Below are 72,089 nucleotides of genomic sequence, written 5' to 3'. Positions count from 1 at the left end.
TCTGCCGTAAATATATATGGCTCTCCTAAAACTTCAGTAATTGATCTTCAGCCCTCAGGGAAGACAGTCAGGGCATCCTGCAGTTAAATGATATGGATCTAAAAGAAGCCATTATTTACATCCTGTGTAGAAGCATCATCTGATCCTTCTTATTCACAGGAAAGTCAATGAAGCAGAAATTCACTGGCCTGCCACTTCCAGCAGGGCTGGGCATCAACACGGGCAGCAAGTTTAACTGCTTGAAAAAAAAATCTCCTCTCCTTTTCTTTTTCCTTTTCTCTTCTCAGACCACAGTATAGGCTGTGAATTAAAAATGTTGCAGGTCAGGAGATGGTCTTACATGTGGACCAATATCTTGTACTGAGAGCGATTAAAATTCAGAATGATTTTTGAAGATGAAAGGAGTAAATACTAATTTTTTGGTAGCCACAGCTGTCTTTTTTATTTTGTTTTCTTTCACGGGCTGTTACTGTCATGAAGTGATTTGCTAAGCAAGTTAGGCAAAGAACCTTGAAATGCTGCTAATGAATTTTGAAATACATAGAGAATGTGATCAAAATTGTGTTGTAAATATAAAGAAAACATTCCATGAAAAATTTGTTTTGTCTTTTACACTGCATTTTCGCTCCTGGGGAAACTCTAGGCAGAAGAAAAGCACAAAATCCTTGGAATCCTCAGAGAGGCTCACAGCATGTAGGAATAGATTGCCTAGCAGAGCAGAAACAGTATTTGTTCAGTTGTTGTCATGTGTCATCCCTCTGTTGGGAGCCTCAGAGTTCAGGCATGCTCCCGAGCTCCGTTGCAACATGCCAAAAGGTGACAGGGCGTTTGCTGAAGATGCTTATTCCTCTTTGAAGCCCTTTTATACATGTTGCCTAAATGGCCTTTGCAAATCTTCTGGAAGCATGTCTTGCTTTACCCAGTATGCGGTTTTTAAAAACATAAGTCTAGAAACCTGTTAGGCAGTCCTATAGTCAGGTTTTAAGGTTGCCCCTCTCTGTAAGAATTGAGTGCCTTGTTGTGTGCTAGAATAATTCATGTTTATCTCTATCACCTGACAAGATTTAAGATTGAAGGTGTAGATTTATTTAAAATGGGGGTTTGCAATAATGAAACAACATTAGAGAAGATAAATTGCATTAACAGGCTAGACTTAAAGACTCTCTGTGGCTGCTTTCGCATCTCGGTGTATTTGCACTCACTGCAACTCTTAACTGCAGGTTAAACTTAAATCTCTCACGTTTCTAGTGCTCAAAGTGGCTGCTGCTTCCTTCTTCCACAGAAAAGCAAAGACAGGTGTAAGGAGCAAAAGTAATGACCCTTCTTTTAAGCTGCCTGATCTGGAATGCACCATTCTCTCTTACTTCCCAACTACAAAAGCTTCCTCCCTCTTTCCTCCAGATCTCCATCTCAGGAAAGAGTCGTGCCCTTCCCCTGTCTTCTAGGAGGTCTTTGATTACCATGTCCAGTGCATGGTTTGCTTAACATATCCGGGTTCTAGGAAGGTGGGTTTGGGTTTGGGGTTTTTTTCCTTCTCTTTTACAAGTTTTCGGAAATACACTGGTAGAACTTCCAAGTAACAACATTGTACTGAATTCTTCTCAGTATCATACAAAGATTAAAGATGAGATCATAAATGTTGAAATTTTTATTTTGAGAGATATCCTTTCTCTCCTCTATGTGATTTTAAATATACTGGATACCTTGAAGAATCCTTACATGCCATGCCAGTGAGGCTGTCATAAACATGGAAATGCAAACATGCATGTTGCCATGGAAGTGGTCACAAAAAAAGAAATCTCATTTTGTTGTGGTTAAAAAACTTATTTTCTTTCAAGATATATTAAGGGTAGCTTGCTAATTATCTCATACTGTGGTTTTGGAAAAGAGAAACAAATTCATAATTTGGGGTGGTTTTGTTTTTTTTTTTTTCTATTTGCTTAGTGAAGCCTTAAACATTTTTATGAAAGAGAAATGCAAAACTTCTAAATCCTAAGAATATCCATTTCTAGCAACTTAGATTGTTTAAAGATGTGGAATTAAACTTTTAATTATAATTTTTAAAAAAAGTACTGCAATAAACTATCTGTGACTGAAGTAGCCAATCATTTGAAATGTAAAGGAAAACAAAAACAAATTACTCAGCTTGCATATGTATGTATTTTACCTGATAAGACCTTGGTTTTATTAAGCGTGCCTGAAAGTATAGGGGGTATTGAGAACATGTAAATGAATCGCAGGTACACATTATACACTTAGCTGCCTTGAAAAGATAACATAACATAGTTCAAATTCTTGTACGTAGGTACCATGTTACTTTAATCACCTATTAATTTCCAGAACAACTTATACTTACATCAAAATGCATCTGAAAGAAGCCCTATGTCATCTTAATGACATACATTTTGCCGTCAAAAGATCTAGGTAGCCACCTCCTTCCCCAGCTACTCAAAGGGAAGTTTTGAGGTGGTTTATAAAATGAGCTAGTTCTATTACTTTTAAAATATTTTATTAAAATTGGAATGAAAAATATTTTGAAATTCAACACATTTAAATTTACGTCATTCTAGTGGTAGCATCGCCTTGAATGTGTTTAAGACTCTAGTTGGCTTATAAACTGCATCAGTAAATAGATTGGTAAATAAGCTTTATAAAATAAGTATGGTCTAGCAGAAGATAACAGAGCAGGTGCATAACTGATTGATGCTATTACCTAGTCTGTTGCTCACTATCAAAATAGGAGATACAATAGTAGCATCTGGCTTGTGCCCACTTCTATTCGTTATTTTTCACGAGTGATGTGCACAATAGAATAAAACAATATGAAATGTAGTATCTCATACACATTTTCCCTCAGAAATCTGTTTTGCCAACATTGGAGAGGGCATACCAGCCTAGATACCCTGACATGGACTTAAATTGAACAGTTCAGGTGTTCCTAAATGCTAAATATGGTAAATACACCACATTTCAGCATAATTAATCAGCGAAAGACAGAGAGCTGGGGAACAAGTGGCCAAATAGTCTTCCCACCCCTGCAAAAAAAGTTATGTAGAGATTATTGTGTTTCACAAACTGGCCGTGGGTCCGTAATTTCTCTGCACAGGGGAAAGTCATATTTTATAACTGCACTTGTAACAGACCTGCAAGATTTACCATTTCTGAGCCAGATTAAAATGCCTTACCTGTCTTTCATTTTGGAGAAAGGTGTCTTACATTTGGAGAATATCCAGGGGAGAGTAGGAGTGATTAAATGCCTAGAAAATAGTATCTACATTATAAAATTGAAGTAATTTGGCAATTAAAAGGCAGAAGTCTGAAAAGGAGATGCAACAGGTTTCAGACACCTAAATAATAACTAACAAGGTGATGGTATGTTCATTGTGCACAGATAAGCTAAATTTTACCTTGAGTTTTAGCACTAAGCACTCAGACATTAGAGAAAACTTCCTAATAATATAACTGTGGGAATAGTTTTTCCTGGGGAGATTCATTTCAGTGTTGGAGACTTCTCAAAACATGTTAATAATGAGTCCAGGTAACCTGCTTTTTAGGCAAATGAAGTAATTGGCCACTGCCTATCGGCTCACCTTGACCTCCGAGACTAGTTGCTGGTTTTGTCCATAGTGGAAGTCTTTTCTCTGGACCGCTCCCCCCCCCCCTTAATTTCATATTTGGCACAGGCAGTATTGTGGTGCAGTTCAAAATATAGCACTCCTGTTTCACCAGAATTGTTTACATAAACATCTTTAAAAACTTTCAGTGCAACTAATTACTTAATAGCCTTTTACAATTTCCTGTGAATCGGTGTCCTCATCTATTATGGCCACTGCCTATCAGCTCACCTTGATCTTCGAGACTAGTTGCTGGTTTTGTCCATAGTGGATGTCTTTTCTCTGGAACAGACATATTTGTCCTTCCCAAATTCTGCAAAACTGGATATCATGAATTATTATGTCTTCTTCAAGTGCACTTTTTCTAGAAATTAGAAGTTTTTATGTCTTTAGAATAACTCTTGAAAAATTATAGAAGCAAATTGTGTTGCACAACATTCTTTTTTTACAACTGTCTTCTAAGCACATTTCTATACATAATTGCCTTTATATGTGTCTATGAAGTGACAATGCTGCAAAACCATGATTTATTTGTATGTATTTTCACTTGCAATATTATAATCTAACAAAACGTTTAGAACTGTTGAAATGAGAAGTAATCAAATGTTTAATTTTCCATATTAATTTAAACTTTTCCACTTAATCACCAGGAGTTCAAGATTCATGGTTGTCCTACTGGCAGAATCACCTTTCACCGAATCACAGAATGGTCAGGGTTGGAAGGGATCTCTGGAGATCATCTAGTCCACTCCCACCCCACCGCCAGAACAGGGTCACCTACAGCAAGTTGCACAAAAGAAAAGCTTCAGAAGTTATAACGAAGGAAACGAAGGGCATATTCTGCATAAGGTAAGTGGAATGAATGAATCTCTCTCAAACTTTGGTGATCAGAAACCATTTTATTATATCTAAGACATATATTATAATGCATGTCAGAACAGAACATAAATTCCTTTGACATAAAATTATACTGTTTAATGAAAACAAGCTACAGATGGATGGAAATTTCTACTGAATGCTCTGTCAATCCCTTGCCATTCTCAGAATAGTTGGCAACAATAAATATGGAGAAAAAGTGAAGATCTCTCTACTCAATTTTACACATCATTTAGTGTACCTGTGCTGGTTTCCTTTTGAAAATGGACATTTTCCAATGTCACATGCAGTATTTTGGAGGTATAGTTAGTCTGTAAGTTGTTGGAGCTGTTCAAAGTGGGTAGCTTGGTCAATACTGGGCCCACTAAATAAATAGGCCATCTTCTCCAGTACAGTTATATACTTTTTTTGATGAGAGTTGATATCATTTACTTTCAACCATACTATTTATTAGAGGACACATATCAAAACTTTCTGTTTCATAAAGCAACTCAATAAATAGACTTCATTTCATTTGTTACATAGAGAAAGATTTACGAGTCAGAGACAGCTTGTGCCCAATGTGGTTTACATTATGTTATAACGGTGAACCAGTAAGGCAAAATAAGTACGCTATGCTGAAATACCGGGTAGTTTTTGAGTACATAAAGTACATTTTGTGTGTGTTGGTTAAATCTTGCTTTAAGAGGCAAAAATCTTAACACACTCACTCTGTTATAGTTACGAGTACAGTAGCCACCTACTAGTTCTAAAAGTGCTTGAGGGTGTACTCCTAATTATAATTACCCATTTATAGTATAGCTGATTGAATACTATTATGTGGAAGGAAAGACAGAAGTCTGACTCTTGTATGTCTGTATTTTTTAAGAGCCATAAAATTGCACATACAATGAGTATATTCTATTTTTCACATAGACTGGGTAAGCTAAGGACTCAGACGACATTATACAAAGCAGTTAATACATTTCATTACTTCTAAAACCAGACGTTTGGAATATCTTAATATTGGAATCTTCTCCATTTTAAACTGGGTTTTATTTTTTAAGGCCAAAATGTCAGAAAAAAAAAAAAAAAAAAGAGTGTTTTGGGGAAGTATGTTTTAATCTGGATACATACTGATCACATTCATTATGTGCTTGAGCACATTAGTTTTCATAGAACTGCTTCAAGCTTTTATGAAATGTTGATGTTTGTACTTCAACTCACTTAATACAATTTTACTTTTTAAAATTTCCAGTAATACCAACTTTATATGCATGACAGTACATACTTTATGAAATTGTTGATCAGTCTTGTCATTCTGAACTTGAGATAAATCCTCTGCTGTGTCTGTCTTTGTGTAGAGGTATGTGGGTCGATAATTAATGAAAACAAAGTAAAACTACTGCGGACAGGTGGGCTTTGAAAAGCAATCTTTGCAATAAATATAAACTTCAGTAGATATCTCACCATTGATTCACAGTGTCTTTGTTAGTATCAAAAAACATTTGAAGCCCCAGAGAATTTCTTATACCTTGGCTTTGTCAGGTTGGAAAAAACATTTACATGTAACACTTGAAGCTTTAGAAAGCTGAGAAAGATAAAATGTTCTGTAGGATTTAGTTTGTTTTCTGTTTGTTGATTAGATCCTCATTTCTGTAGTACATATTTGGGGGGGAGAGATAAGGTTTTTTTAGTTATTCATTTCTTCACAATGTCCTCCTTTTTAAAATGATAGCACAACTACAATTTAGGCTTCTCAAAAATATTTTAGAAAAAATAAATAATTTTTCAATTTTTTTCAATTACCTTACCATTTAATGACCAGAGTATGTTAATATGTCACAATCTAGAATTTAAATCACGACAAAACACTCTGAACATTTTTGAGAGCAGAACTGACTTTAGGTCCTCTCTCTGTCCAGATCATCCCTCTAGTAACATGCTACAGACGCAGATCTACTATGGAGGTTTCTTAATCTTATCCACTGTAACATTCAGTTATTTTACCACCTAGCTTTTTCTTACATTTTCTCCATCCCTTGTTTTTTTTCTCTTCTTTCTTCTGTATGATTTTGCAAGGGAATAACTTTGAAAGCTGAAGAACTTATTATATTTCTTGCTTCAATAAGTTTAAGTTAAGGCTGCTGGGTTGTTTTTTAAAAATTAAAAAAAAAAATGAAAATTTGTTCACATGAATCTTTGTAAAATACTGAATGAATTACTGACAGATTTTAATCCATAAAATACATTTACACATTATATTTACAGCATAAGGCTCTTGGGTAGAAAATATTGCATGACACCCATCTGATTTTGTTCATCAATCTGTGTTCGTAATGCCTGTCAATATCAAGATTTTAGGTTTATTTACATTCCTAAGGAAGGAACAGTGTAACTGAATCATAGTTTTGCCTTTCATAGCAATTTCTATGCTGAAATTTAAAGAAGCTTGTTCAGTTTCATTAAAGTAGAATTCTTAAAACGCCATTCAACAGAGGACTGAAACAGAAATTTCAAAGCATGTTCGTTTCTGTGACTTTACAAAAATCTACCAAGAACTAGGATAGCATTAGCCGAGCACTCAAATTTTGACTGCATTGTAATTTATGCCAATAGAAGGTCTGCATTAGCATCAGTGAGCTACTGCTAAGTGCTAAGGTCAGTTGTGCATTTCATACTTCAGCTGCAGAGGAAAAATTTTATTGCTTTTCATAGTCATGGTGCAGTGAAAAAGGTGCTTTATGATGCCACAGACAATTAATTGAGGTACATTACCTAGAAACTAAAAAGGTCACACGTGGAACATAATTGACACCTCATAACCCCTATTAATGATTACAGAAATGCAAATTAGTACTTTGCAGTTTCCAACAAGTAGCATAACTCTTCTCCAGCTTTGAATTATGTTTCCATTTGCTTACAATCTTTACTCTTTAAAATGTTTAATTTATCTTTTTTTAAAAAAGTAACCTCAGTCTACATTAAAAATTATACATTATATAAATGATACTATTCATAAAAAGTCTGTTAAACTGTAATTATATTTCTGTGTAATAGGCATAGACTAGGAGAAAAAACTGATACAAATATACCATTAGCCCACTTAATGCTTCAGTAACCTCCCTTTAAGGCTATGCGTGCTAATACCTTTTCTGTTTCATGGGATTTCAGAAAAATATTTGCCCTTCCTTGTGAAGACAAACTTGAAAACCTAACAGAATTTCATGTACTGAAGAATAAATCAGAATTTATTTAAAAACTGTTTTGGTTTTATTATTGTTGCTGTGTACGAAAGGAGCAATCCTAACACAGACAGATGGATGGGGAGGCATTAATTAAGTCACCTACTAAAATTGCTCCAGTCTTTCTGTCCAGTTATGCATGGCCACTTATAAGGTTGGTACAACAGAGGTCAGATACTACCAATTTTACTATAACTGATGTTACAGCTTATTGGTACTTTCTGGTGCTTATGTTAAAACCTATAGCATCACATCATGATATGATATCACTGAACTGTGAGGGTTCCCTTCCTTGTAGGCTGTAACATTTTTAATGCTGACCAAGACCAAAGAAACATTTGGTTGAGTGTGAAAATTCTTTAAAATAGGATTCTTTTTTTTTTTTAATGTCTTGCTGTACCTCTGTCTGAAACTTAGACCCTCTGCTGCTCTTCAGAACTAAAGACTCTGAGAGAGTAAGATTAGAGCACTTTGCTTTTACTTCTGAGCCAGGAGCTATAGGTCCTTGCCAGCCCTGTATAATTTCCAGGTAAGTATGTTGGTCTTTAAAGTCCAGAACTTCTCCTGTGCTTTCCAAGTATGGACAGAGACAGCAAGTTTTGTATTAAAAAAAAAAAAAACAAAACAACTTTTCTGTCCAATGCAAGAGTCGGCGAGAATGATGAAGCACTGGAACAGTTTGCCCAGAGTGCCTGTGTCATCTCCATCCTTGCATATATTCAGAACCTGACTGGGCACAGGAACCTGCTCTAGCCGGCCCCTCTTTGAGCAGGACAGCAAACTCCAAAGGTCTCTTCTAACCTCAGCGGTTCTGTGACTCCCCCCGCTCTGTTCCTGGAGAGCCTGCATAAGACACAAATATCAGCTTTCTTAATGTTTGTTTCTTTGATTATACAAACCTGTATCTGCCACTAATTGCTGCTAGTTAATAAATTAAGGTGTCAGTATGCCTTGGGCCAGCTTCGACATGTCTTTGTGTTTTTCAAAGAGAGCACAGGTTTAGCTCCTTTTCTCCTGCCTTCCCACAGATGTCGTTAGATTGCAGCCTAAACGTAGTCCCAGGCACCTTCATTATGGGCCTGGTGGCACTGCAGACACAGTAAAACAATTGTAAAGACCAATGTGGCCTTTCTTGAACTTCCTCAATTTTTCCCAAGAAGCTTTAAGAACTGATCATCCGCATCCAGCTCTCCATCCTGATCTGCTCAATCAGTAGTTAAAGGCTACGGGTTGTAGACTCCCCAAATTATTCGCAGAATTTAAAAAGACAAGCAGTACTACTTATGTCTGTATACTGAAGCACAGTTAACTCTCTCAGAGCCATGGTTTGCTCGTCTCACGCATGGTATGTAGTCTTTGTTCTGCAAAGAGGCTCGTTGCACAGAGACTTCTGCAGTTGTGAACTGATATAGCTAAACTCAGCCTGAATAACCAGCAGTGCTGAGAAACTCCCTAATTGTGACTGTAAAGATAATCTTTAGCTGTATCTGACCTTTTCAAATTTTTACCTTGTAGAATTGGGTTATATTGAAACCATTGATTTATTTGCTTTTCCCAGATGATTGGTATGTTGATTTATACAGTCATTTGATGGAAGAAATTTTTCTAGGGATGTCTAAAACAGCGCTGTTTTGAGCTTTAAAAACTGCATGTATTTTTAAGAGTTTAAAGTAGGTAGCCATCTTATAATAGTGTTTTTAGCTTTCCTTAGTAGCTCTCTATCTTATGATGCAGTCCGAATGTTGAAGATGAATGGTGCAGGGTCCTCACTTTGATTGTTGGTAAACAGTGCAGAACGTCACCATGGCTCATTTCCCATTTGATTCATTGTGTTGGTTTTTTTCCCCTTATTTAGAAGTCATGAAAACATCTCCTTTTGTCCCTTTCTTGTGTTTAAGACCATAAAGACTGTATGCTTGTACTGTGCACTGTAAGACCATAGCGGTGGTGAAGACAACCAACTGAAGAATTTCCTCTAAAACAATTTGAGATTTTTGCAGTTCTGAAGTTCCTACTGTGTTGTGGCAGTAATCACTGTTCTTTTCTCTTTTCAAAACAAAAGGCTACTGAAGTCCAGTGGCCATTCCAGCTCTCTACAGGTATAAAAATAAATAAATAGATAGCATGCTTAGAATCCTAGCCCATTGTCACAGTAATACTTTTCCTATTAACAGGTAACTGAAAAGTCATTTAATTTAGTAAATATGAAAAATATTTCATGACCATTTGAATTTATTCAGTTATATATGCGTTATCGAGTTACAGGAAGTCAGTCCAACAAAATAAATATGCAGCAGAAAGAACCACTTTTTCTTAAAATTGTCATGTATTTCAGTATCCTAATTAGCATATCAAGTTTTAGTATGAGTTCTCTTTCCAACCAAATCCGTTTTCTCATTAGCATTTTGAGTCAATGGTGACCCATTCCCTCCCACAAAGAAATAGGAATCCACTGTAAAATTACCATACACAGACAGTAGTTCCCTTTTGTAAGAGCCATATACATCTATTTTTTTTCCCAGTAATATGATTTTCTGGTGTTAAATCTGTTACTACTGAGATACATAACCAGTTTTTAAACTTTTAAAGAAACCTAGAAGTAATGGATATGCAGTCAGGGATATGGTGTATCTCTGTTTCCTTCATTTAAATGCTGCTTCAGACTTATTGTGAAATTTCTATATAATCCAAACCTCAGTTTCTCTTGTGTTCAAATGCAGTTTTTTCCTCTCTTCCATTATGCTATCAGCCAAAGAGTCTGCTGTTTGTGTTATTTTTTTCAAGTCGAAATTAAATTACTGATATTATAATTCAATACCATATTTAAAAATTGATTTGCTTTGTAAAAATAGCTTGGAGTACCATTACAGACATACTGGCTAGACTGTGTGACTTTCTGAGATATCGCCTACGGGAGACTAAAAATAAAATTGTCTGTACTAAATTACAAGACCATTGTGCATGCCACTAGACCGAGATGAAACGCCAGGAGTTTCAAGTTGTAGGGATTTTGGAAAACACAATTTTTAATTCAATTAAAAAATTTCCTAAGAATGAAATGTAGGCAAGTCCCAAGGTTATTCATTCAGAAGTGTTACGGCATATACTGACTGCTTTCTTGCTTTTTTTGAATGGTTTCAGTCATCGAGTTCATCATCTCAGCTTGAATGATAGATTATTCTAGTACTGCTTAATAAAAGATCAGAAGTCCAAAAGGCACATAATATTTTTGTGTTTGTTGATCCTTCGTAAATAATTTGTTTGCTTGCTTGTTCTTGTTTGATCTTTGTTAGTTCTCCCCAGTGAGAGACGGAGTTTTACTTTTCTGTTCCTTTAGCAGTCAAAGTTTCAGAGACCTATAATCTTAATTTAGGAGTTTACACAGTTTTTTAAAACAGGTTTTATTCTCCCCACTGCTTTTGGGTTCTTGATATTGGTTAAAGAAGCTGATGACTGGCTGTGAGAAAGAATGTATTTCTTTTAACATCTAGTAATGTCCACTCGCTTCCTGTGAAAAGTGCAGAAATTCCTGAAATCAAAGAAAATATCTTAATCAGAAAATGAAGAAAGTAACTTAAAAAAAAAAAAAGGGGAACTGAACTATACCATCTAAGTATCAGTTTTTCAAGTTTAAAAATATATTTGTATTTCTCTTTCATATCCACATGAAAACTGAGATGCTAAATGTTTAGCTCAAAAGAGTGTTTAAAATTCAATAGAGGAGGAGGAAATTGTAGTAGAGAAATGTTGAGGGTATAAAATGCTGGAGTAGTAAACAGAACAAAGAAAAAAAATTCATGGTAGAGTGTAAAATGTGCCGTGTAGTCTCTGATACATATACTGTAATATGTATAGGTATCTATATACACACTATACAGGTATTTTATCACCTGCAGTGCATTTGTTTCAGTTTGTTAATTTTGTTTTATTGGTTCCTCCCTTTTTCTTCCATTCAGCCTCATCTCTCATAAACATCATGATTGTTAACAATATCATTACTGGTACGGGCTCTAATAGGTCTTTTAAGTGTTTTTGTTGACTTAGTTTCTCATAGGTTGGCTAGGGGCACATGTGTTAACATCTGCTTGATTTCTGTGAGGCAAACTCTAGGAAATGCCACCAAATACATGCGGTTTGGGTATGTACTTGACACATGACCATTTTAAAGAAAGATACTTTTCTTTAGTCTTTGGTTTCATTTTAGTTAGAAAATTGCATGTTTTTCTGTGTTTTTCAGTTTATTGTTCAAAAGCTCGAGTTTTCCTAAGTTAATGTGAAATTTCAGTAAGATACTAAATTTGCATATTTTCATTGTGTAATAACAGAAATTGCAGCTCTTAGACTAAAGAATTAGCTTGCGCCCCACAGAAGGGCAGCACAAAACCTCGATTGCCATCTACCTCTTCTCCCTGGCGACAAGTGATAGGACAAGAGGAAATGGGTTCAAGTTATGTCAGGGCAGGTTTAGATTAGATGTTAGGAAGCATCTTTTCACTGAAAGGGTTATTAAACATTGGAATAAGCTGCCCAGAGAGGTGGTGGATTCACCATCCCTGGAGGTGTTTAAGAAAAGGGTAGATGAGGTGCTTAGGGACATGGTTTAGGAGTGGTGGTGTTTTTATCAGGGTAGGTTAATGGTTGGACTTGATGATCTTAAAGGTCCCTTCCAACCTCACTGATTCTATGATTCTATGATTCTATGACCTGGGTTTACAACCACAGAAACCAAACAACTTTCTCCTATTCTTATCAGCTAATCTATACAGAAATTGGTAGATAACTTTTGTACAGAAATAAAGATGACACATTTGAATCCTGGTTATAATTAACACCTGCAGGCTACCCGTATCTCAAACCTGGAAACATGAGCCACCTCTCTACTTAGATATGGGAGCCGAGTTTTGGTCTGTAATCAATTCCAGTCATAGCAATAACTTGTTTATCCTCTCAGTGAGTTAGGGTTTGAAAAACTGAGAAGTAAAATAAATCAATAAATAAACAAATTCCTTATTTTACTACTGCAATGTCTAGTGATGGGACCGGCAGTAGGCTGTAAAAAATTTAAAATGTCACCACGTTAGAATACGTGTCTGCAAGGTAATTTTATTTTAAAATTAAGTCATTGTTTTATGAAGTGCATCTGTACTTTTCGTAGGTCATGAAACCTAGAAAATAAAATCTGTTTGCCAAAACGCTAAGGCTCAGTATGATGCCTATAATAGAGATTTATTTCTCTATGAACAATAGAGCTCGAATTTATTTTACTTAACAGCAGTTTATAATAGAAGAGCAAATAAACTTTTAACAGTGGAAGAGAGAAACTTTTAATACAGTGCACAGAAGGTATATTTTCATTTGTAAATCACTTTTAGATGGCTGCAGTGACCCTTTAAGTCCTGATTCTAGCAATATGTAAGGTATAAAAAAGTGCTTTTAACTGTTGCTTTTAAGAAGTTGCTTTCTTTTTCCCTTTGGAGGCATTACATCTATCACATTGTACTATTGCTCACTCACTGTGCTCAAGCGCAGTATTTGATGTAGCTGATGTGCCTCCAAAACGTGCACCTGGGAAATAACAGGGAAAGATTTTGAATGCAGTATTTTATCACAGCCTGGCTGGGGGAGGGGTGGGGGGGGGTGGGGGGTGTTAGATTCTTTTTGTTGGTGTTTTTTTTCTAATTCTGATGTACTCAACAGTTTCCTCTGGAAGCATATAACTCTAGCATCTAAAAAACAAGAAGTTAGTTGCACATTTAAATCAACAGCTTATTACTTGTAATTATCAATCAATATCCAAACACAATTCTACAAAATCTTGGTTTTATACCCTTGAAAATGTCTGTTCTCAAATGAGAATTTGAGAATAAAACATGTAACTCTGCAGGACATTTAGAAACAAATAAACAATAGTTTGATTCCTAGTTAACTTTTTATCTTTCTTTAAAACATTCCTCATTGGTCAAGGCTGGGTGTGAGCTATTGTGGGACTCAGAACAAATTCTTGTCTTATATGTCTGTTTACTTTAATGCCATTTTGCCAACCATTTTGAGACAATATGAACATGTACTACATGGAAAAACTGGGTTGCCTCAGTAGTTAACTATGAGGGAAAATAACTGATCAGAGTACATAAAGACATTTCAAGATTTTCCCCAGGAAGATTTTGTTTTAAATAATAAAAAAAAGTATTATAAATAAATTATGGGACTATAAACCTTTCAAGATAGTGACAATTATTGAATCAGTTTCCAAACAATGTTCCCGAAATAACTGCAGCAAAAGTTTGCTTTCATCTCTAGCTACACTATGTTTATGACAAGATGCCAACATATGTAGTGGAACTTGCATTATAACTGGCTCTTGAGGGCTGAACAAACTTGACAGTCCTGAGAGAATTACAAGGGCTTTATGATGACAACCTAGTGAAGAAAAAAAAAAAAACAAAAACAAACAAAAAACAAACAAAACAAAACAAAAAAAAGCTTAACTGTGAACAAAAGAGAACAAATACAAGGAGCTAACAGACAAATAAAGTATATGTAAAGTAAAATTCTCAGAGGCTGAGGCTGATGTTTAAAATTTAAGAAAATTCTATCACGTTTTGGATTTTGTTGGTTTTTCACCAGGAATCAGTTAAGGCCCTTAAATCCTCTATTGCTAAAGGAAATAAAAACCTCTTGGCATTTATTTAATCCCTATGAATTTTAACTCCATTGCCATGTCTGCATGCCAAATAATTGAAATATGAATATATACACAATTTTCATCTCTAAGATACTAAGTATGGAGCGAAACAGAGTCCAAACACCACAATGCTTTCTGGTCTGTCAAAATTGTGTAGTTGGCAGGAAGAAAACAGGAAAAGTCTGTAACGAATACTCTTGAATACTCTTACAGCTTCAAGCTTCTACTTTGCTTCATGGTCCTTTTGCTTCAGTGCAGTAAATCATTAAATGAGATTTTTATATTGTATTTTATTGTATTTGAAAGATGAAATGGAGTTTGAGAGGTTCCTCGGAGTTCTTCTAATCTATTCCCTCTAATTTTCTTTTTGGTTTTTTTCCTTCTCTTTAGAGTCTGTTTTGGCTCCTGACCTATTCTCTCCAATCTTTCTCATTTTTATAGAATATTGTTAATGAAGTGTGTACAATGCTGCTTGGGAAAAACATGCTACAGTGATTTTTCTTTATTTTTAAAATGTTCCATCTAGCAGCTGCAGGCCCCGTTTTTTCACAAAAGAATCTGATTACTGAGTGTGATTAAAATTATTTTTTCTTTAAATTTTGAACTGTTTATCCCAACTGTGAATCTGACAAGCACTTGTTTTTCTGAGTATCAGTGTAATACTTACAGTTGTAAAGACACAATCATCACAAGACCTTTTATTTACTATTGTTCAATACAAACAGCATAGAGTGAAAGGAACTAATGAGGTCTTTGATAATCAATTCTTATCAGAAATGTCTTGGGCAGAACATGGTTTTTCAATTACTATCAGTTGTTCAGTAGCTGTACACATAGGCTGTTTTTTTTTCATCTAGAAGTGCTGATTTTATCTTTATTTTCAGAAAGATCAGCTTACATTTGAATGCTCAAAATTAAAACTGTTCCTACTTGGACTGCTTTCTTGACAACTGACGTTATTTTACCTTGCATGATTTTACATGTAAGCACTGTCATGTAACTGTTGAGCTAAATCTTTAGAAGGGAAAACTCAAAGGTAGGAAAGCCAGGCAGCTGCCCTGTAGAGGTTTGGGGAATTTGAGGGCAGGATATTTGTTTTTAAGTAGTCTGTGAGAATAGAAGAGCCAGTAATGGGTAGAATAGTCTAGCCGTTCCCTAGGGAAAGGATGCTTCCAAATTTTGGAAGAAATTGGAAGAAAGCTCCTGGTTGGTGATGGATGGGGGGGAAGACAGCGACAGAGACTGTTAATGTAAACAGTTGCATACAAATATTAGCTCTAGCTTCTAAAAGGGACCAGTTGGAGACTGAACAGTTTGGGAAGCTGAGGCATTGAATCCATTTAGATTTTTTGATCTCTTTCCATCTCTACTGCTTGTACCCCAGAAATAAGACCTTTTGGGGTTTCTTTTGCCCCACAGTTGTAATTATTGAGGCATTGTCTTGGGGGGTGTGTGATGGTGGTGTCGGTGTCCTGAAAAAGCGAAGGCAAACTTTGCCATGTAATACCAGTGGTTCATGATGGAGTATTAACCCATTTATGGTGTTTTAACTTAGAGCATAGTCAAAAACCTCTGAGCTCGCACTTATCTGGGGTTGACAGGGCAAGTCAGTCTGTATTGATTAAAGTATGCCAGAGTAAAGGGTGGTTTTCAAGTGGTGTTATACTTCATTTCCCCCCCAACAGATTATTTTTTTATTATTTAAAACTGTCTTATAAACCGTATAAAGCTGATTGTAAATTAAATCTCTATTTTCTGAAAGAAATAATTCATAAGCTCTATCGTTTTGTACTTCATGTTGTACTTCAGAACCTCTTTCTGAATTCCAGAAGTAATACCTTTGAATTGTATATTACTTCTAGGTGACAGGGAGAAATAATTTGTATGTAGAAAAGCAAGTTGTGGCTCAGTAATTTTCCAGAGAGGTGAGATGAGACATGACTGTTGGAGAATCCCAGAAAAGTTGCATCCGATATTTGGGAGCAGTCTTTTTGCTCACTGCTAGAGAGGAGGGATGATGCCCTGCTTTATACCCTATTGAAAGAAATTTTAGGATTATGTGAAATATGGAAATATGTCTAATATGGAAAATGGGGAAGCAGAAGAAAAATATTTTATATTATAATTATGCTCTTAACATCTATGGACTAGGGGTTAGAAAACACGTCCCTTCTAGAAAAGGCACAGATCATACCCCATCTCAGGGACTGCATCTTAAATGTGTCTGGGTTAAGTTGAGGAAAGGTGGTGTGGGCTAGCTGGCTAGTTGATGTGGACTAATGGGCCATTTGGAAAACACAGGCTTCTCTTAGTCAGTCTGTCCCTACGTGATTGGCTTTTCATGATGGGCTTTTGCAACTAATAAATAGGTTTGCATGATTTGTGTTCAGCAAAAGGAAAAACAAGCAAGTTTTTCAATGCGCCAAAGCCACAGGACAGGCACAGGGCCAGTGATACCAACTGTTGCATTGGAAATATTTACAAAAGTGGCTTTGCTGTAACTTCGTAACTTTGATTCCAAAATTGCTCTTAAGAGGTCAGCAGCACGGTGTTTGTGCACGTGGTGAGAATGTAGAAATGTAAGACAGTTTCACTAAAAAATGTAGTAGGCTCTTGCGATTATGAAATAGTGAAGAGTTTATATTTGAAGGATAAATATTACTACAAGGTAGAGTCATATGCTCTTAGTAAGAGCCAGGATTCTCTAAAAATTGTCACATAGCACCATCTTCTGAGCAAATCCTCTATTGCAAACTGCTAAGCCTAAACTTAATTCATGAGCTGCGATGGTCTCGCTGTACAATCGAACAAGAAAACCTCAGTATTCAACACCTGACTTTTCAAGCTCTAACTTATGAGCAAAATTATATCCAATTTGCTGAGGAAGTGGAATTGTATCACTAAGAAGTTTGTCTGTGTTTAACAGGTTTATGTCTTTCCTGACTGAAAAAATCACTGACATCAAGTAACTCTAAGGAAATTCGCAATGAGAAAACCCTATGTAGAAAATTAAATATGTGTGACCGTGCTGATAAAAAGATCTCATGTTACTGCACAGATTGAAGAAATGTTGACAAAGTTCCTATAAGTTTTGAACGTAGGCTATTCAATCCTTGGTTTCTGCAATTGTAGGACACCTAACTGATAAATTGAGATTGCGGATTCACGAGATTTTTTTATGCAAGAAACAAGAAATTATACTCTATTTTTCCCTATGTTATTTTTCTTCATATTTTCTGCATTGCTCTTGATATTACAAAATGTTTTCTGGGCCATATATATGGCAATACATTATAGGGATATTGCAAGGTTTTTGTAGTAGCCTAGTTTACAATAGACTAGATAGATGCTTATGATGCTTTAAAGGTTGAAAATGATGTGGCCAAAGGGTAGCGGTTTTACAAGCGTGCACAAATTGAAGAGGTTACAGAAAACCAAGAGGGGAAAAAAAAAAACAAAACAAAAAAAAAAACAAACAGAAAACACATACAAGGAAATTACCTCAGGTGGCCTCATGTACATAAAAACTGAAAACAATATGCATATGAAATTGTAAAGTTCAGAAGAAAGGTATATTTCCAGAAGAAAAGAGAAAACCTAGTAAGAGACTAAAGCCTTACAAGTGTGCTCTTTTGATAATATATGTATATATCAGTCATATAATTGTTCTGAAGGATGCTTCATTCTCAAAGGAAGAGCAACAGACGAAATTTCAATGTCAGGTGACTGCAGTTAAAGTCAGTTGCCATTCTGTTGATTTTGTGACTTTTACTAGTTATTGTAGTTTACTGGAATTTACTCAGTTTCTGTTGTGAAATTTATTCAGGGAAACGGACAGTCTCCTTTTACTAAGTTTATCTATGGAACAGAAGATAAATCAGTAGTCTGCTAACAGACTGTCAATCTGCCATCTGATAATTCAAAGGTGCTCTGATTTATTATTTCATCTATGTACAAAGGTTATTTGTTTAGGGTTCTTTTTTCTCTTCTGCATATTTTTCTGCCTACATATAGTTAAGGAAAGAATATGAGAGGCTGCCTCTCCAATGGATCAGGGATTGCCACCTAAATTACAGATACGAGAAGGGATAACGAAGAGTAAATACAAGATGGAGAAAGCCTGCCTTGAAAGGCCAAAATTCTTTCAGTCACCTAGATGATATTTTGGTTTTGTATCCAATCTCACACAGTCTTGCCCAAAATTACCCTAGTCTTCATATCCACTCCCCATTCCTCAACACTTTTTGAAACTTCCAAAATGCAGAAATAATTTGGGCTAAACGTCAGAGTATTTTCTTAACAATTCCTGTAAATTGAGACTTTTTGGGACATTGAGTTTGATTAGATCAGATTCATTCTTTCACCAAAAAGGGCAAGTGGAACAGAAAGTATCCTGCATCAAACTTTCTGCTGGAGAGACAGGCAAACATGCTTTGAGATATAATTTTTCTATAATTAAGTACAAAATATTAATCTATACTTAAAATACAGTACTTGAAAGATCATTCCCGGTCAGTCTTTCCCAAATGAGTTGTCCAAGCAATAAGTGGTGGATATATTTCCTTCTTAGTCATTACAAGGTTGGCCTGTGAAAATCTTGATAATGTGAAGTTAGTGCCATCCTCTTCTGTACACTCCATAAACACAATCGTACACGTACAAAAGAAGAGAGTTTTAAATTCTTTTTGCGTATGTAGAATTGTGATGGAGAAAAAAGTCCTCAGGGACGTGGGCATGAAGAAGAAAAGGTGTATAACTTTTAATGACTCTATGTGAATGATGTATCGAAGGTTTATTGAAAAGTAGGAATGGTTGAACATAGCATTTTGTTGTCAGGATTCTTTGGCAAGAGATGAGGCTAGACGAGACCTTAAACATAAAAAGAATATAGTTTTACTGTGAAAAAAGCAGACCTTAATCTTTCTGAGGGGAAGTGGCAGTGAAAGTATTTCTGTTCTGATAAAATTCCCCCCTTTCCTTATAAGATGAGATAGGTAATAAGAGTTGAAGCTTGAATATCAGCTGTAGGTAACATACAACCTACTACATACTACAGCAGTGGTGACTGTTACAGAAATTCAGTTTAATCTCTCCAGGAATTAATTCTAATCCATAAAATTAAATTTCCCCATGGGAAGGACCCACACAAAAATGTACAAATAAATTCATTGCGGTTTATTCAGCATGCAATTTTTATGGTGCTCAAGGTCAGAGTAAATGAGCTGATTTCAGTGCAGGAGTTTGCTTTGGAGGCATCAGATACTGAAGCCCAGGTATTTAGCATGTATTTAGCATCATGGACCCCATCTCTGAATGAGTCTAGGGTTAGGTGGGAAGCAAAAAAATTACAACATGTGATAACCGTGTACAGAAATATACATATAGAAAGAGATAGGATTAGTTTCACGTGACACTTCATTGATTCCCTTTGAGGGAATTACCCTGGATGTTCCTTCAAGGCATGCACAACCAATTGTCTCTTTTTGTGTTAAAAGATTTATTTTCACTCTTCAACCGATTCAGCATGTGCTATAGAAAAGATGTTTTTGTAAGTTCCTCAACCAAGAAGGCAGAAAAAAGAGAAGGTAGCATGAGCTAGTGGACTAGGTAGCCCAAATAAGCTTTGAATTTCTACAAATCTCGTTGGCTTAGCGGAGGTACTGTCCAAAAGAGACTAGCCTATTAACTAATCTGGGTGTTGAAATTATTAGGCATAAATCCTTCCCTTAATGATGGTGTTTGGGTTTTTTTTCTACTATGGTGTCAGGGAAATAATTTATTTTTTCTGTGATAGTTGTAAATAGCTATAGTACTGCTTTCCTACCTTGTAGATGTGTTACGATGAATGCTCCAGTAATGTAGTTACATTGACGAAAGTAACATTGCTGAAGTAATGGAAGGGATTTTTCTGGGCTAGTTGGTTCTTTTGCTCTTTGCCTACATATCTCCTACTGGTAGATAGAGACATGATAGGGGATAAGCTGAACTTTCAGTCTTTCCCAGAACTGATTTCATGGGGTAAGTGGTATCCCTGCTTCCCATGCATTATGTTATATAGAATAGCTTTGCTGGTCCTGTTCATGTAGACATTATCACCCAGTCCAAAATGGAAAAATGTGCCAGGGCTTAAAAAGAAAGAAAATGCAATGATCTGGGCGAAAAAGAAATAGCACAAATAAAACCATTCTGCCAGCGAGAGTCATGATAAAAAGGACAGAGCAGTACAAGGTCAGAGATAAGAGGGGATGGCTCCCTCCCACACTTTGTAAGCGAGCCAGCTGTGCGTGCAGCTGCCAGAGTACCTAACAAGCAAAGAAGCTACGTAACTATTGCACCTACTCATGTTGGAGAAACAGAGGAAATGTGAAGGGATGACACCTCATCAGAGAACATCTCTAGCATTTCCTCTCACCTAATAATGTCTAAACATCTCCAAATGCCCTCCAGTTTGCTTTTCTTCTATCTTCCTGTTAGGTGTTGAATTTCCTTTTGCAAATTGCTAGTTTCCTTTCACATGATTTTTCACTGCTGTACAAATAATAAGAAAGAAAAAAAACCTCAAACTTCAATACTAAAAACACTGAAGAACTGCTTTGTCTAGAAAATTCAGTTGTGCAATTTTATTGTTTAAATTCAAGTATCTGCTCAAATTTTATTTTGATGTTTTCTAGCACTTAAGATTATAGTCTCGTGATATTTCTTGTCATTGTTTCATCCTAAAATAGATTATTTTGAAATTACTTCAGGATGCGAGTGTGTAATATTCCTCTTATTCTTTACAAGTTGAAATGAACTGCTCCAAACAGGGTCACCAGCCTGTGCACAACCTGATTCCCAGCTGTACAGCTGCACATGAAGGTAGTCAGTGTAAAGGAATAGATACGTCAGTACTTCTGCTTTCCGTGGCACCTTAATAGCAGATCTCTCAGTACCTCCTTTACAGACAGAGGTTGAAACTTAATTTTTCATTCAGGGAGAGGGACATGCAGAATTAGAACTCCAAATGTGTTTTTTAAATCCAATCTTCCCCAGACCGACCACTTTAATTTATAAGGTTGCATTTAGATTGATCTTTGACTTTTCTCTGCTTCATACCCTTCCCATATTTTCCCATTTCCCCTTACTTGTATTTGCTTTGTGTTGTTTCTGTAACAACAGAAACTTTAAATCTAGAAAGTGTACTAGTTACTACAGCCTTGCCATAGAAATTAGTAGACCATCTCATCACATAATGCACGCGTGCAGATATTCACATACCCTGCCTTAGTGGTTGTGGTCCGTGGTAGGAAGAGCTACTGAATTTATCAAACTGATAAATGCAGCTACATGTTGCAAGCTAAAATAATGCTACAACTTTTCTTTCTTATGCTGTTTTTTAAATAAGCAAGCCTCATGACACCATTTCTTTAGAGAACAGTAAAGAAATACAGAAAGTGTCATTTTCTTCTAATACTCTTTTGAGACCTTATTAAACTATGGAAGTGGTAGTATACTTAAAGATATGTTTAAGGGATTGTTTACATCTAAGTGTTTTTCCCAAGTATCTTACGCCTTGTGTAGTGATAAAGAATTAAAAAAATTTGCAGGCTGAAGGAGGGGACAAAGGCAGGGGAATTCTATGTCATCTCTGCAGTTGTAGCAGTTCCAAGCCGTGCAGCTCTCAAAGGCTGCTCCTGTGCATTTGCATTAAGGTACTCACCCACAGTTTCCGTTCGTCAAAACTGACCTCTTCTGTGCTCAAGTCTTCATTTTCTTTCCTTACTGGAGACTTGATTAGGTTTTTAGATATGGCTTTATACTTTGTAAACCACTCTACTAGCGAAGCACCCATGCCCACTTTCTCTCACTTGAGGCTGTGTGCCTTCTTTTACCCCAAGCAAACTTCAATTCCATGCAAAGGCTGTGTGAGAAAGATCCATTGGTATTGGGAGTCTATCAGTGTCTATTCTGATGTGCCTCTTGTGCATATCTTGACATTAGTTGCACATTCTTTGTGTAATTTGCATTTTAGAGTTTCAAAAATGGGCATTCAGTATCAATAGTTTCCAAGCAAGAGTAGAATAAATGATATTATATTGTTTACTGGAAACAGTGATGTGCTGTTATAGGAGCACAAGAGAAAAGCATGATTTAGAGCCTGAATGATAAGCATGAGAGACCCTCTCCCTGTGATCCACACAAGTCTTTATTTATATAAAAGAGTGCACATGGCTGTCACATGACCAAAGCAAGGATGGAAATGAATAGGGCAAAAATGTTAGTACTTTTATTATTAATGTTTTAAAGTTAGTATTTGCTGCAAAAGTATCTTCTAGCTAGGTGGTTAGACCAGGTTCCATATAGGACAGGAGAGAGAGGGAGATAAAATTAACATGTACCTCACATTCACAAATGTCTTACTATGCAGATTCACTGTCAAGCTTGGTGGTTAGCCCCCATGCATTTGCTTCAGATTATTGATTTGGTGGGAAATAAAAGTGCCTTCCTCCTTTGATGTGATTCTCTACCCTGCGACCCACTAGCTGGTTTAGGATTTGTTCCCCATTTGCTTGGCTATTTGTGGTGTTTTGGGTTGGTAGGGGCTTTTTGTGGGGTTATTTTTTCCCCCCACAAAAATAGGTGCAAAATGAAAATAGTCATGAAATCAAGTTTGATTGAAATAATCTCAATACCCTCAAGCCCTCTACAGGCATTCCACTCAGGTTGCCAAGGGCTGCGGTATGGGAGCCCCTTTTATAGAAAGGGCATCCTGACATGACAGTCTTGGTAACTATTTTTGACTCAAAGAAAGAAAAAATATTAACTTCATCTAAAAAGAAGTACTAGAAGGAAGGTAAATTTTAGTTTATGTGGACCAGATGCAGTAAGGACACTAAAACAGGATCTTTTGTTCTTTTAGAGTACAAAAATGAGATTGATGTTTCTGTGTTTTCTGTTCTTGAAAAGATGTGAAATAAAACCCATGAAGTTGTTAAAACATAGTCTAAATTTTCTTAGCAGAGAAAGTAAAGTTTATTTGAACGTAGCATGCTATATATAAACATAATTGATTTTTAAGTTTAAAATGTTTTCCTTTTATAAATATCCTTATGAGATTTCATCTTTAGAAGCATTCAATAGGATTAATACTATAAATTTTTTTAAAATAGCATATTGCTGAATTCTGAAACCACAGTATTCTATCAGGAAAGTTAGCTTATACGTTCAGAGAATTGTATGTCTTGAATTTTCTGGTACTGACAAAACAACAACTTAACAAACACTAAAGTAGATATTGTCCAAAAATTGTGCTTTACAGCATAGAATATCTTACATACATTCTTTTTCTAAAATACACTTTCAGCATTTGAAATTATATATATATATAAAAAGAGAAATTAATGCAAAAGAAACCAAAACCTTCATTAGAAATTGGCACACAAAAAATATCATGCATGTGCAATATTATGTGCTGTTTTCAGGTGATTTTTTTCCTGTTCATTCTTGATTTGTTAGCATTCCCTTAATTTCAAATAAAACAGGAACATGCTTTTATAAATTATATATAAATTATATAGAACGTTACACAGTGGATGTGATTTTTTTTTTCTTACCATATTTCTACTGTACATGAGAGAAAGCTGGTAATCTTCATCTGAGGTCAAAGATTGTCATATCAATATGATATAAAGATTTCATTTTGTAAGTAATATTCAAGGAACGTAATTATATGATTGTTTTAAAATTTAATGCATGGTGATTATCCCAAGAATATTCAAATTAGTTTAACACGTACTGACAGATGGTTAGTGGGCAAAGACAAATCCACGAATAACCTGACACACTGATCAGCATTAAAATATCACATATGTATGCACTGCAAAAATGATTGCAAATTATATTAGCATTGTGTTTTGACAGAAGAGATTTCTTTCTGTTGGCACATACTTAATAACACAAAGATATATTAGCCCCGCTATTTCTTAACTTGCACTATTCAGTTGAATATGCTGCTAAAAACGGGCATTCTGTCACAGTACTATCAATGCTGGAGGTTGAATAGCAACCAAATTCTATGCTTCTCTGATTTGACTTTAAAGTTAATATAGTAATTTAATTTATGAATATAGAAATGAAGTTACTTCTGCAGAGAATATTCTGTTGCCAGAGATGTTTATGGGCAAATATTTCCTTCTGAGCAGTTCTGTCGAAGGTGTTTCTCTTATTCATTTTCATTTACTTAAAATATAAAAACTCTTTATATAAACATTAGCATTACTGCCAACATATAGAAAAGAAAAAAAGGTTATGAAATCTTATACGCCCATTTATCACTTTACTATGGCATTTTATAAATAACATATACTTTTGTAACAAACCTGAACCATTTAAACATATTATTGAACTTTTATGTATTAGGCATGATAAAATAATTCACGTATGCAAAATTCTCTGATTTTTGTAATGCAGGAAGACACTTTTGTGCTCTAATAGCATAATGGCTACTAGAGATAAGGACTCTCTATAATGGAGGGCTGCTAAGATGTGTATGGTCTGTATTGTTTTCTGGAAAAGTTTATCTTCCAGGGTCAGTCTTCATGAAACTCCACTCAGTTTAGTTTCACAATATTTATTATTCAGGGCAACTTCACAACAACAACGCATGCTCCAGCCCTTCCAATATTTACAGGAACTTCCTAAAAAAAAGGAAAATAAAAGGAAAAGAAAAAGGAGGAAATGTTTAATAGACTCCTATGGATAGGACTAGAAGAAATTACTCGCAGATTAAAAGGAAACCGATTTGTTTATTCAAACTGATGTACTGCTAGAAGAAAAAAATAGATTTAACTAAGGCTCTAAAAACATGGGTTTGGCTTTTTGGGAAAATGCTTTAGCAGCTGCTGAGAATTACAGGGGCGTAGGCTGGTGTTGCTGCTCTTAACTTTTACAAAAGTCCTTCATATCCTGAGTTCCAAAATCGTGGACTGTGTAGCTGCAAAAGGATCTTGACAGTTTTAAGTATTTCACGTTGGTCTCAATTATGGTCTTAAATATGAAAACTTGAAAGTGCCTCCAGTAGAGGGCATTGGTGGCAAAGGCATGTCAGTGCTAACAATGGCAAATTTAAGCACTTCAAGCACAAAATGATTTGTGCAATGTGGTTCACTTGTACATGCCCTGCCTCAATCCTTTAGTCTGAAACGTTTCATCCAGTTATTTCATAAGATATGCAACCAATATTTTATAAAAACCCAACTACAGTATTACTGCATCCTAATATATCATTTTTTTTTCACAAAATCAGTGATAATTTTGCAACGTAATCACTTTTTTGTCCATTATTCAGATAGTATACTTACTATCTGCAGGAAGAACTCCTATTATTTATTAAGTAATTTTTCCCATTACCTCTGTCCACTCGTTATTTTGAGCATCGTAGGACTCCACGGTATCCAGGTACGTATGGCCATCATAGCCCCCAACAGCATATAATCTGTCCCCCAGAGGACAGATTCCAACAGCATCCCGAGGTACACTCAAGGGGGCCACTGTTGTCCAAGCATCTGTTTTAGGATCATACCTAGGATGTTTCATGATCAAAATTAGAAAAAGACATTGTAGAAACACATTTCAAATTTAAATTACTGATACTTGCTTATTTGCTCCTGTATCGTAGTTCATCTTACACCATGAACTAGTATAGAGAATTCTGAGTAACGTGATTAAATATTTAATTTAGCCACTAGAGGGGTCTTCAAGAACAGGAAAAATGCCCATATTTTTGCTTTTTGATTACAGACTCTCTATTTCTATCACGTTAAACAATCAATGCATTTTGAACATAAATGAGTTCCGAGGGAATGACAACTATGAGCTATGAGTTGGGTCAGCAAAATTAATTTCAACATATTCTTTTTTCTTTCTCCATCAAGATTTTTGTTTTCTCTTTCTTGTTAGAACTAATGTATTTGGAAAATCTCACTGTAAAAAAGCTAAATATTTCAGGTAGTCGATAAAAGTCTGTAACACAAAATGCATTGCAGTATCTTCCATCAGTATTGACTGTATTTCTGATATGTACTCAGTAAATTTCCAATATAAATTCAAGTGAGTTCTGGGCTAGTTCCAGCTTTACATCACCTAACTGAGAACAAAACTTAGCCATTGTTATTCGCAACAGGGAGTTGAATACTTGCTCATTTTTCCTTTCTTGTCCCCACATGACATAAGACTGTCAATGGATACCCATGGCCCATTAAACAGCCAGAGGAGTTGTCCCCACTCATTATGTTCTCTTCTCACCCAGGGTTCGAGTGTTCTCTTGTTCTCCTACATTGTGCCACATGCCACCACAGTGGCAAAGCAACATTCAACACACAATACTTCCATTTCTGAAAAGAAATGTCTGGTATTTGCAATTTCTTAAGAGCTGTGCTCACCAGTGGAGAATACAAAAACGGGATTAAATAAGGCTCAGATAAACAGTATTTTCATTTTGAAAAGTAATTACTTTGAGAAATGTATACAAAGCCAAGATTTCACTTCTTACAGTTGTGTGCTACAAAAAACCTTAGGCCAATGTATTAATGCGCTATTTAGTTCTAAAGTGTGAATTCAAGCTAAAGTAGTTTGCTTTGGTGCATGTTACTTTTTTCTTCTTCTTCTTAGATCAGACCCTTACCATATGTTTTAGCCTGATTTCCTGTAGCAACATAGTTTCTTACAGAAACAAGGCTCTTTCTATCAGTCTCCTCCATCAGAAAATACCTGTGTTGTGGCTACTGCCTGTTTAAGTATGTGGTATTTGTTATATTTTTAACCTTTTGGTGAATATCAGCCAAATTGTTGGGGGAAGATCCAACTGAAAGGTATTTAGTTCCTACAATATATGACACAAGTAGCCCAAACCTGGGCTTTGGCACTTGAGAAATAGAAAGGTCACATGTTGAATTTGTTGTACTTGTTAAATTATTTTTACCTGGCTCCTAGGCAGCTCAAAAAAAAAGGGGAGCTGGGAGGAATTTGCTTCTGAGGGTTAATTGTTATGTTATCACAAGAGCACTGGAAATCAGTTATTCTGCTCAAAATATTATTTTTTAAAGTACAATATGTTTTACAAACATAACATTCCAATTGTTGAAGAGATTTCCTTTGCTTCTATAAATTATTTTATATTTCCTTCCTGGAATGTAAAAAAAAATTTAAAAAATTTAAAAAATCCTTACCTTTCTACGCAGTCGGAAAGTCGAGAACAGTGGTTGGAAGCAGGTGCATCATGACCTCCCACAGCATATAAAAATCCGTTGTATGTTGCAACACCAACACCACCTCTTCTCTTTGACATAGAAGCACATATACTCCACTTGTTTGTGTGCGGGTCAAAACATTCCATTGATTTTAAGCAGGAGCTTCCATCTCGTCCACCAACAGCATACAGTCTAGGATAATTACCCACAAGAAGGCAAACAATTTCAGTCTTTCATCTGTCATTTTAATAGGAATTTTATTTGGTTAACTTCATTCAGACCACTTTTAAATTATCATTATGCCCGTTATTTGGTATCTGACAGCTACAGTCTGGAACTTTGTTTGCACAAAGGCTTTTGCATTCTATGTGAAGGAATTTATATTCTTCATTTGCAGTGTAAATTTTCAAGCAGTCACATATGAAAATTAAGCTTAAAAACGGACATCAGTTTTTTTAAATGCAAGCTATAGACAGAATTTAATTGCAAGATGCTAGATATGTTTGAAACATGGGTAGTATTCCCCGTTAACAGGTTTATGGAGTATTTGACATTTTAGTATCATATTAAGCATTTTTCCTATACTGATAATATGTTAAAAAACTTTAATGGCATCATTAAATATAGAAAACATGTCAAAAATACATGAAATATTTTTTCCTCAATGTTTGTATTTAAGAAAATCTGCTGGACAGAAGTTACTGTACAGGTATGTGACCTTGTCTGTTCAGCCTAAAGGCACTTAGCAAACAACCAGAGATTTAAACCAGTTGATGTTGCGACAACATGTAAGAATGAATGGTGGAAATCCACATTAAGAAGCATGGGGGGGGCGTGGGGGGGTGTGTTTTTCTGTCAGTGAATTTTACAAAGCCTGAACATATTTCATATTTCAAGCTAACTTGAATGCTGCTAGACTATGATAGTATGCATACTGGATGCAATAGTAGATGTGTTCAGATGTTGAGTGTGCCAGTTCAGGTCCCTTTCAAACCCTGGCCATTACTTACTGCCATGAAACTGAATTTACTTGGTGCAACTAATCAGAGACCTAGGGAACATGTTGAGCTGTCCAGAGAAAGTCACCTAAAACAGATGAGTTAAATTTTGCTTGAGAAGTACCTGTTTTTCTCCAGTGACTCGAAAAATTTGTAGATCCCTCCAATGTATCATTTAACTAGAAAATTCTTGACTACTGTTGGAAGAATACAAAAATCTTGCTCTCTCTCCCAATGTTTGTGAATGGAAGACAGACTTGAGTTTTTTTGTGCAGTTTGTTTCTTGACCCATAAAGACCTTGAGGATTCGATTTTTCTTTTTCCATCATGCCATTAGATACAGTCTACTTGTTTACACAACTTTCACAGAGAGAGGAAATCACTGTATATACAAACAGGTTGGTTGGGATTTTTTGTTTTGTGTAACGTGTCTAGAAACGTGGTAGTGTATCCCACTCTCGAAGGAAAAGAACAAATATACCATGATTGACTGATATTTTCAATAGACCATTTATTGGTCAAAAAGTGTTGCTCCACAGAAACTTAAAGGCTTTTCTGGGGGAGCTGAACAGAAAGAAATACGGTGTGACTTAAGGAAACAGGAAAAGGAGAAACATTCAGCTTGGTTAGACCACAGCAGTAGCGGTCCAGCGAATGATGGACATTTGATCTCAGTTTCCCCTGGTATGCCAGAAATTACATCACTAGACTAACAGACGTGATTTAAGCCAGGCTGGAGACAGCTTGTATCAGGAGTGATTGAGAACAGAGTCAGAATCGGGCTGGATTTCCTCTTTGACAAAGTGGTTTCCTGCATGTTTCTGTGGCAGGTACCAACAGGAGTTTCTGCTGAAGTTTATGCTGAGAACATTTCCTCTGAGGTACAACAGGGACTTGAACAGGCAGTTCTGCCTCTCTTGGACTTTTGAGTTAATGATTAAAATCGTGTCATGTTTGCAGGCAAGGCCCTGACCTTTATGTGAAAAAGTTTTGCATTTGCAAGTATCTGTTTGCTGACATCTTTGTTTCTGCTCTGCATCCTTCTCCTTCTCTGGAATTTAAGTGACCAGGAAAGCCTTTGACGAAGTTTCAGGATAAATGCTGTTGTCTGTCTGCAACTATAATATTCCCAGCCCCTCCAAACTGTCATTGCTGAGAGCTTTCCACAGATTTAAATAAGAAGGAAGGTGGCTCAAGCCATGCTCTCCAACATAATATGGGGCCTTTTACAAGCTTTTGTATTGCCAGCACCAGACTATGTCGCCGAAGAAGGAAAACAGAAAGTTCTGTGAGGTGTTAATTTATTAATTGTTCTTCCTCACGCCGAACTACTACTACTTTCAAATAGTAACATACAAAACGTGTATGTTACAAAACATGTAATACGCTGTTCAATACAGGTTACACAATAGATTCATGTGTCTCTTCCCATGTAAAAACGCTTGAGTGGCTTTATCGTGTCTTAAGAGGATGTTTAAATATGTTTTGAAAATCTCATTGGGAAAACCAATGTACAATGAAGACATAACCTCAGTGCCTCAGTGTATTTAAGCAACAGATGAAGGGCAGAATAAATCTGGGTAGGATAAGACTTACAAAAGGCTGTTTATGCCATACCTAATTATTACACTTGTCTTCCTTTCATTGAACACACCAGGTACCTTTAACCTTTTAAAAATTATTCTTTACTGTGAACTTGCGTGTTAAAGTTGTAGATACATGCAGGAGGTGTAAAATGACAGAGGAATGACTTTGCTTCTGTACAGGTTCTTTCAAATGGTGCTTCCATAGACACATGGATTTTAAAAAGTAAACATAAACTTGGAGTATTTCTTTAAAGTATCTGAACTTATATCCCCATACGTTATATTCTAGGTAAAATCCTGATACGCATGTAACAACATTTTCAAATTGCTATAACTTAAAAGGGCCAAAATACGTTTAAAACATGACTGCAAGTTTGAAAACAATTTATCCCACAACAGAGGACAAGCTTTTCTTTCTTATTTTTGTACGTTACATTTTCTCTTTGTTTTCTTGAGGTGATTAATTACTGTAAGATTGAAAAGAAAATTTAAGAAACTGTGTTTCCAAGGAAGGAAGCAAATGAAAAACCAAAGAGGGTTTTTCCTGTTGACATACTTGCTATTTAATGCTGCAACCCCTACGGTGCTCCTGGGGGTTGACATGCTAGCCACGTAATTCCATTGCCGTGCTTGTGGGTCCCATCTTTCTACAGTATTAAGGTAACTCCATCCATCATGGCCACCAACAGCATACATTGGTCCTTCAAGCATTGCTACTCCTTAAAAGATAGAATTAGGGACAAATTACAGTATCTACAAATTTCAGTGACCAATAGTGTATTAACTTCATATTTTAATTCCCTGTATGCAGATAAGCAATTTCAGCTGGTATTAAGCTATCTAAAAGCTGCCTTGTCATTTAGCAGAATAAACAAATATAAACAAAATACTTCATATACAGTGTTTTCTGAATAAGCATTATCTTTTGCCAAAAGATTAGAGGAAAGCTGCTTTAGTTCTGATGTTCTCTTATTGGACTTTTATCTCTTCCACCTCTGTTGACCTTGTTCTGAGTCGAATTTGAGCCCCTAAATGAGAAACAATGCTGTCCTTTTAAAGAAAGTCAGCGATTGAGGCAGGCAATGAAACCAGCCACCTATCCCTTATTCTGAGTGAGCTGAAGCTCTGTAGTCCCACCAGCATGAAGCCTGAGTGGGTGGGTAGCTGGCTGGCCTTACTAGCTAAAGTACCGTAACATTTTGATGCCTGTAAGGGGAACACGCTCTTGGATAAGAGCTGGCTTGATTCTGTTGCCCTTGAGGCACGGCAGAGTGAACCTGGCTGTCTCTGCAAAGCTCTGTGTGGATGTATCCTGCGTCATTGTCCTTCTCCAGAGAGAAGGGCTTTGGTGCCTTTCCTTTAGGGAGCTGCTGCTGCCGCTGCTGTTTGCCTCCTTTGTTAGGTAAGGCAAAATGTTTCAATCTGGCAGTTTAAAAGTTTTCTAAATCTGTCTTTTCAGGCCTAAATATACATGGCCTGATTTTTTCAAAAGTGCTAACTCTCCACAAAATCACGCTGAAGCTAATAGGAGCTGTAAGTGCAAGGCAGCTTTGCAAACCGCTGATGCACAGATAGAAGCCTAACTTTGGGCACTCAAGTTTACTGCTGTGACCTACATGTTGGGTAGAATTATGCCCCTGAAGTTGTTAATTATAAAGACTTCAATGAGAATTATTTGATCTGTTTTGTTGTCTTTCTCTTTGCTAACTACTAGTACTTCCTTTTATAAATTTGACTATACTTTTTCCACCAAGCAGTGGAGAAAGTCATATAGGCCACAAAGTTTTACTGAGTATTTCTGGATCAATCTTTTTTTATTATTCATTAAAATAAAAATATTCTTTGTCATCTGAATTTACCAAGGATTTCAAGCAATACCTGTTTCTGTAAGCTTAAGGGAAGCCAGCTTTTTCATAAGAACTGTGATAAATAATTCAGAAATCATCATATTCCCTTCCTTAGAGTCTCCTCAACTGTAAACTTATCTTTATTTTTTTATAGCTCCAGAAATAAATTCTAGATTTTGTATCCACATTATTCATATTCATATTCATTCACTGGAAATAATCTTAAGGATTATTATGCAGGAAAGACCCAGAGATACTGAGCCGTTTCCCTACCACAGTGTTTTCTTCAGTGTGGGTAATTCTTTGATCTGATTTGCAGAGGTGTTTGGTATCTATGGGCTTAAGTCATAATTTAAAAGCAAAAACAAACAAACAAACTGAAAATCGGGTTGTTATTGTGTTGCAAACATATTTCTTAGCCACCAAATTGGACAAAGAGTTGATTATTTTCACTGTTGCTTGTCTTTTGGAATTTTCTAAGAGCAAAATTAACTCTGGAAGACCAGTGCGAGTTAGGTCAATACTAATAAACAGCACTGGCATAAAATTATGGCAATAGGCAACTCTTTCTTTGAAAAATATCTTCTACAAATATTGCTGTGTGTTATTAAATGCTTTAAAAACGTATGTCAACAGTTTTTCATTTGTATGTGCTGCAAGGTATTTACAAAGAAAGATCACATCTTACCTAGTCCATGTCTGTGTGTTGACATGGGAGGCATTATAGTCCAGACTTTGGTGACAGGGTTGAAACATTCAACTATGTTAGAAGTTTTCAGACCATCTCTTCCTCCCACAATATAGAGCTTGTTGTCAATTACTGCAACTCCAAACTGTAATCGTCTACCGTTCATGGTACCAATTTGTATCCAACTGTTAGTCCTAAGGTCATACTTTTCAATTGTAGTGGTACCTGTTAAAAAAAAGTATTATGAGATAGCCATGGACTGATCAGTACCCAGAAGTCAATAGTCGGTACCACCCAAAACATTATGAAATAGTAAAACACTGAAATTCTGTATGTGGACCTTTACTGTGGCTCCCTGAAAACCTCAGTTACAAAATGTGAACCTAATGACAAAGCTGCATTAATTGCATGCATATACGATTGTCAAATTTATGAGAATAAACTGGGGGCAAGAGGATGCAGATTAAATGCCAGCAAATTTTTTAATTCTGAAAATTTTGGAGATAATTGAAATCTGTTACTCATTTAAATACCATGACGGTAGGTTTTTTTGTGGTTTGTTTTTCTAATTCCTTATGAATATGGTACTTCACAACTATGTACGCTTTAACCATGTTTGTGCTTAAACTATTAGTGATATCAAAAACTGAAAATGTATCCATGTGTCTGCCTGTCTCAGCAGGATTTGGGTGTCCATCTTCATGAATAGCTTGGATATTTTCCTTTTTATGATGGAGACAGGCAGAAGGCTGAGTTTTTTGGAAGTACACACTTGCTTCCCACAGGTAGCTTCCTTGAGGTTCACCTTTGCAGCTGTCTTCTGATAACTGCTTGTCTGATGTAGTATATAAGCTGTATTTTCAATTTTTTTCAGGTCATTGAACTTCTAGTAGTGTGTTTACTGCAACTATTCGTAAGGCCCTAGCTTTCTGCCATTCAAAACTGACACTTTTCCAGGTACTGGCTCCTGTCAGTCACTCAGCAGCTGTAATTGCTCCTTTGAGAGCTGATTTAGCATAGTGGGGAGATGGCTGAGTAACAACTGAAGTAAAAGAGGCAACTGCCAGTTGCACATAGAGGGCACCCTGGAGGTCAGCTTCAGCTCAACTGAAGGCAACCACATGAGAAAAATAGGGCTGACTTCCCACCTGTTCCTTGACTGGCATTTGAGACTAGAGAAGTAGAATTCTGAGAATTACAATAGGCATTTAGTGGCTAAGGAATGATTTACAACAGCAAAACCACCATGCAGTAAAGAAGAAAAGAAAGGTAGCATTTGGTTTAGAGATGTTTTCTCAAGTAGAATCTGCTAGGCATCATCCGCTACAGTCAATAAATTGAGTGAAATAAGAGCTTATCTCATGATATATTTTTTTCCTCCTCTACATGCTTTTCCAGATGCATAGACTAGGAAAGAAACTGCCAGATCCATCTGCAATAGAAGAAAGAAATTCTACTTTTCCCTCTTTCCTGTCATTTTCTATTTTGAGCAACTGGATTTCTTTGATTGTTCTTTCTGTTTTGTTAGTCTGTCTGCTCTTTGCTTCGATACCTTCTCATTTATTCTATGCTAATATGGGAGTGCCCCAAAGTTCTCAGCTTCAAAAGAAGTATCTCGAACACTAACTAAAAAACAGGAAAAATGCATTAAGGTACACAGTGTGTTCATACACACCCTGTAGGCTGTAATTTTTACCAAAGCTGGAAGGTAGGTTTTGAAAGTTAATGTGGTTTAGGCACACTCACATTTTTCAAAATACCAGCCCAAATGTGGCTCTTTGATCTTCTTTTGATCATTTAAAGTTGAGATTTGACTTCATATACCACCTGAGATAAGCACAAAGCCAAACCTGGCGTTCCCTGAGAGTTTTCTTCATCACAGAAAGCGCGTTATTGCCAGAGGTGGCAGTTACTCCCTTCTCAGAGCTGTTCTTCCAGTGCATCGTAGTCTCTTTGGTGCTGTTTCCTTTATCTTGCAATCCAGCACAGGCTCAAAGTATGAGTCAGAGCTGTACGGGACAGCAGGGGGGAGAGGAAGTGTTCTTCTTAACCATCAAAAGGCAAAAGTTCAAACAATTGGCTTTATTCCAAGGTAATAAGTAAAAGAGGCACCAACAGGAAGTGCAGATGTTGACTGAAATAGCCCTTTCTGTGCACAGCCTTTACTGAGAAAAAACTATTAGAAAATTTTATTCTTATTTTGGTAGAAGTCAGTTTAAAGACAACCTCGAATTCTTGGTTGTTTTATATAATTCATAAATAATCGGTATCACTAATGACACTATACTAATTGCTACAGTTTAACTTCCTTTTGCTATATTGTCCTAGGAATGTTTTCATGTTGTGAGGGCGATGAATGTGTATTTTCCACTTGATTTGATTGCATAGGGACAGTAAGGTAGCACTGCAAGATCTCTCACATAGGAAAAATCAGTCATCAGCAACTTTTTGCAAACCATGAAATGGATTAGCTTCTTTGTGATTCTATTAAAAGTGAACTCACACAGCTAAAAGTAATACTGTTCAGCAAGTCGCTAGACTTTAAACTAATTATAGGTCTTTGGCTCCAAGCTGTGGGTTTAAAGTTAAGGATCCTGTAGAAAATGATTTAACATATTGCCTATTAAATAGTGTAATGTGTAAAGCTGTAAGCTGATTGTAGATGTGAAAATCAAATAATAAAAACTGGAATACATTTATAACATTTAATTTTCAACTACAAACCTGAAAAAAAACTTGCACAGGAAGTCCTGAAATAAAGCTGCACATACTGTTGTACTCATGAAAAAGTGCAAATCTTTCCATCTGAAGTTTTATAATAAGGATTGGTAAGTGTTAGCTAAGAGTTCTCAATAGTTCAGTAATGCTTTTGGGGTTTATTTTCCTTATCTTTAAAAATTTTTCCAGCTTTCTAGCTTTTGTCAAAAACTGGAACACAGGGCTCTAAAACAACATTAAATGAATCTCGAAATATTTTGAATATTATTTTTTTCTTCTGATTTGTAAATTCAAACTGTACGCACAAATTCTTATGAAACTTAATTTTAAAATCACCATCTGAATCAAATTTCTTCAGCCCGCACTTCAAGGTGTACGTATCTAATTTACAAAAATATGATCCTTGCAAGAAGAAAGAACACTTAACACATAAGATTGTGTTCTGTGATATTTTTTTTTTCTTATTTTCATCCGTAAATTTCCATTTTCCTAACAGAAATGTTTAAATAATTGTCATATATTCTCTGGGTGTCTGTAAAATAATTAATTAATACAGTTAAATTAATTTCTGAGCTTACCTTTAGTGGCATCCATACCTCCTACAGCATAGAGTGCACCCACTGTAGATTTTCTAGGCTTAGTTCTAGGACTCTGCATCATGGACCGTCTTTCTGGTAGAAGATGGTACTTCATAGCCTCCATAAGAAGTTTCTGACACTCTAGGTCGTCTGCAAACATTGGACTATTTTCTAGATCAGCTAGTAACTAAGAAATGAGAAGTGAGGATCTCATGTATATCTAAATCATTAAAATTGTATGTACTTAATAATTAAAGTATTTGTAGCTACAAACACTCATTTTTAGTTCACCTCTCACTTGAACTTTACTGGAAACTCTGCTTTAATACAAGCAAAACAATAATAAGGTAGGAAAAAAGTCTTAAAGTATGATGTCTTTGCTTTATTTTTTCCAAAAACTTTCTTTCAACCTTTAGAAAAGGTTAAAATTGCAAATGTAATACTCCACCCTTTGAATGCAAAACTTCTTTTGATGTGAGTACAAGCAAATCTAACATATAGTATTGGACATGTCTGTGAATATTAGAATATATTAAATGTGGCATATATTTAAAATTAAATGTATATAGTACTTTTATAGTTAATTCAAAGTTGACTATTTACAGCTTCAGTCATGGAGATCCATAAAGTAGCTATAGCATCCTGACAGTCTTGCTGTTCCTGTGAGCTTTTCTGATGAGACATATAGATTCTTCTATGACACAGATATGACAGTGTCAGCTTACTATAAAACAGTATGTCCATCTCTGGAACTTATTTGATAAAGTGCCTCTTTCAGTCTTAAAGGACAAATAATGTCAGTGGTCAGAATAGCCAGCAATAATCTAGACCCTTTGGGGTTTTGTCTACTTTTTATGGCAATAAAGAATTAAGTATTGTGCCTTATCTGTCCTGCAGTTTGGTAAATCTAAATAAGTATCTTTGCGTGGTATCTTAGTTGCTATGTTATCTGAGGGAAACTGCTACGCTTGCTATCCTACAAAGAAGCACAGTACTTTTGCAATACCCTTAGACTGACTTTTTTATAGAAGTAATGCTGAGCCCAGTAATTATAATGGCATTGTGAGATTTTTTTTATCTGTCTTTACAAATAATAAACATACCTATTATAAAGTTTGGGGGAAAAAAAAAGGCAAAAAAAAACTCAAAACAACACAAAAAAAAAAAAAAACCAAACAGAAAACGCCAGCCAAAACCAGAACCTTTCCACATAATTCTTTTCTGTGTCTAAAGGATGCTTGAGGCAAGCATTTCAGTTGGTCATTTCATTCCCTGCTAGCCCTTCACTTTCATACCTGGGGTGGAAGTAGAGGCAGTCTAATATAAGAAAGAAGCATTCCTAGGTCTCGTTGCCGGTTTTGCAAATCATGCCTCACCCACATCATTAACGCCTGGAATATGGCTTCTTCATCTGGAACATTGATGTCATCGCTAGACAAGAGCTTTGCAATTTCATTAGCAGGGAGTAAAAGAAATTCCTGGTTTTTTATTACTTCTGTGAAGTGTTCCTGAAAAGCAAAAAAGATTTCAATGCACTGACAGTTTTCACGCCTTGAAATAACATTTCCTTAGATGATGTAGGCTTTGCATATATTTCACTCCTCTACTGTTCTACAGTACAGGTGTCCTGGTCTGAGGTAAAACAGAGCCAATTTTGTTCAGTAACTTCGCCTCTTAGCTGGGCCTCTTCTAACTACTGCAATTAACAGCATATTGTGCAGACAGTGTTCACTCTCTCAGAGTGATAAGACCAATGTTTACAGCTGATGCCCAGGCATGGGATGCAGAGAGGCTCCTGCTTATACTTATTGCCATAACCCCCAAGGCCAACCAACTTTGTTATTGGCCCCGTTGGAGGGTCGGAAGTGGAAAAGCATAGTGGGGTCCCACCCGCGTGTAGGAGCGGACAGGACAGGTGACCCAAAACTGCCCAACAGGGTATTCCATCCCATCTGCCTCAAGCTCAGTATAAAAGCTGAGGGATCAAAGGGTCAGCCTCTCTTCCTTCAATGGCCAATGTCTGAGGAGGACACTGTTCTTCTGCCTGTGATCTTTGAAGAAGGGTTGAGGGGAGCATCTTTCGGTCCCATCTGGGCCCCCCCAGGTCCCCAGTAGCCGATTTGGCCTAAACCATGACAATAGGGAAATGCAATAACTATTCTAAAGATCAGCGAATCTCCTTCTACTATTTAAGGGAGATTTTGGTGGTTCTTTACTGCCTTACTCTTGGAGGACTGAAGAATAATGGTCATCTCCACGCTACCATGTTTACAGATGTGTTTGTCCAGCTTCTTGTCAGTATGTCCTGTCTTAGGCACCAGCAGTTTTGTTCCTCAATGTGATCTTAACACTGCAGCTTAATAGAAAAACAATTTGAGCGTACAATGTGTATCTTAAGAATGCCAAATGGGCATTCAAATAAACTGTCTAACTTCTGTTATAATCAGACTCAAAAGTTTTAAGCAAATTAAGCCTTCCAATCCTTTTGCAATGAGTTGTGCCAGGTGCTGACTGTATGTCTCTGGTCTTAGCAGCAGAAAATACAGCAAGGGAAATTAAACTCGCTATTCTAACAGTACTTTGGGGGCAATAGAAAATTGGACAAGTCCCAACAAAACAGTCTCAGTATTTAAGATATTGCTATGATAAAACTCATCAGCTCTAGAAATGACCACAGACATTAAATCCCTAGAATCTTTCAAAGTATTTTTTTTTCATAAAAATTATATATTGTACAGTCGAGTTACAACAATATTAGAAGTGATATTAAAATATATTAGGTATGCTTGCTCGTGCTAATTCCAAAGAATAAAGAAATTTTAACAGAACTGTTTTTTTTTTTTTTATGTTACTTGCAAAGAAATACATGTAGGAATTAATGTCTGTATTTGAAATATTAATTTCCATTTATGTATTTGGAAGCAATAACCAGACTGAAACAGGGTAGATGTAGAAATTTTAGTAACTGACACTTGTATTTAGTTTTTTTCAGTAGTTTATTAGCTTTCTGAAACTCTTTTCAAGACTACCAAGGATGTAAATATAGAAGTATCAGTGATTAAAGGAGATGTTAACTTTGCTCTGTTATGCATATCCTGCTTTAATATTTTATGACATTCAGAGAATAAGAACAGGAAGGCCAGTCCGCATTTAGCTACAAACATAGCACAAGATGTTTATCGAAACAAGCTCTATCTGCATGAGAAGATACCAGACAGGAAACTGTTAATACTTTGCATCAATGGCTAAAGTAATTGAAGGGGAAGGTTTCCATTGTGTCTGGTTTTATTGAATGGATGTGGTGTTTATAGCTGATTATCTTCTGAAAATGTTTAAATACCCCTAGTTCGTTTGAGTGGTCTCTACATTTACAGTATGACTTTATAGTTCCCTTAAGGTACACATTTTCAAGTGGTTGAGGTTGGCATGAAACAAAACAGAATGTTTTACTTATCTTCAGAATGTTTTGCTTATCTTCCACACAGTTCTGTGTGTATGCGTTCTTATGCTTTCTTATTCTCCAAAGTATTTTTAAAATCAGTTCAAGGTTTTAAAAGAAAATTTTCTTTATGGTTATTTCAAAGAGGTGCAGATTTTCTCTTCTGCCTCTAAATTGTCAGTAGCTGCAAACTTGGTAGGTGTTTTTATGACATACAAGGTCCTTTTTAATGGCAGCATTCTCAAACTGTTACACACAAGATACAGGAGATCCAGTGATCTTTAGAACAGGTATTGTATTTCTCTATACCACAGAACAGAAGAAGAGTGAAAGATATGTAAATATAATATATGCATTCTAGAGTTGGAAATGCTCCTGCTTGTTTTCAGGAAGACATAGTGTAAAGCCTATATGAACAGGATTTCTGAGTCTCATAGATTCACCACGATCCTTCTCGTTAGATGGTGTTCTTAAAGATCCAACTGTCATTTCTTTGACAGATTTTTAAAAAATAGTAAAAGTCTAACTCCTAGGGAAGACTGGAGGATTCAAATGGTTAAAAAAATCTGACCAAAAAAGGCTCTCTTATTGTCTGACATCATAAAATAATATGTCTAATGCTATGGTATTATTTCAATTTTGCAGAAATCTAGACCATGAATTTTAAATGCTTAAAGTTGATGCCTATGTGCTGGTGGGAGGAAAGCGGCAACAGCAGAGGGAGGAAGTTTCTGATTTTGGCTGAGTATAAAACGGTGTGGAGGAGCAAGGACAACAATTTTATACAGAGGTTGAGTGAACCTCTATCTTAAATGCCCTTTTTTCAAACTTTAAAATATAAAAGGAATCCAGATTACTGCTAAACAAACCATTCATTAGTCTACTAGGAAGGAGCACAACCAGTGTCCTCAATCTGCACATGCCACTCATTTATTTCAGCACGTGGAAGTGTCCAATCTCTTGCTGGAATGCTCTCAGCATTATGAAGCCTCAAAACTGCTTTTGACATACTACGCTAATATTTCAAGCATAAAGCTGCTATGTGTCTCCTAACAAGTACTTCTATTTATATCTATTTAGCTCTAGTGGTTGCTACTCTTTTTGTGTTTAAAGTTGCTATAGCACATCTTTTTGCCCTGAATATTTATCCCTTGATTTGGTTTCACAGCAAGCTATCTTGCTTCTGTGTTTCCCACGCTCTGAATATTCATTTCTTGCTTTGAGCCAGAGGAGGATTATGGTCTAGTCAGGGATGTGTTGCTTTTTAGCATTCCAAATCTTTCCCATACATTCTTTATTTTGGCTCTTTTTACGTGTGTCTCACCTTAAAATCAGCTTTAGAATTTTCTTTGTGTTGAATGAAAAGCGCAAGAATGAGCCACTGATGTTTGCCTCTTGACGTTAGCCATGTTAAGGCCCTATTATATTTTTTGGAAGAAACGCATACAAATCATGCTGCAAATTTAAGTTCAACAAATACATCCTTCTACAAGGCAGAAGTCTGAAATAATAAAAACCAGAACGGAATTTTTTTTTTCTAAGCATGCGTTTCTGTCCTTCCAATACTTCTGTAACAGTCACAGTTCTTAAATTTCCCTTTAGAGACTGAGCTGGGCAGAGATGTCCTCGCGTCAGGGACTTTACAGAACCGACCCTGTCAGCATAGGAAGAGCAGAGCCACTGCATCAGTCTCAGAGAGAGCAGCACCCCTGAGCCCCGCTCGGCAGGCTCTGCTTTGCCAAAGCCCATATGTTTTCCAGGAGGATATTCACACTTGCTGTTAACAATATAATTGCAAAGCAGTTAGGTTGTTCCTCTTACCATAGTGTATGTGTGTGCCACCTTCAGGAGCTCTGTGCAGCCCTGAGCATCTCCAAAAGAGCGAATCCCAAGGCAGTTGGACGGATGGAGCTGCTTCATGAGGAAGTTGCAGCATACCTCGATAACCTGGGATAGCTGGAGAAGACAAGCTGCAGCTAGCAAACTTTCTATAGTGTCTTCCTTTAACTCTAGAATACCTGTGCAGTTTGCATATAGGGGGGGAAAAAAAGTTTTCTGTCATTTTCTTTGTATTTTTGTTACTTGAAAACTTCCCACTCCCCAATTTTTCTCCTCCTCTGAAAAATTTTGAAAAGAAGTGTCCTGTGATCCACAAATTCATTTTCCTTTCATGCTGAAGGGTTCTTTAAGCATACGTTCTAACAGACTTAAAGGATTCGATGGATTTTGAATACAATGATTGGAACATTTTTACTGGAGCTTTAACAGTATTAGATCTGATTTTGCCTGAAAAAAGTAAAATAAAAAGAAAGGTGTGATTAGAGAAAAACCTTTCCTAAAACTCAGATATTAATTCATAAAAGTATATATCAGAAGTTTATGTTACACACAAGAACTTCGGTATCAAAATGCTAGCAGTGCGTGCAGGAAACCTGATTTCTTTCATCATCTACTTGTGCATTTAAAGTTTTAATAAAATTATTACCTGACGTGAGAACTTTGGCAGATTCATAGATAGACTGGAAGGTGTCATTTTATAAGATCTTCCATTCTTGTTGCTTAGTGGATCGATCAATTCTATAGTTGATACATAGCACTAAAATCTTATTCCAAAAGAACTGGGGGTTTTTTATGTTTTCCATTTATCGTTACAACATCCAGTTGCCTCAGAAACATTAATTTCTCTTCCAGCTTCTTCAGTGAAAGGATGACACACACCATCTCCATTTAACACATGGAGAATGGCGGTATTGAGAGATTACAGTCAAAATTATCATCAGAGTAGAACTGTAAGAAGTTTCTTGTCTAAAGTTCACTTCTGATTTATTTCAGTAGAAAATGTAAATAATTCTGAAAGTTATAGCTCTCATCTCTGAAAGGCCCATTTATATTTCATTACCTAGGAAATAAGTAGCACTCAGTTTAGAGGCTTGGTTATTATCACATGAAGCCTATGATAGAGGCAGTAGGAAAATTCAGTTTTCCATAGCAGTCGTCAGCAGTCTTAATTTAGCACAATCCCATCTCTTCCCGATGTCCTTTGCTTTTTAGCTTAAACAATAGCTTCCAACTTCTGCAAGAAATGAGGAATGGCTGGCAGGGTGCAGAATAGGGTAGTTGTTTGGGTTTGGTTTTTACTATACGACTCAGAATAGTTACTGAATGTATATAGCAAAATTGGTCTTTTTGGCTCTTTGGTTCAACCATTTTGGATTCAGCAATACAGGGGTAAATGCTGAAAATGGGAGAAAATAAATCAGGGGAAAAAAATATATATACAGCACTCTGGTATTAAAATAAAATATTTAATTTCATTCAATAAAGTCTCTGTAATTTTTCAAGAGAACATAAGTAAACCTTTTTCAGAATGTGGTGGCACTTTCTCGTGGTAAAAGTTGCTCTTCTTGTGGGTGTGATAATATTCCTGTTTTCCTCTGATTATTCCTACACAACAGCTCAGAGTGAGCCAAATGACTGCCACCCAGGCAGACCATTTCTATAGCTACCCATGACAGGAGGGTTCATAGTACACTCTTCTGTGTCACTACATGAGGTGGGCAACAGGAAAAATATGTTCTTATTAAAATTCCTAAAATAATTTGTATCTAGTTAGAGACAGATGTCCAATATGAATTTGTTAACTGTTCTGAATGTCTTTTAGAATGCTATTATATAAACTAGTAATATTTATTCATCGTCTCTAGGGAAAGGTTTATATCGTGTATGCATGTATTTATGTACTAGTATGAAGTGGAATAAGTGACAATTATGTATGCATTGAATAGATTTTATCTTCCTTTACAACAACGATGTGGGTAATGGAGAAATGATTACCTGTGTAGGCATAGCGCACCAAAGCTTTCAGCGCGTCAGGGTCTACTCCCTCCATCTTGATCTCCTCTTGTTTTGCTTCACGCACATCATTAGTAAACATTGCAGCAAAATAATCAGACACTGCACTGAGAACCAACCTTGAAATAAAAGCATTTTAGGAGGACTGCAAATTACTTCATAATATCAATAGCAAGCATGAAATGCAGTACTCGTGTTATAAATTGTATGTGCAATAGAAACATTATCTTTAGCATAGGATTCAAAACTTATAGCAGTGAGCAATGAAGTTAAAAGGGTAATTAGTAACCTGATTTTCTCCCATAGTTCTTGTTTGGGCACATTTTCTTTACTGATCTTGGTATAATTTGACAGCAGCAAGAAGGGAAGATGGACAATATCTATGGTTCACATTAGAATTTCATTCTATTTGAAATAATGAGTATGTGACGCTGAGCACATCATTCTATTTCATTGTTAGTTGATGTCCTAACTATAGCAGCCATTCATTCATAACTGAACAGGGTAGGGATAAATTGACCTAGCATTTGGAAATTTCAGGCTTTGAAGCCATGTAAACAATACTGGGAAAAATACCTGTGAGCTGGAATCTTTTGGTCACCAACTAGGAGAAGAACATCACACAGCTGCTTCTGCTGCAGATAATTTTCCATTTTGCGGAAAGTTTGCTCTGCATGGTTTGTAGACTGGAAATACTCATCTGAGCCATTGGTGTTCATTCCAAGCAGTGAGCTGCTGGGCATTGATAGCCTGCAAGGGAAAGAGGCAGTGTGATGAGTGTAGCATTATAAATGCTGATTATGTTCAGAGGGCACTATAGAAATGTTTAAAATTATAAAGCTCTCATGCTCCTGGCCTTACTATGCCTTCTTCCTCTTTTTTTTTTTTTTTTTTTTTTTTTTTTCCCTGTTTGATATCTGCAGGTTCACTGCAGGTAACTGTAGCAGGTGGTGTTACTGAGTTTTCTACTTCCTATCAGTTTTGTCAAGGATGCACTGTTTGCACAGCATTGACACGTGATAAATGCAGCCTCCTGATCATTCACAAACAGAATACATTTAAAAAAAAAAAAAAAAACAAAAACAAACCCCAAACTATTTTCCTGTGATGCTAATATCTAAAGTATCTTTTGGTATGAATTTTTGGACTTTACGTGTCTTTAGGTCTTATTTCTGTTTCTCTTCATACTTTGTATATTAAATTACATTACTAAATGGGAATGAGTCAGAAGACAATTTGACAAGGACCATATAATTCTAGACAAATTACCAAAAAAAAACCTGATTAAATCATTACATTATATAGCCTTTAGACTCTGAATGTAAATAATAAAGACAAACTAATTTCTCCGCCTTTTCATGGAAATGTACATTATAAATATATTCCTCCCTCTCTAGAATTCTGTTAGCTGTTTCACTTATAAATACCCATAAAAACTATGTATACAATTTCTCTTATCCCATTGTTTTTTTAAGGCATCATTCCTTACTGCCTTTTAATTTGAATTATGTTGCATATTGAAACATCTTTTTGATATTTTGTTCAAAAAATATTAATTTTTATATTCATCTGTTTTAGTAAAACAGTAATGCATTTGTTGATATACATGTGTATATAACATATCTTTAAAATGCTGCAATCTTCAACACTATTTTAGTTAAAGATTTTCTTACAAAAATGTTTTTTCAGTTTAATAATGTATATTATTAAAATGTAAAGCACCTGTTTTTTAAATTCCCAAGCCCAACTAGGAAATAATGGCAGCTGGTTGACTAAATTTACTGGTTGTCTTTGATACTGTTAATGCATATTCATAAATAATTAAGAGAGACAAAAATCTCTTGATGAAATTAATGTTTTAAATTTAGCAGAATATTGGATTATATTCACCATTAAACATCTAGTTCAGAAAGTATAGAAATAAAAATGGCTAAATCAGGCTGAACCAGAAATACTATCAGAAAATAGAGATAAGTTAGATCATACATTTTCAAAGATCATACCTTGTTAAATAGCTAATCAGAATTCAAGGGGAATATTTAGAAATCAAATTATAATGTAATATTGTATTGAGACACAATAGTGTTTTCTGTCCCTCTGCAATACAAGAAAGTTGCTGTAAATCAGTGCTTTTCAGAATGGTACAGAACAAAATCGCATTTAGTATGGCTATTGTGTATCTTGGTTTTTCCAGACATATCTCTTTTTTCCATCTGAAAATCTATCAATACCAAGTTTTATGGATTTCTGTATTGCATTTATAGACATCCCACAGTGCATTTCGAATATGGCATCTTTTGGGCTCTGATATGTCAAAAACCTTCAGACCCCTGGTATATTTGATGGCTTTCGGATGCCTCAGAGCTCAACGTATTCATTCAGGCCTGGCCCTGCCAGACTCACTGGGTATGTAAGATCACTTACAGTCTGCAGAGACACATTATTTCTGGTATAACTGAGGTATGTCAGCCCAGAGATGTATGTATGCATCACCTGAGAAACAGCAGACCTGATGCATCTGAAATTCTCAGATGCACTGTGCGTGTGCACTGTATGTTCACATGTCTTTCTGCCTAGGCAACCTCAGAGTATGCCACTTATTGCAAACGTATTAAGATATACCAAATCAGTGCATTAAACTCTCTAGCTTTCTTTTGAAGCTCTTTATTACAATTTAAAATACATTTTCTTTTCTTTTTTTTTTAACAAAGGAAAAGGGGCAAATGAAGTTCACCTATAATGTGTATCCTTTGTAGTTTACAGCTTACAAAATTAATTTGTCTCAGTGAGTTTAATGACTATACTTTTTTATTTGTTTTCCTTCAATGCTTCATTGAAAATGAAGAAGCTGCAAAATTGGATTATATGCTCGTTAGTTTTGCATCAGCTACTTGACGCCAAATTCATACTCCGTAACATTCATGTTTTGCTATTTACCTCTTAAGCTTTCTTTAACATTTTTCAGAAAATTATTTCTTCAAAATTTCACATTCATTATATTCACTCTAAGGATTGTATTTAAGTATGTATTACGTTGCACTTATCCTTGCTGTTTGCAGAAATCAACTAAAATAATACTCAACCATCCCTACTGCAAATGTAAAGTACTAGTTTCTCGAAATGAATAATTAGCCCTAGTGTGTATATATTTGTGGGGAGAGGATTCATTTTTAAACTGCAAATACTTAAAGAGGGACTTCAAGTCTAACAGTCTCCTTCAGTCCTGGGTACTTTTCTCACGTGTTTTGCAGAGTGACCTTTAACTACAGCAGAAATACTGCTAACATAATTAATTATTTCAAAGACACGTCATCGGAGACTGAAAAATACTGAAAGCCATTCAGTATTAAGCCATTCCATTGAAGCCATTCCATTAACTTTGTTAATATTAATATTATAATTGCTGCTTTCTCTTCAGCAGCTGATTCAAAATGTTACCTATAATATATTATGGAAAGGGAAAAATTAAATTCAAAGACAAATATTTACTTTGTTTACTTAGTGTATGACTATCACTGCGGAGAGCTCAAATATTGATCTTCAGAAGATAGTACTGGGGATCAGTGAACTAAAGAAGACAGAGATTAAAGTACCTTGAAGAACAAGTCAGCAAAAATATCCTTGAGCCTGATGCCTTTATGTTGAATTCTACTATGGGGTGCTGTGGACTGTAGTACAACGACAGGCAAGCTAGCTGCAAAAGTATGAATATGTCTACCTGTCACATCTTGTTCTATGCGGGACAGGTTAATGTGTTGAGAACAACACATTTAGAGAATTCAAGGTTCATGCGAACCTACTCAGAAAGGAAGCATGTAGAAGATGGAGAAATACTTGTTTTCTTAAAAATGTGTACAAGTTTGGACAAACAAAATCTGAATATTGAGTAATTAAATTTCCAAAAGTGCATTAGTCCTGTGATGACCAAGAAATTCCTTTTTCACTCAGTCAGGAGGGGAAATTATCAAAGAATTGTTCTGACGAATCAGAAACCCAAGTTGCTTAATGTCATCTTTTCATTAGCGTTCACTAGGATGCTGAGTTGCGTTAACACCGTTAGCATTAGTAATAATGGCTTAAGAATGCAGATTAGCCTTGAGAGAGCAGAGATAAATCCATATTTAAATGATTCCAAAGTAGCTGAGCTCTATAAATTTTATCTTAGGTAGAGAGCCAAGTGAAATAATTTCAGAGTTTTCCTGTAAGGATTTGCGGAGGATAGTGAAAATATGGCATCATTTTTAAAAGGAAGCAAAAGGAAATTTTGAAACACGCAATATAAACTGAAAACTTGAAGAAATAATCAAAAAGCATTAAGCACCTAGATGATAACAAGGAGATAAATGCCAGCCAGCATGGCTGTTCAGAACAAATCATGGCATAACAACTTTCTTTTTTCTGACAAGATAACAAAACTTACTGGGCGAAAAGCATTAGTTGTCAGAAGTCATCTTGACTTCTGACACTATTTCATATTACATTTTCAAAATCGAGGTAGGATGGCATGTTTAAAGTGTAATAAATATAAGAGATATGAACAACTTGTATATCTGCTCTTGAAAATTTATCAGGAATCACTTTTAAAGGCAGACAATGCTCTGAACGCATTCCAGGCAAATTCTGCTTCTGATGCTGCTCCATATTTTTATTACAAACAAGCATAAGAGAGAAATCAGGTTTAAGTGTCACATCAATATATAATAGCAAGCCACAAACTTTTTCAGAACAGAATTTAAATTCAGAGAGCCATCTTTGCCTTTGTCCTTTTTGAAATTTAGGCAAATTTTTACTTGTCGAAGACGTGCTCACACTTGCGTGTGAGTAATTACCTAAATAAAACACGAGCTAAGAAATGACAGTTGAGGTAATAGCTAGATTATACTGAATTGTAAACAAGCTGTGATTCAAAACTGGTGGTGTGGAGGTAAAACTTCACCTTTTCTTTGGTCAGGAGAATTGATGAGATTAGTTTTGTGGTTCATTCCAGGCCTACAATTCTTTAAATTTCTGAATTATGCTAAAATTATTTTCTGTCTTCATAAAGTACTTTTCATTAACCAGCACAGCACCCTTCATTAATCAGTATATAAAGGATAAATTAATTTTCCTCATTATTTAATTAGAACATGATAAAACATAAATACCATTTATTTGCCGTGTCCTTTTTAAAATTCAGTATGTTCTTAAAGTGCTTCATTAAGTGTGCCTATGGCCAAAATGCAGAAAATAAACGTGATGATAAGGACTCTTAGAAGCGTAATAGTGCGTGAACACCAGGTAATGAAATGCAATATTTTAATTTTGTTGTTCTTGATAAGGTGATTATTTATGTTCTTATGGTGACCACTTCTCTTTTGGATATTTGTTGAATGTACCTAATTAACCTGCCATAATATTCGTGAAATTCAGTGTAATCAAGTAACAGTTCAGTTATAAGTATCACTTACAGATTTTGATTTTGGATCATCTTGCCTCTGCGCTGTAAATCATACCATCTATCAGCAGCAAACTGGATACCAGTTAGAGACATTAGACATCCTAAGGACTTTATCACAGCTGAAAACACCAATGTGACTTTAGCTTTGTGGTGCACTGTATGTGCTTTAGCGGTGACAAGGCAGGAGACAAAACTGCAACTTCATCAATCAGATTGTTTGTGCAGCAATATTTACAGTGCAACTCATCTTTTTTTCCCCTCTCGTTTGTTACTGCTTATTCAAGAAAACTGCGGTCAACCCCCATGTAGGCAACCTCTCCCTCTGCAGCTGTTTGAGCTCTGACCCTCTGTCTGTTCGGCAGTGACGTGGGGCTGGAGATTGAGAGTTGCTGTTTTCCTACGTCAAATCATAGGACCACAGCATCTGTTAGAGATAAACCGCATCAGTTGGCTGAGAAATAAGAAAAAGTTTTCAGTTAGGAAGCCATTTCTGAACACAGATAAAATAATGATGAAGTTGACGCACCTGTACTAATTGCTTGCTGATATGATCATGCTACATCAGTAACTGTCCCAACCTCTGCCTCAAAATTTCCACTGCAATTGTCTCCTTTATTATTTATTCTTCATAAATATAACAGCTGAAGATTGTGTGGAAGTTTTCAGGGTACGGGTAAAAAACTTTGATCCAAAAGAGTATGGAAAATTGTACTGTGTATTGATGACTGTTAAGGTAGTAAATTGAGGTAGTGATAATAACAGAAAATGATGTAGCAAACTAAGAAATAAACAATTGAAATGTATAATTATTTAAGTTAACGAGGGACTGCTGACTTCTACCCTACCTAAATTAAAAGTTCATACTGACAATTCCTTCAGAACTTGGAGCTTTTAAAACTGCCTGTTTTAAATATTTTTTTTATTGCTAGTATTAACATAAACCTGCCACTTTCCTCAGTTGGCATTAGTTAAAATAACTTTTCCCCTTTGGGATTACCAGTACAATTGTGCATATCATTAAACAGAGGAGCTTCAGCATACCACTGAAAGTACTGTAGCTGGTTTGAGTTTTGTTCTTCCCCCCAGACAGGATAACATACAGATGAATGCCACTATGATTCATAACAGGATGATTTTGGGTTAGGATATTTTGAATTCACCTATGAATAGAAAGCACGTATTTGGTGGGATAATTCCACTGGAAAACAGAGGTTCCAACCAAACTGCAGAGCCACTGCAGCCCTCTGTGCTGGTGTCAGCTGCGGCCACATCATGATTTCATCTTACAGAGAGGGGTAGATCCAAACATTTTTCCCCAGTAAGCTGTTTTCCTTTGGAAATTGTATATTTATTTTTTTAACAGTGGGGATTAATCATAAAATTATTTCCCAGGCTCACTGCAGAGCAGATTGTTCTTATTAGCACCTGTACTCCCTCCGTGGTTGATCTTTTGCTACTAGGGAGACAGTTTGTTGAAAACTTCATGCATTCCTTTATTGGCATCTTGTGTCTACAGTAGAGTTTTATGTGTGCAATTTGCTGTATACAGATAGTTAAGAAATGGGCTATTCCTATGTACAAAGTAAATAGTTTCTGTAGTTTATTCTGTGTAGAAGCACAGTAAGATCTGGTCTAGGTCTTCTTTAGTTGCACTATATGAATCATTTTTGTTCAACTGCTCAAGACAAACATTTTAAAATTTCACTATTATATAAATGCCTATTTAAGAGTGACAGCCTATGGGATTTTGCTCCTGAATTTTGGGGCTCAGTTTTGAAAATTGCTCAGCAGTTTATTGCAGACCCATTCACAAATTTCAAGAGACTTTAAAATAAGGAGTCAGCTGGCCTCCACTTCTCTGGAGTCAGAATGATAGGTTGGGAAAGGCCACCGAGTGAGTCCCGTTGACCTGTGTGGCTTTGCATGCAGTGCCCCACACTGCCTTCCCAAAAGGAGTCGGGGTCGTAGCACAGCTTCACTGGGAGTAAAATCCACAGTCCTTTGACAGGTGCCCAAGGTGAAAATTTTTAGTGCGCTGGTGTAAATTGTTGAATTCAGTAAAAGGACTGTAGGAACAAAACTCAGTAAATCTTTCTTTTGATATTTGATGGCCGTTAGATTACACAGCATAACTAGGGACTTTATCACAGCAACCTGTCAGTGTTAAAATTTGTAATATAGTAGGAGATTTCAATTTAAATAATGATTCTCTTCCTGATTCAGACTAATCTGAACATGAAACTTTACTATAAATATTATGATGGCATTACTTGAGAACACTTATTTCCATAGCATAAGATACTTAAGAGCACACTGCCTGTATGTCCCCGAGTGTTTTATTATAACAGATATATGTCTATATTCAATGATGAAGTGAGCATCTCGGACAAATCATTTAAATTAATGCCATCTTAAATCACCATTCAAGAACATTATCCTCCAGGAGAATTAACACTGTATTCATTTACATTATGCAATAGAGAATAATAACTAAGTGAAACGTTTCAGATAAAAACATAGGACTATGCATATTACTATCTTAAAATCAACCTTTGTTCTCATAATGCCAAATGTAGTGGGAGCTGCTTATCTCAAATACCAATGTGCCTTTTTTCTCAAATCATAAACAATGCTTGAATTCACTTTTTACTCTTTGTTTGCATGTATATAAAAAATACCATCTTACTATTCACACATAGGAAGTTTTGAAGCAGATATTTCGAGATTACAAGTAACTGCTGAAAATTAGTTTAGAATCAATCAGATGTAAAGTCTGCATGCCGTTCCTTTAGAACTACCTTGATAACTACACAAAGTTAAGCAGATGCCATACAAGGATAAGGAAATTACAAGAACTGAATTACAAAAGTTGAATCTTGCTCTTTAACTATGATTCATTGTAATAAAATCAATTTCCATACACTAATATCAATAGATGTTTTTGAACTAACTTAAAAGTTTGATTAGAAAATACTAGGCTAAATACTGATGCAGGAAGCAGCAACTTCATAGAAACTGAAGACATTAGCCATGATGTTGTTTATACGAGTGATGATTAGGGCCTGTAGTAATTATTTATTATAGCAACCAAAAGCCTATACTTTTCTCTGAAACAGCATGCTCAACCACTAATGCGCTGATTCAACCACTTCCTGCAGAAGAAGGAAATATTTCCCTGCATGGTAATATTGTATGTCTGGTATAGTGAATATTGTTGTATAACTCATTTTTAAACAAAACTATAGCTTAATTAATATTCATTTTTCCTAAGACAAGCAAGAAAATCAATGCTAAGTGATTGTACAGGAAAAAAAACGAAACAAAACAAAACAAAAAACCAACCAACCAAAAAAAACACAAGCCAATGGCAGAAAAGTTTGATTTAAATCCAAGCATGACTATTGTCAGATGAAACTAATTAAGTCCATGTTTCTTACTGCATTAAGCACCTTTCAGAAAGACCCCTGATGGGAGAGACTGTGGGGAAGACAACCTGCTTTTTGCTCTCCCCTTTCACTATTTTGGGGGAAAGTGGTAAAAAGGGGAGCTTGGGAGACATAAGTATAAGAAAATAATGAATGTGAAGTGGTTCTGTCTCCAGTGAACAAAACTTTGAAAAGCCAGACAGTAACAGAATCAATATCAACAATCGTTGCCCCTATCATTTTGAGCTCGCAGCTCAGATATGGACACTGCTGTGAGATTTTCTTTAAGACCTCTTGATTTATGAAAACTCAAACCACTACCATAATACCTTAATACATACTTCTTATGTCTTTTTTGTACTTCATCAAAGGCAAAGGGACTCTGTTCTTGTGCTTGCCATGACCATTTCATTTTTTGCATCGTTTTCTTTTCTACTTTTATCTGTTTAGATTCTAACAAAGCAATAACAAGACTTGCGTTTCACTTCAATGGGAAAACGTGATAACCCCCGCTTCAGCTGAAGGCACCACTTTAAATTTCACTTCACTTTACATAACATTTCCCCAGTAATGTAAAATTGTATGGGCTTGTTCCAAAATACCTTCTCACCTGATTCAGCTGGTCTGCTGGATACCTCATTCAAGGCTAAGCACTACTGCAATGGAAAAAAAAAAAAAAGTATGATTCTTAACCTATTTAGCCAGTGTGCCCTGTTAACAGGTGTGTTGTAAAAGTATTTAATAGATCAGTCTCAAAGCTACTGTCCTTTCTCTCCAAATTAAGGGGAAAGGGAACATTTGTTACTCTCTTTATAGCTCAGGATTAACAGAGGATACAACAAGGAAGTGATTAAAACCAAAATCACCTACTTATTTGTTGAGACTCTTCTTACTACTGACCTGAGGTTGTTTCATGTTAGGATCTTCAGACTTTTGGGGTTTGTGCTCTTCCTTTTAGCTTCTCATAATTGCAGATTGTTTTAAAGAGTGAGAGAGAGTGCGTATAAAGGTATGATCAACCTCACAGATAGAAAGCGAGAGGTAGACTGAAGTTCTCTAGTCTATAAGGTCTTGTTAGCTACATAATTTTATCTAGGGTCAATTCCTCCTCCTTAATTGTATAATTATACCCTGAGAGAGTTTCCCTCTGTTAGAGCGAAATATTTCTGTCTGTTCATAGGTACAGCTATCCTGATACCAATGTACTCTACAGCTAGTTGTTATCTTCTGGTTTTCTGTGTCAGAAAACATAACTCAAACTTAGGTCTAGAAAGGTATTAAAATAACGTAGCCTGCTGTATTCATATCTGACTTAATTGAGTGGATTTGCTTTGAAGTCAGTACAAAAAAACCCAGCATACACTGAATACCCTTCCATGTATGCCAGAAGGAATTGTCTACATTATAAATTATGTAGAGTATTGTGCTTTATCTTCTGCTCTTATCCTTGGTCACTGACTTTCACTTTTATAATATCTGAGAAATATCTTAGTATTCATTATTATATGCATTTTTGCTAATGTCAGAAGTTAATGTCCACTGGACATTGAGTAGGCTTCCTCAGAACAGTAGGTTTTTGAGACAGCAGCTTACAATAATTGCTTATTGAGGAAACCTCTATTCGTGAGGCCACAGCATCTTTTTAAGAGAGAAAGAGAATTGCCTTTACAACCTACAGACAGGCAATTAGGTCTACTTCTGTTTGGTAGTATCAAGTGTGTTTAGGACTACTTCTGATGATATATCTGAAGAAAACCTGTACTCTTGGTGCCATTGCTGACTTGGCATTTATCCTGGCAGATAATAATGATATCTGCTCCAACAAGCCAGGGTCTTTGTCAACATCAGCTCACTGTAATTGAATTGGAATAAAAACATGCAATCTAAATAAAAGTAGTATATGAAATCAAATGAAAAATAAAGAAAGGCTGAAAATCACAAGTGGAGCTGATATGAATTGTGGAAAATATTGCTTATAGTATTATTATGACAGATTTTTTTCCCTGGAGCACCTGTACTATTGACTATTCTAGGCTGGAGGGAAGCAAAATGACATTATAATGTGATCTTACAAAAAATAACAAAGCCTTTTTATCACATGTATCCACTAAAACACATATTAAAACTTTTTCTGGGGTTGCAATATAACAGTAACTAAACGAAGCATGTGATAACATACTATCATAGCTAATCTTCATAGAAAAAAAACAAATTTGTCCTTAGATTTGTTTTCTGCCTCCTGAAGAAGCAATTGATTATTTAGGTTGCTTGCAATCTGTATTGTTTCAATGAAAATATGATAGAAGATATGCCTTAAAACTACTCATCAGGTTGTGTAGTCTCCATCCTTGGAGGTTTTCAAGACCCAACTGGATAAAGCTCAGACCAGTCTGGGTTGATCTCACAGCTGACTCTCTTCTGAGCAGGGATTGGGCTAGAGACCTCCTGAGATCCCTTCCAACTCAAATTATCCTGTGATTTTAGGATCCTATGACTGCTGGTAATTTGAAAAACTGGAAAGATGTAATAATATACTTAATGAGGATTTCAATTGGAGAGTAAAAATTTTTTAAGTAGCTTAATGTAAACACCTATGTGTTACTGTCTAAATGTTTTATGGTTGTCCTGAAAGCATTGATGCCTGTCTATCTGGAAATTATTATGATCTAGATTCTTTTGGGAAGCCGCTCGGTTTCTCATGCAGTTTTCACTTATGACTGTAGAAAACTAGTATTAGTTGTTTAATCTCTGTGCAATATCATAACATATATTCTACTGTGTTCCTCCTGACCATGTTTCTACCAGTGAGATCAAATGAGAGCTAATCAAATGTTTTACAAGTAGGTCAGCCTTTCCTGCTCACCTTTTGCTAGACACTGTCTGCTGAACATCTCTTTATAGAATAAAATTGATGCTTCCTCCAAATTCCATGTGAAATTTGATGTATTAAATTGAACAGACCAAGCTGAAACTATATTTATGTTTCTTCTGGGTCAGGACCCTTTTTGGTGGGGTCTTACCTTTCCATCTTGCCATGAGAGTACAGATAACCTTAATATATTGTAAGTCTTTCCGCCAATAATCTGTATTAGAAATTAGTCTTGCATTTGAGAGAGAGAATTTGGGGTACAGCAAAACTGAAAAGACCTTAGCAACAGTTTATAGAATGGAAAAGTAACAGATGAGGAAGTTAGGAGTCTAGAAATTAGAAATTTCACATTGCAGCTGTGTCATTCTCCAAAATTATTTTAAAATATTGTTATGATTGAAAGCTAGTTATTAGAAAAGGTAAAAATGTGTGGGTTTTACCATCAATTGATTTACAATATGTCACAGCAGTAGCCGATACAAGTGAAATAACAGCCTTTCACTTAATGGCATACGAGGAAAAACAAAGGACATTTTAGGAACTGTAGAGAATTAAAAGAAAATAACTTGTGAAAATTCAAAGATGAGGTATCAACCTGATGTATTGTTCAAAATATATAAGGAAATAATTCCAGATTCTAGATGAAGAATAAAAGCTCAATAGCTTGCTAGTAAACATATCAGAGTTTTATTGCTCCACGGAATGGGCCAAACTCCTTCCAGTTTGAACAACAGCCTTTGTTCTTTTACTAATTGTATTAAGTTCAGGTTCTAATTCACTGTAACACTAAGTGAAAAAGTATAAGGAAACTTTAAATAGCTAACTAGTAACTGAGCTATGTATCGAATGAGGAGGAAAGAGGCACATATGAGCTCTACTGCTTTGTGGCATGCCATGGGAGATTCACACTGAGCAACTTTATTGGCATATTGTAACACCGAGCAACTCTAAATTTCTTTTATAGATGCATTTGGGATCCTTTAAGTGAATTTAAAAAAAACAAATTAAGACAAAAAATCAGTCCTGACTTACAACCTTTTTCCATTCTGTGCTTTTCTCACTGCTTCATTGTGTTCTGACTGAACAGTCTGGCTCCTGCATGATCACAAAGCTGTAACTTCCCAGGAAGCTGTCTGACTGCTTGCAAATTCACTTTGACAAGATATATCAAGAGACTGAGTTGGCCGTAGCACTGGATGATTTTACTAGGTCAAGCATCTCAGACAGACAGAGCAAAAGTCCATCGTAAGCCACTGCACTGGCACATAGAACGGGTGGAGCGGGTGGGGGGATGTAAGTAATGGCACTGGAGGGAACTGGCTTTCCATGTAGTTCTCTGTAAACTAAGTGACCAGCTGGGTGGACTGGAGACAATATCTTCTGTGAATGTCCACTGTGAGAGAGTCATGAAAACCATGACTCAAAACAAGCGCTTGGATCTAAATGTTTTTCACAAAGTATTGTGCTAAAAGATATTTATGTACGTTTGGTTTAAAACTCTTGATACAATTGTAGTTCAGTGTTTACATACGTTTTGAATTACACTGCATGACCCAGAAAAGAAGCACAAAATTCTCCAGTATATTAGAAAAAATAGCGAACTTTCTGCAGAAAGATATAGTTGTGATATCCAAAGTAACTGATGTTTTTCATTACTCCAATTAAATTACTCTGAAGTAAGAATCAGTTTCTACCTCTTTCCTACCTAGCCTAAAAGTATTCTGGTGGTGCTAAGATCCTACTAATCCCTAACCTGCTATCTGTTTCTTTTTCTTACTTTACCCTCTGATGCATAAATAACGGTATGGTTCACAAATAGGCAATACTGGCAAGTTTGGGTTCTACGGTTATTAATGTTTGCTTAGATCAGTATATATCCATGATAAGTGTAATTTCAAACTGTAGAACACCATACTTTTTGTTCAGAGTATATCTTTACTCTCCTCCTAATCAGCAAGTATCTTTTTGGTTTATTCTTTGCATTTTGGATTGAATAAACAAAAGTCAAGTGCTTTAAATGGCACATTATGAGGTGCCTTCAATAGCACATCCCTAGATGGGCTTAATTTTTAGGTTTCTAAAAAATGTTTTCTTAAAAAACCATTTTCTTTTGAGTTTCTTATTTTGTTGAGGAGGGTTCAAACTACAAATCATTGTTAAATTGTAAGTAAAACTTTCAAGGCCTTAGAATTTTAGTACTCAAAATACTGGTGCCTGGCATACCATATGGACCAATAAAAAACCTCCCAAAAGCTGCTTCCTGAGCTTGCAGCACACTCATACAACTAGTTATATATCTATTATGTTACGGCATGTACACATGTCCCCAGAATGTGATTCTGCGTTTATTTGCAGGTCCATCCTGCACAGGGATCACAATTCACACAGCTGAATTCATGAATTGCTTTAATGCAATTTTGACGTACCTCGCTTGGATAGACAGTGAGAGTGAACCCTCTTTGTAGTGGGATCCAAGTGTGCACCAAAAGTGGATAATGGTATACAGTAACAATATGCCACTCCCCAAATTATAAACAAGGTCTCTTAAAAGCGAGACACTGAAATATTGCAAAACTTGAAAGAGTAATTCTTTTTTAATCATTCAAATGTTACGTTTTCTAAATATCTGGAGCTGTTGCTCTCTGAGAAAGAAAAGAAAAGAAAAGGCAGCATACGTTTTCATGCTCCGTGGCACGCTCAGGGTCTGAGCCCTCCTTCCTGCTCAACAGAGAGGCGGGTGTACCTCTGATCACGGCAGACTGCAACTGCCTTCCAGGCTGTCACCTGCCTGGGCACTGAAGAGGCAAAGGGAGAATGCAGAACACGGCGGCAGTAAAGCCTGCACGGAGCAGGTTATACGATACGTTTTGGCAAGTCACATCTGCCCAAGGGTCAAAAGGGTGGGCCAGAAATGGTGTCACCAGAGCTGGTCTTTCTCCTTGCATTTTCACTAGGTGTATGGCAAAGGCAAATCTTTTACTCTAAACAGATGACTATCTAAAATATGAACCCAAATGTATCAAAACTGAAGGTAATGTTTGAACCAATATCCTCAGTCTGGAAACAGAGGTTTTTAATTACTAAGCTTTTGATTTATCACCATGGTCATGGCAGAAATGCAAAGAACTTACTTCCACCAAAGACATAGGACATGACTAAGATAAAATTACAGAAATACTTCTGTCTTCGTGTGTGTGTATCTGCATCTCTATTTCTTCACATTCTGAAGCATTCTGAAATGGTATGACATGGAGACACAGCTTTCCTGAGCATCTGTGCTAAATGAGCACTGTAAAAGAGGTTTCCCTAGCAACGCAAACCATATGTAATAGCTTAAAATAGCTTTTTCTCCAACTCCTAGGGTTTCTTAGTGGTTTGCTCATAATTTTCATTTAAATCAAGGTATATTTGCCCAGTTCAAAAAAAGGTTCTTCATTTTCTCAACTTCTATTAAAATGAACAAGCTTTGAAAATGCTCATTTCTTGCAAGAATGCCTCCCTTCCTCTTGACTTCTAATTTATCAGGTAAACTGAAGCAGAGCAAATGGTGACAGTGGCTGTCCACTTTATCAAATGTATTCTCTAGATGTTTGCTGTTCAAAACATTTTATTGTAAGTATATTGGTGGTCTCTACTGTTTGTTGTAACAGAAAACTTCTAGTTAAAGTAGTAGACTTTCTTTTTTGTGATATTATTATCATGAGATGATAAACTGTGCAACTATATAGTATAATGCATCAGTCATATTGTGCATTCATTCCACTTTGTGGTTTAGTAGCAGTTTTTAGGCAAATTGTGGAGCTTGGAAACACTGATTAGTTCTTTTGTGTCACTGGGAAACAGATATCAAATGCTATGTTTAACATGAGCAAACTGATACCAAGAGGTTAAGTGATTTCTCCGAGTTTATATAAGCAGCAAGCAACAAATCTGAGAGAGAACTCGTGGGTATTGATTTTCAGATCCTAATGCAACTAGTTCATTAAGTCATACATTAAAAAAATTAGAAGCTGGCTGAGAGAGCTTGAATTTGGTTAAATCAAATGTACAGGAAAGATATCTAGACTCTTCTCCAAAGATTTTCAAAATGTACATAGCAAAACCAAAGAAAGAGCCAGGTATCAGACACTGCTTTCTTTTCCAATGAATATGGTAAAATGGGTGATAGCTGAGAAGACACTGAAGAAAACATTTAACCATGTGCTTTTCATGTGCTGTTTCATTTCTAAATAAGGCAGCCTCATGCAACTGTAGAACACAGCGTGAGAATGCAGAACCTATTTCCTGACAAAACATTTTTAAGCTGTAGTATTTAGATACCATACTATATCATATATTTCAAGCTCAAATTAAGTAATGGCGACTAGGTAGGGTGTTCCTTTAAATACTTTTAGTTATCCTTCTCGTTACCTTTGAGCAGCAGACAGACTTTTAGTGAAATATCCTGCTTTATTGTACAGAATGGAAACAGTTTCTAGAATGAAGGATGTTTTATGCCAATAATTTTTGGATGGGCAGAATCCTTGGAAAGAGCCAGGCTCAAAGGTCTTGTTCTATCTCAAATTGAGCTTTGACTATTAAGCATTTGCTTGGAAAAGGAGGGAAGGGGGTGGACTGGGAGAAGATTTGTTGTCAGAGCTGTGGGGGAAGTTCTCTTGCCAGTGTATCTGATGACAGAGTCACTGAGGTAGAGTCTGATTTCACAGAGGAGGAAATTTTGTTCTAGCTTTGGTTTAGAGATTATTTTTAAAGTTTATTTCCTACACTTACCTTAAGCTCTTTCTGTGAAACTCGACAGCACATCAGCTTCGTTTTTCTATTTGTTTAGCCTGCATACCTACAGGTATACCATACACAAGCCATATTCTTTATTTTATCACCTGATATAGCTGTTATCTAAATATAGTATCATTATTTTATTCCAGCAGAATGAAAGGAGCTAAACCAAATCGGTGTATATTGGACTAAGTTAGCTGTTTGACTATAACAAACAAATTTATTTCTTTAAATGGGAAGGATTTTAGTAACGTTCCTTATTACAGTATTTCAAATAGTTCAAGGTAAAAAATTCAGCCACAAAACAACGGTGAAAATGAATTTTTCGTTTCTTTCAGAATGATGTCTAGTTATAACTTTCAAATCAGGCAAACTCTCTCCCCCTTTTCCAAGGATGCTTCAACAACCATACAATTTCCTGTTGATTTTACAATTGCATATGCTTGGTATGTCTGTAAAAACTGCTCTGCATTGGTTGCATGTGTTTAGACATCTCCTTAACTTTTTCTGGAGACATTAAGAAGTGATTTTAAGAACAGTAATAACTCTTTAAAAAGTAATTTAACAGCTGTCTTTGCTGGGAGCAAGCTGTATGGAGTAGAAATGAGAAGATGATTGAATCATAAGGAAATTGTTTTGAAATGAATAGAATTGTCCTAATTTCTTAAATTACTATTAAACGGTATTTTTTCCCTTGCCTATAGTAATTCATCTTTGAAAGCATGCATGTTAAATGTAAGCCTGTAAATTATTGTGTGGGTTTTTTGTAAGTCATATTATTTCTCATTGTACCCTTCTTGGTTAGGTGGGGTTAGACTTGATGACATCCAGAGGTCTTTTTCAGCTTAAATTATTCTATGATTCTGTCTATGTAGCTTTTTAAAAAAAAAAAAGTCTTTTGAATAAATATCCACTCTTTCCACAGGCTATTTATAAAATTAATTTGAAAATTCAAACTTCCCTTATTCTTTAATAACTGTATCAACCCACTTTAATTTCACATAATTTTTGGCTTTTCAAGTTCCTCATAAGATGTCATAATAGAAGGAGAAAGTAGGAATAAAATCTGCTGAGGATGTCCTGAGACACATTGATTCTAATTTCTGTTCCAAGAGCTCTTGTATGAGGCAACAGCATTTGTTTAGTCAGAACAACTTCACTAGGCAATTGTGAATTATCAACTTCTGGGAAAAAGGTAATTGTCCTCTTAGATTTTAATCCTGCATCAGATGCCACTTTCTATAACTACACAAATTTTCTACACTTAGCAAACAGTGGATATCAAAGACAATTTTCCCAGCATCTCTCACCTATCTTTTTTTCATCCAGTTGTGAGCAAATTCCAGTAAAACGCTATTAAAATTCAGCTTAATGTCACTAATTATCTCATATGCTAAATGTGCCTTTGTTCATAAGTAAAACTAATCTCTGGCACCAGCAGATGCAGCATCTCAGTCATGTCAATGAGGTGTTCACCAACAATCACTGCATAGAAAGTCCCCTGCTGCAAACCGCTCTTCCACCAGGCTAAAGCATTGAAAGGCCACACGAGCTTTTCAAGCATCAATTCTGAGAGAAGATCAGCTACAATGTCTTAAATAACCCATTTCAAAGGTCTCCAGTTTCAAATTAATATTTCCACCTTTAGTTAAAGGTCATCTTTAGAAGACAATTGGGGTTTGCTTGTCCCTGATGTAGTAATGAAGCATTTTGGCTATCCATAGTAGACTGGCATAAAATCATCTTTTTAAAAAACACTGCTGAACATATATGAAGTTGTTATAAGTATTAAAGAAACAGCAAAATTCTCCACAAGACGGAAATGTAATTTCTTTTCCAAGCTCTTACTTCTTGCCAAATTCTGCAGTGTAAAAGTAATGTAATTATTCTTTCTAAGTACCTAAAATACAAGAGAAGACTAACAGTCAGCAAGAATAACATGTCAAAATAAAGTGAAGTCCTTCATTAGTAGGTTGTAGTAGGCATTATAAAGAACAGAAAAGAAGTAGTTGTCATTTACATCTTGGACAAGAGAATATTCTTTGACGCTGCCTCATGTGAGATAGTACCAAGTTCAACCTGTAGTTGTTCAACCTGAAGTACTGTTTGGAGTAAGCCAGTAAGGAATGGGTGTGAAACTGGTTTGAAATCATACTTTTAAAGTAGTCATCAATGATTCACTGATAAATAGGAAGCTAATTCTAACTGGGTTCCTAAGGAACTTCCCACTCAAATTCCACCATGACTTTTCATAAATTTTCCAAATTATTTGGAGGGAGGAGGAAATAAAGAGAAAGCTTTGGTAGAAACTTTATTACAATTGAAGATCATGCCAAGCTGAGAAGAGCTGCAAGTATATTGGAGCATAGGATCAGAACTGAATATTAAATCAGTAACTCAGAGATGATAAATAGGATCAGAACTGAACATTAACTCAGCAAATTGGAGAAATCTGATAAATATAAGTTGGAATTTATTTGTTCAAAGTACTATATTTAGGAATAAATAACTGAAAAAATGTACAGATGGCTAGGGAACAGGTCAGGGTCAGGAGGCTCACATGAATCACAAGCCAGGTATGAGCAATAGCACCACGTTATTGACAACAAAAACCATGGAGCAGGATATTCAAAGAGTTTTTAGTCAGAATGACATGTAAGTAATCCTGCCCTCTACCTTGTAATTGTCAGGCTTTAACCAGAACGTATCCAGATCTGACCACAGTACTGCAAGTACAGACAGACGTGCTGGAGAAAGTCGGGAGAGACATGAAAATCATCATAGTTGTCTAGCATAGGACTTCTGAAAAAAAGATTGCAAGAATTGTAACTCTTTAGACTTATAGCAATTTTCAAATACATAAATGAATGATGTAAAGAAGAATAGTGTGGGAATAAGGAGAAAAGGGGATCAATATGCTATCTATATCCATGGGGGAAAGATCAAGGAAATAATTAGCTTAAGTTGTACTACAGATAACCAAGGAAGCACTTAAATATAGTTGATCCAACTGTGTCATGGGATTGACATGCCACCTGACGAGATGTCCAGTATTCTTTATTATGTTTGCAAACCTTTTCTTTGTTGAAGTTAAGATTTTGAAAGCTTTTTTTTTTTCTTTTTCAAAATGTTGGAAGTTTGGTGAAAGTTAAATTGGAGAAGTTATGTTTTCATTTAAAGATAAAGGCTACTGCTGTGTGAAATTAGGAATAATAATTTCTAAACTTTTGCCTTAGGCATCAGAGATGGTTCGCAAAACTGAATTCTTACTCATGAGGGGAAAATATTGTCATGATGTACTACTCTGAATGCAATGCTTTATCAGCTCTGCAAAGGATACGTCATAGTCCTTCCATTGACTAGATGCATCATCATTCATTATCAGTCATTCTCGTGAATCAGTGCTTATTTACTCTGCTTATTTGGATCATGATTTTTCGGGTACCCAAAACTGTAGTCTTAATGCAAAAAGCCCTCTTAATCTGGTCTGGCCAGTGTTCTCATAGAATAATTCATATGCTCCATTTTCACCAGGAAAATTATCACCTGTTTTCTTTTTTGGAAATGATCTTTTGTATTGAAAAATTAAGCAGACATCATTTCAGTGAGTATCTGTTACAAACCTCAGAGGTCATGATGAATGTGCAGTGTAATGGCTTTCCCCAAAAAAGGTGCTCAGCAGAAGGAAACATGACAGCATGTGTCCTTGATCTGTGCCACATTAGCTAACCAAAAAAATGGCATCAGATGTGCAAGAAACTGGGGTTCGGCACTGCACACTGATTTATTCATTTCCACCTGTTCAATATGTTCTGGGATAGTGCAACGATTAAAGGGGTATTATTTTCCTTGTGGTACTTTTATTGCAACAATTAAAGGGGTATGTTTTCCTTGTGGTACTTTTATTTCACACTGGAATATGAGCTAAAGCTATTATCTGCTACTGGAAATAAAAATAGAACTCCAGGGAAAACCCTCATATAAGGGATAATATCCGAAATACTCCCGTATATGTACGTGTGTATATATGTATATGTCAGAAACAGTAAGGGAAATGGTTTGTTAGTGACTTCTATATGGCTGACAACCAAAAAAAAAGACTATTAGACGAGTTTACATTTCTTAGGAGGAACTAGCAAAATAACTGAGCATCATAAATAGTCACAACAGAATATGCATTGCTTCAATTAAAAGGATAATCCCAAATATCTGTTTACATGTACATCAGTACCAACTGCTTGGATTATGATATCAAAAGATTCTATTAAAATTAATTAGAACTATATTTTGCCTCATATGGGAAACTAGAAAGCATGTATCTTTATCAAAACCAGGGTTTGTCAACCAAACTAGGGTTTGTCAGCAATTTTTCAGCCACATAATTAGAAAAAATGCATAAGAGAAAAATGATGAATGGATGCTACATTCATTATTGAAATCTAACTGCCTTTGGGCAACTAGGAAGAGAGGTACACACATCCTTTACCAGCACCCATGACCTTCAACAGTATACATATAGAATCATAATGTATCTCCCAGCAAGCATGCATAAATTGCTGTTGCAATGTAGCATAATGTTAATAAACACTAGGCATAGTGCTTATATTGAAAGGTCAATATAGTTATGTCTGTGAGTCCAAACGTTATCAAGGGAAGCAATCAAGGTAATTCAATATCATGGATTCTTCTTATTAGGAGGTATCAGTGCTTTTTCAGTTTGTGTGCGCACAAGTGTGTGGTCGTGTGTTGCACACAAGCAAAGTTTTTGTCAACCATCAAACAAAACATAGCAATCAAATCCTCAGAGTTTTTGCTTGCTTCTCTGGACCACTGCCAGATCACTTTCTTTGAAAGAAGTGCAACTGCTTTAAGGTGTCCCTGATGGAGGAGCCTGAACCTTGACAGGTTCCAGACAGCCAGAGGAGATCAGAGATGATCATCAACTAGCTGTGCACAAAAATCCCCAACCATGCCTTCTGAAACAGAAGCAATTCACAGTTTATTTACCATGCACTGTTTCAGAGCTCGCTTAGGCTCCTACTTACTTTAATCCAAACCTAAAACCTTTGCAGGCTTTTGTTCATCATTTGCATGGCCATATTCTGTGGGTTTAGCCTTATGACCATCCTGGCAATACCATACTATTTTATAGTGGGAAATACACTCTACAAATAAACAAAATAATCTGGTATCTATTCAGGGTTTAGCTAGTTTCTCTGTTTTTCAACTGTGAATAGGTTCCAGCCCTCATTCAAGGAGCAGATCGGGAGAATCAGACTAGGTCAATGAAATGTTTATCTTCCACTGTTAGGCTTTTTTCAAAACTATAGATGCAACTTCCATAAGGATCTTATAACAGGTCAGGACTTGTTGTTTTAGATGCTTCTAGAAGACTGCTTGATACCTTTTGAGTATGTTCCCTTAGCAATGCTGGATTAAACAGTCCCCAGGCGCGCCTGGAGGCTTCACTTGACCTTATGCCAATAAGCAATTTATTGACCTGTTATGCACCCGGCATTTATTGGTTGGTCACAACTGGTTACTGTTACTCTAAGACTAATGAGTTTTGGTCACTTAAGCTGTCATTTACCTTGTCTGTCATTTGCCATGGGATGTCGTTCAGGACCAAGCCTGTATGTCAGAAGGGGTTCTTTAGGTGCTATTTAATTGGGGTACAGGAGTGCCAAAAAAGATTGAAGAAAGCAGAAATAAGTGTATTGATGATAGTCTATTAAAAATGAAACTACTGTTTGGAGCTTTCTTATTTAGCTTTCCTTCTCAGCAAAGAAACTGTACTTCGTCAAACCCGAGGGTGCAATGTTTGTATCACTGAAAGCGTTAAGCCCTAAGGTTTCTAGAGAAAGGCGTCTCCAGTTTTTCTGAAGAAATTGAACATGTTGTTTTCACGTTTCCAAAGCTTTTTGGTAGGGAAGCTTTAAGCTGCTGGTAGAAATTGCTTTCATAGTCTGCTCAAGATTGAAGTATTCGCCTGATTTTCTAGTCTTTTCTATTTTCAATGTCCACATGATATGTAGCGGTGTCCTGCTTCAGAGTCCAGCTAAAAACGGGCAAAGTCATTGGATTAGAGACAACCACTCTGAAGATAGAATTCCTCTTATGGAATGAAAGGCAAATTTGCATGAGATTTTCTTTGGTGTCCTTAGGTGTGAAAGCGAAAGAGCATATGGCTGCAATGATTGTATAGTTCATTATGCAGTGGCTTTAATCGTGTAAAAAGATGGAGGCAGGGTATCCTGCAAGTGCCTGATTTTTCAGATGTGTTAATTACTAGCAGATCCCATTGCTTACATTTGATTATGACTATTTGGAACTTCTAAAGAAAAAGGAGGCCCAAAATGATTTAAAAGGGTGCTTTCAAAGGTATAAGATGAGGCATTGTTCTGAAGAGATGAAAATACATCCAGCAACTAGATACAGATAGATATAGATATAAGGCTGCTTTATTTCTTCTTCTCAGTATTTCATTTCTACCCAATCAATTAGCATATTAATTCGTGTGTAGCCTGTGCTGAATGCTATAGGGTAAGAGAACAATGATTTACTTAATGATTTCTGTTGGTACATATTTAAGAAAGTGGACCTATGTTAAGGCATCTTTAATGATCTATTTTATTTCCTTGGAATAAAATTTTCATTATAGTGAAACTCATAGTCATGAATCACTTTCTGAACAATTGCTTTCAAATTCACCCTTTTAAAATGTAGTTAAGGTAGGTTTTAACCTACAAGGTGCATAAAAAGTTTTAGTGATAACTTTACAGAAAATACACTTATTTGAATATAACAATACTTTATAAGATAGATACATTCCCAAAACTTTTCTAAAAGCTGAAAATTTAAACAGCTCAGGAGCACTTAAATTTGTATGAATAGGAAGGCACAAAACTTCATGAGGTCTTAGCAGAAATTTTATATATAGGTGGAGAAAATATCACGTCTTATTTTAGGAGACAGTGTCTTACTACCTTCCAAATTGAATTCATTATGCTTTTTTTTTACCTTCTTCTTCACCTGATATAGAATCTTATTTTGATCATTCAGTGTTCCTTATTTTTCTTCAAATTAAGTTGACTTTCTCTCTAAGGTATGCCTAATTATTTTTTTTCAGGAAATTTATACTGTCGTTGGAAACAAGTTATACTAAGAGTATGCTTCTTAGACATTACAAGCTAGTACACTAGTAAACATACAGAACTACCACTTTCCTACCTCACTGATTTTATTTGGTAATGATTTTATGTAGTACATATTGACCACCAGTACTGTTTTCAAAATGACATTTTGGAATGCCTTTTTTTTCTGTCCAGTCTGCAGATGTTCCCTATACAGATGTACAACTTGAAAAATAATAACTGCTAAAAATACACAAACTGTCCACTTTGATTTTACGGAGAGAAACTATAACTTTCAAGTAAGATAGATTTATATTCAAATACAATGAAAGTATTATTAATTATTATATTATTAATTATTCCCAAAGACTGATGGCAATCTCATCAAATGGTGCAAATAATCACATTATAAATGCATAATTTGAGTCCAAGGTGGGGTAAACATGGGGAAAAATTGTTGCTGTATAAGCTAATAATACTGACATCAATTTGGAAAAAAAAATCATAAATTAAAGGGCATGATTAATCAAATAACCTGTATTAATATTTTCTTCTTTGTATTAACATCTTAAAAATAGCACTTCCTTTGTGCTTACGCCTTTAAGGTCTCAGCTGTAATGTTTTTTCACCTGACCTTGCAAAAATTATGTGTCTCTTAGAATACTAAACAAGCTGTGAAAGTAACATGATTTGAAATAAACCTTTAAAAAAGGCAAGTAATGATGCTTCCTTTCGACTTAGTTCAAGGTTAATTATACTTGTCAAGAAGGTAGTAAAAAAGAAAGCAGTGAGAAATTTGACGGCAACCACACAGACTGTGCACCTCCAGCAGTTCCATTTGTCAAAGTTGCACCCATTGATAAAGTCAGAATGAGGACAATATTTCAGAAGGCTTAGTTTTTCGTTGAACTTCAGCATAATAGAGCAAGGCAAAAAAAAACAATATGCTGTAAACTGTAATAGAGAAAATCTGACAAACGGGCAGATTTTATTTTTATGGAATAGTTATGAAATTATGTACCTTAAGCAAAGATCAAAATTTCTCGACAGTGTTCCTGTTCATTTTTTTAATGTGAATGTGTTCCTATTCATTTGAGTGTGGGTGTGCACATATACAAAGTGAGGCTAATGCAGTAAGGAACTCTGGTTAAAAACAAAGACAGTTTCAGGGAATAACTTGGATAGAAGTATGACTTTCTAAGTGCAGACTTTAAAACTCCTACCTCTCTGTAGATTCATCTGAATTTTCTTCTGTGATCATCTGCAACTCCTGTGTGGCTTTACTTGAATCTTCTTTGCCACAGTTTTCCTCTGTGCTTGTTTTGGGAATATCCTCATTTGATCGAAGCTGTTCTATGAGATTTTGTTGATGCCAGGTCTGAATAGATCGGTGGTGCACTGGCGTTGGACCTGGCACAGGTGCCAGTATATTGTGGTGGACAGGACTGCTGTTTTTCTTCAGCCCACTTCTGTCCCGAGAATGGTTCTTCAACCTGTTCTGAACCGGTGTCCCTCTGTGCTCATATCCTTCCTGCTGATGGCAGCCCCCCGTGCCTGTGGAGCCTTGCGAGGGGTGACTGAACCACCTCCAGCGGAGCCTCAGGATCTGCTTCACATCAAACTCTTTCTTTCCAGATACTGACATTTTTTTCAGGAAAAAAAAAAAAAAAAGACAAAAGCCTATTCTTTTCGAAAGGAAATGGATTCTTTGTTATCTCTTGTGTTTCAACTCCTCTTCTTAAGAAAAGACAACAAAAGAACAAATACCGGTAGCTCTCTCCCTCTCTCTTCTGATTAATATACTGCAAGCTCTTCAAGCCGATGCTAAGCTGCTGCTAACTGTATAGGTGGGAATCCATACTGACAGGATGATGAGGTCAGACCTTAAACAAGTAAATCAGCTTAGCACAGGAAAGCAGCAACCATAACACTACCCAGCTGCTAGGCTTACACACTCACAGCACTATAGCACAGCTCTCTAATATATAACCTAGCCTCACATGATCCTGAGGGATCTGAAGCTGCAATTTAAGATGCAGGAAAGCACATACAAATAAAGTGACAAGACTTTTCTATCTCACGAGGTTTTCCAGCAAGCCTGCTAATAAGCAATGCTGCATTTCACGGGAGATTTATAGAGAATTCTTTTATTGTTTCCTTACGCGGATTTTTGGTAACGATTCACTGTGAAACTATCATGTGTTTCCTTAAGGGGTTTGCATTTGTTTATCTTGCTGTATAAAATTCCTACAAATGGCCTCAGTGTGGTAGCACTTACCTAAAGAAAAGAGGCAGCATTTGAATATGTTTTGCAGAACTGCACATATTTTCTCACCAACAGATAGATTTCTCGATATAATTGCATGGGTATGAGAACAGAGGGAGGGAGGTCATGAAAATCGGAGATGTGCTCCCTGAATGACTGTATCTGTGGAAAACACGCTGTTTCCTGGCTGAGTGCCTGTGTAAACACCCTTTGCCATCCTGCTCTTAGTTTCTCACGGATGGTGAAACGAGTGTGATTTTTTAAGAAAACACCTTTCTTTTGATAGTGTGCACTGCGACGTTTTCAGCAAATTTAATAGATTATATATATTCATTCCCATCCATTCCTTAATAGGCAGGGCTGTGAGAACTGTTCCCTGAGTGTTTTGAAATAATGTGCACAGAATGTTTCACATGCAAATTGAAAATAATTAAATGGAATGGATTTTTTTTCTTATGTTATATTCTCTTCAGTTTGCTACTGATGATCTATACAACTGTAAGCAGTGTGCAGAAATAAAAAAAAAAAAAAAAACAAACCTGTAATACAGTCAGTAACACAGGATTCAGAACTAAAGGAGGGTATCCCTCTCCAACACATCTTAAAGCTCCTCTTCAGACCTTCCCATGTTAAATTCCTTTTTCTCTGTCTGCGTTGTGATTTTTTTCTTCTTTTTTTCTAAACTCTGCTGATGAGACGTTGAAGCTTCAAACACTAAAACCTGCTTTCTTTTCTTTTTTGGCTGCATATAATGCAAACAGAGAAATGTGAAGTAGAGGTTTGAAAAGAAAAAGCAAAATGAGAGGATAGTACTAAGGAATCATCAGCCTTTATGCTAGGTTGTCAAGCTTGTGTCCTATTCATGGTATTCAAGCAAATGATATGCAGTATCACGGACTGGATGCATGTGAGATCGATTACAGGACAAGTGTAGAACAGTAAAGTAGTTGAAGGATATTATCCTTCCCTCTAGGGGTAGGGGTCGGATATTATCCTATACCTCTATACACAGAGGGAAAGAAAAGACTATGTACAGAAGAAAACCTATGAGAAACAGTAGGCCATCAAAGGCAGAAAGGAAGAAGCTGAGAAAAGGATATTTGACAGCATCTTTGTTGCTATATAGAATATTGAGGTTGAGCTATTGCAGTAAAATCATAGAATCATAGAATGGTTTAGGTTGGAAAGGACCTTGAAGATCATCGAGTTCCAACCCCCCTGCCATAGGCAGGGACACCTCCCACTAGACCAGGTTGCCCAAGGTCACATCCAGCCTGGCCTTGAACACCTCCAGGGATGGGGCCTCAACAACCTCTCTGGGCAACCTGTGCCAGTGCCTCACCACCCTCAAAGTGAAAAACTTCTTCCTAATGTTCAATCTGAACCTGCCCTCTTCCAGTTTAAAGCCATTCCCCCTCATCCTATCGCTACATGCCCGAGTAACAAGTCCCTCCCCAGCTCTCCTGTAGGCCCCCTTTAGGGACTGGAAGGCTGCAATAAGATCTCCCAATTTTGATAGCAGGGTAAGTGTCTACGACAGACAGAACAAGAAAAATTTTGTTGCAGAAAAGAATCCTTTCTTATATGAAAAAATCAACTATTTGTGGTAGTTAAAATACAAGCCCCAGCAAGCCTTACTGCAGTGCTTTGGCTAATTGCTCCCATCACTGACCCCAGTCTTCTGCTTTGGGTTACTGTTCTCACAGCAGTTGTCAGAACTCACATGTGCCTCGGCTGCTTCAGTTAAAAGTCATGACTGAACATCCAACAAAGGCTGGCTTACTCTCAGACACAAGACTTTGGCTCTCAGCAGCTCTGAGGCAAGAACCATTCGGCTCTGCTGGTGTTCTTCCCAGTGCTGTGATTTACACAACAGCAAAGACTGGCACATTGTCACATACGGGCGTCACAAACCAGTGCAGTTCCTCTGTAAAAGTAATACTCTATTTAACAATACTTGATTAAGACAAACTGTGTTCTGTAATATTTACTTGAGAATGAAATGAAAGAAGGATTTCTGTGTTAGAATATCAGGCTCTAAGTTTTCTTAAAAGAATATATTTTTAAAAGACTTTATTTTACGTGTTACAGGAATGGATAGAAACTAGAAAACTTGTTCAGCTTCTAAGAGTTATATTACGAAGAAAGTATATAAAGGCCTGTCTGTGAGTTTAATAGGGGGGTTCAATTTAAGCTTGTTGAGAATATAATCTAATAAAAAAGCTGCCTTCAGACTTCAGGGATTTTAAAGAAGTTATAGGGAGTGAATGGATAAATGAAAATTCTGGCCATTGAGTAACAGATGCTATTATATGTCCAAAATTCGGTGTAAGATGTTTTCTCACTTTAATCATGACCTTTTATAACAATCTGAAATTTTCTGGAGACACAAATGTTTAAGGTATTTTTTCTTGCGTTACAACTATATAATTTAATTTAATGTTTCTTATCTTATCTGTTTCTGCCTACACACCCATGGATGTTATTCTATTCAATTTCATAAAAGTAATGAGACTTAGCGATATCCATGTATATTCCTCAGCATTGCTTACATGGCAATCTGAGATCTATTTTAAGGAGGGACTCTCTATATACTAAGTTAATAAAATAATTTATGATAAAATCTTGCAGAGGTGGACAGGGAACATGGTTTCCCACCACTTTCTTAATCAGGTCATTGATCTATCTCAGCAGCTCTGTCAGCTATTTAGCAACAGCTCTGATACATTAAATCCATATTTTTTAACCATCTCACAAAGCTTCTGTTGGTTTCCTTTCCATAAATCCTTTTTGCAGAAGTCATCCTTTACTCCGAGACATCATCAAAAGCATATTCCTGCAATTTTACTTGT

At 36.1% G+C, this 72,089-nt stretch overlaps 1 protein-coding gene across 1 annotated transcript; it reads right to left on the bottom strand.

The window, feature by feature from the left end:
* Nucleotides 1-25,015: 25,015 nt before the first annotated feature.
* On the bottom strand, nt 25,016-68,616 carry KLHL4 (kelch like family member 4; the record flags this gene model as incomplete). The annotated part of the gene is made up of 11 exons (XM_082488283.1): nt 25,016-25,075; nt 25,788-25,959; nt 27,605-27,817; nt 30,766-30,928; nt 32,745-32,969; nt 36,041-36,227; nt 37,336-37,548; nt 41,301-41,497; nt 43,314-43,450; nt 43,908-44,081; nt 68,195-68,616. 11 exons carry the CDS (start codon nt 68,614-68,616, stop codon nt 25,016-25,018), a joined length of 2,163 nt encoding a protein of 720 aa, XP_082344409.1.
* Nucleotides 68,617-72,089: the final 3,473 nt, after the last annotated feature.

Source organism: Vanellus vanellus (genome assembly GCF_965231255.1).
Source record: "Vanellus vanellus genome assembly, chromosome: 10".
NCBI lineage: Eukaryota > Metazoa > Chordata > Aves > Charadriiformes > Charadriidae > Vanellus > Vanellus vanellus.
Note: the sequence above shows the minus strand (reverse complement) of the source record. Positions and strands in the feature narration are given on the sequence as shown.